This window comes from Benincasa hispida, chromosome 11 (genome assembly GCF_027475165.1).
Source record: "Benincasa hispida cultivar pf3 chromosome 11, pf3_genome.v1.1, whole genome shotgun sequence".
Taxonomy (NCBI): Eukaryota; Viridiplantae; Streptophyta; class Magnoliopsida; order Cucurbitales; family Cucurbitaceae; genus Benincasa; species Benincasa hispida.
In genome coordinates, this window is record NC_143488.1 from 1,902,546 (window position 1) to 1,974,634 (window position 72,089).

General features: G+C 39.2%; 2 protein-coding genes and 1 non-coding gene across 3 annotated transcripts; 1 reads left to right on the plus strand and 2 right to left on the minus strand.

Moving 5' to 3' along the window:
• Positions 1–19,006: 19,006 nt before the first annotated feature.
• On the minus strand, positions 19,007–30,634 carry LOC150032311 (protein neprosin-like). Its single transcript, XM_090306674.1, has 8 exons — positions 30,548–30,634; positions 30,127–30,213; positions 28,978–29,202; positions 28,585–28,638; positions 28,343–28,489; positions 27,988–28,266; positions 25,112–25,403; positions 19,007–19,068 (listed from the first exon to the last, which is right to left on the minus strand). The coding sequence occupies exons 1-8, from the start codon at positions 30,632–30,634 to the stop codon at positions 19,007–19,009; spliced, it is 1,233 nt and encodes a 410-aa protein (XP_090162800.1).
• An 18,166-nt stretch (positions 30,635–48,800) lies between these two features.
• TRNAD-GUC (transfer RNA aspartic acid (anticodon GUC)) lies at positions 48,801–48,872 on the plus strand. The gene has a single exon. It is a non-coding gene; the product is annotated as a tRNA-Asp (tRNA).
• Positions 48,873–58,176: 9,304 nt separating this feature from the next.
• LOC150032312 (uncharacterized) lies at positions 58,177–58,884 on the minus strand. Its single transcript, XM_090306675.1, has 2 exons — positions 58,561–58,884; positions 58,177–58,287 (listed from the first exon to the last, which is right to left on the minus strand). The coding sequence occupies exons 1-2, from the start codon at positions 58,882–58,884 to the stop codon at positions 58,177–58,179; spliced, it is 435 nt and encodes a 144-aa protein (XP_090162801.1).
• Between the last annotated feature and the right edge of the window lie 13,205 nt (positions 58,885–72,089).

Sequence of the window (72,089 nt, forward strand, 5' to 3'; positions counted from 1 at the left end):
TAGCCAATTATATCATATATAATTAACCAGTCCAATTATATCATATATAATCAAACTTCCTCTTGTCATTTTGAACATTTTAAATTAACCCAAACACTGTTTCTCGACTTTATCCAAGCTACCCAGGGGACCTAATGGACCTGTGGCTCGAAACTTCAACGGTCCGTGAATAGCTGACTAAACTCTTTAGCCACGAGATCTACCATCCGTTAACTGTCAGGCATTCCACTACAGACTAACAACTGAACTCTTCTTACCACAGATATATTTCTGTGTCCATCAGATATAACCAATCATGAGTACGATGACCCTTCACAGATACTCGTAAGTACAGCTGGGTCAAATTACTGTTTTGTCCCTATAGTTACATCTCACTTCTTAAGTACCACTGATTCCTCTAATGAACAATACAACATAGTCCAACTATGTGTGAACACCTCTCGGGCCAAGAGAAAGTGTGTGGCGCCATGTCATTCAAGCCCTGGAATAAGCCCTTAAGGGAGCAATCTATCTACTTACCCCTACCTCGAGGAAGTAGTGAATTCCATCTTTTGTAGCTGAGTTTCTATCTCCCAAATCAGACGAATCCCCAAAATGGTAGGTTTGAATCGGTGACTTGGCCACTCGCACCCATACAAATCAAAGGACCGCCCTCAATGGTAGGAGCACCCAACTCACTTAGGATTGAGGTCATGTTACCTATGGTCATCCTAGTGAAGTAAAGTCTCTGTGATCAACGGGGTTATATAACGAGACGTTAACACTTCAGTGAAGAGGTTCGTCTAGTTCGATAGTTAGATAATTTTCTCCATAGTTAGAAGTAGCCTTGTGCTTATTTTTTTCTTTTATTTAGAAGGCGGAAGCGAGAGAAGTGAAGTAAGAAGTGTTCGTCTAGTTGGAAGTAGCCTTGTGCTTATTTTTAGGGGTTCGTCTAGTTGGAAGAGTGCCAGAAGTGTCGAAATCAGAGAGAGTGCCAACTCTTGCGGAAGTAGGAATATCTTTTGAGCAGAATAATAGTGTAAAAGCCTTGGGAAGTAAGGAATTGCTACCAAGCTCTCTATCTTTATCTTCCATTGTCATTTTGTACTCCGCACTTATCTATAGAAATGGAATCTACATCTTCGTGTCTGTTCACTCTCTGTTTATTATGCATGAGTAGCTAAATCTGTCGAATGGGTTGAGAAGTACTTAGCTAGCATAACTGGGCATCTTCAATCTATGCGATTATCTTGTTTTATGTATACGTCATTCGTCCATTAGATATACTCGGGAGGGTACTCTAAGGATAGAATCTAGTCTTGGAAAAGTCAGGTTAGAATCTAGGCTCAGGAGAGTCAAATTAGAACGCATAATCAAGAGATAGAAGCTTAAGAATAAGCACTATTTGCTATTAACGCATCGCATGCATCCTAGAGATAGGTTACGATTGTATGTGGTCACCTTGTCTTTATGTGCATCTTGCGTCATCACATAGCTAAAAAGTACGAATAAACTCTATGGACATTATCACATTCATCGCATGCATCCTAGAACTAGGAGTACCGCATTTGCATTGGAAAATGATTTGCTGTCGCATGAGTGTAGCATGATCGCATAGTTTGACGCATTCCCGGGAAATGCTAGCGAAAGACCTTCTCAACCCATTCCTCTACATACTCAGTGCATCTATCGCATAATCAATCTTTTCTCAAATCTGCCACATACTTTTTATACCGCAAACAACAATCCAAAACAACTCTTTGATTTATTGGTTACCGCAAAATCTTCTTAAAAATTATTATCACATACCATTTTCCTTAGTCCCTGAGTTCGACCCTGGACTTGCCAGGAAACTCAGTAAGATTTATACTTGGATTTTGCTAAAAAAACTTGTTGCACAACGTATTCCCATCACCGCAATTCACTTCATTATTTCATCACATAAAATAACATATCAATATACTACAGACCATTTTGGTTATCACTCAAGACATGATCCACTTGTATGTCACCACATACATGCTTGAGTTACATACATATAACCAGGATTTTAAGTTTATTGTTTGTGGTAAAGCAAATAAAACATGCAACTGAGCAAAATACAAGATGTGAAGTAAAATATCATATATTATACAACACAAGCGTTTGTACAAACTGTTTATAAACTATAGGACACGAGACTTTAGGGCATCAACTCCAACACTTTGGACCTACCTGCCAGCAACATGTTATCTACATATATGAATAGGTAAACTTTGTCCTTGTAAGACCTTGTATTTACATAAACACATATGTCAAATGAACTTCTTTTAAACCCAATGCTAGAAATATAGTCATTGAATATCTTATACTAGCACCTAGGTGATTGTTTTAACCCATATATAGGCTTGTTGAGTAAGCAAAAAAGATTTCTTTTCCTTTACTTCAAATCCTTTAGGTTGCATCATATAGATTGTCTTCTTTATATGTCCATGAAGAAAGGCAGTTTTGACATCTAATTGATACAATTCTAGATTATTTTGAGCAACTAAGGATAGAAGAAATCTTATGGAAGTCTATTTGACAACAAGAGAGAAAATCTCATAATAGTCTATTCCTTCCCTTTGAGTGAACCCCTTTGCAACTAATCTAGCTTTATACCTAGGCTTTTGATCACAAGATACTCCTTCTTTAAGTTTGAAAATCCATTTAGAGACAACAGGTTTGTAACCCTTTGGTTGGGGAAATAAAGACCAAGTGTCATTCATTTTTAGTGAATGCATCTCTTCATTCATTGTTTCAATCTAATCCCTTGCATTAGCATAACTTGTTGCTTCCTCAAAGGTAGTTGGTTCTTAGTTAGTAAAAGCCACCATAACATTTAAAACCAGGTTCATATAATTCATTTCTTTATATCTAGCTGAAGGTGTGATAGTTCTCCTTTGTCTATTCGTAGCTAAGACATACTAGCTTAAATCAGGTTGCTCACATGTTATCTACTCATGTTCCCCTACATCTTCCTCAGTTTCTCCTGTGTCACTAGGTTGGCTAGACTCAATTGGTTGCTTAGTTGGTAACTCCACCTTAATTCCTATGTTGAATGACTCTCCTTCATCCTTAACCTTTTTCTCTTTTTGTATAAACATCTTCTTTTCCCTAAAGGTGATGTCTATGCTCACTATGAACATCTTCTCAACCAAATGCCACATTTTAGACCCATTGACACCCTCTGTAAAGCCTATAAACATGCACTTGACTGTTATGGCCTTTAACTTTCCCTACACATCCAAAGACCTTAAGGTTATCTAGGTTAAGAGGATGATTATTCCACTTTTCCTTAGGGGTAAACAACTCTAAAGATGTGTAAGGGCACCTATTCAAGGTATACACTATATAGGTTGTAGCTTCTGTCCAATAACTTTCCCCTAAGATAGCATTGGAGAGAAAACACCTAACTCCTTCCGTTATGGTTCTATTTATCCTCTCAGTAACCCCATTTTGTTAAGGTGTATACCTCACTATTCTATGCCTAGTTATACCATTCTCACTACAAAACTTATCAAAGTGTTCATTGCAAAACTCACGCCCATTATCGGTTCTAAAGTATTTTAACCTTTTAGATGTTTGATCTTCCATCATGGCTTTCCATTCCTTAAACTTCCTAAAAACTTGGTCCTTAGTTTTAAGAAAGTATATCCAGCTCTTCCTAGAAAAGTCATCTATAAAGGTTAGAAAATACCTTATGCCACTAAAGCTTGGTGTAGAAGATGGTCCTCATAGGTCAGAATGGACATAATCCAATGTTCCTTTGGTGGTGTGCTGAGATTTTGTGAAACTTTTCCTTGTTGCTTTACCTAAAATGCAGTGTTCACAAAAGGAAAGGTGCTCACTAATATCTTTAGGCAGAATTTCTTGCTTGTACAGTGCTTGCATCCCTTTTTCACTAATATGTGATAGTATTTTGTGCCACAAGTCAGCCTCTATTAAGCTTGCTGTTGAAACCGTGTAGGTACTTGTCATCATCTCTACTTCTCTCACAATGTAAAGGTCATTGACTTTCTCACCAACCAACACAACTTTGGAATCCTTGATCACCTCAAGAACTCCACCTTTTCCTCTGCATTCGCACCAAATGAAGTCCAACATGCCCAGAGATATCAAGTTTCTCTTGAGAAAAGGTACATGTCTCATATTTCTTAGAAGCTTGATTGATCCATCCTTTAGCTTCAAGGATACTGAACCAACCCCTTTGATCTTGTAGGCTTCATTGTTTCCTATGTACTCACATTCTCCATCTATTTCCTTGTAAGTATTAAACCAAGGTCTGAAAGGTGTCATGTGATAGATACAACCGGAGTCAAGTATGTAGTCATGCTTCCCAAGAGGATTGATTTGGTTTGTTTGATTTCTAGTGGAGGCTAAGGCATTAGAATAAAAGTAGAAACCTTCAACCACTGAAGCTTCTGGTTGTTTTCGCTTCTGATTCTTCTCTTTTTATTGGTTTTTCCTTTTCAGGTTGTAGCAATCTCTCATCAAGTGACCTTTCTTCTTGTAGTAGTTGCATCTCAGCTTGGTCTTAGGTTTGTGCTCTTCACCTGACTGGCTTTTATTCCCTTTAGACTGGTTCTGCTTGTTCTTCCCCTTGGTAAACAACCCTTCTGCACTAGGCTGCTCCTTCTTGACTGACTGAAGCTCTAACTCTCTAGTTCTTAATGCTGAAATGATGGCATCAATGGTAACTGATTCTCTACCATATTTCAAGGCATTCTTCACCTCCTTATAGGCTTCGGGTAGATAGTTTAATAGCACAAAAGCCTCATTCTCGTTGCCAATTTTCTCACCAAGGCTCTTGAACTCTGAGACTATCCTTTTGAACTCATCCAAATTATTTGAAAGAGGCTTGGCAGAATCCATCTTGAACATGAAAAACTTCTCCCTTAGATATATCTTGTTGAGGAGATCCTCGGTTGCAAAAAGACCTTCCAGCTTGACCCACATCATGTAAGTCATGTCTTGAACAATTACATGCCTCAAAATACTGTCACTGAGATTCAAAACCAGAGTCCCATATGTTGTAAGCTCCATGTCTTCTCTTTCTTGTGCTGATATAGTGGATGGTAGAGTTGATGGGTCAAAAAGGGCCTTGTGTGCTCTCTGTTGTCCAAGAATGGCTTTGCTTTTGGCCTTCCATAGGCCAAAATCGCCTTTCTCATCAAACTTCTCAATCTCATACCTTGCAACAGCCATTTTTTATCCGATCGGATATTGAGTCTTGATTTCTTGAGAATGTTGTTACTCCTAGAAAGTTGACCTTGATGATCTTTTAAAAGTTCCGATACCACAAATTGTTGGGCTAACCACTCTTCACAAGGCCCAAATATTCAAGATCAACGCTAGAAAGATGAAGAAATGGCTCAGAAATATTCTGCCTAATCCTCGATACTCGGAACTCGATGCTCGACGTCTTCCTACTCGATCCTTGATGAGAATTCCCTTCTTCGTTTGACGAGTCTCTATGAAATCCTCGATAGAAATCGATGACAACAAAACTAATACTCGATCGTACTCAATGGTTCTTGAACGATACTCGGTGCGACTCGAAGGTGAAAACGATGTACTCGAAGCTACTTGATAGTGAAGAATTGATGCACGATTGACTCGATATTCAGATTACTCGATGCGAATTGAAAGATAATTGAATGAGGCGCGATTTTCAGTAAAGAAACACTCGTATGAACAAGAAAGATAAGACAAGAAGATGAAGACACAATGTTTACGTGGTTTATGAATGCTCTTGTAGTATTCCGGGCGTTGTCATAAGTTTCCTTACGTTGGAACCAAGTATAATTCCACCGCAAGTTTCTCGGTATGATCCGAGGTCGAACACAGGGACTGTTTGAGGTTATTGCGTTATGTTTATGATACATGCGACCAGGTTTTTCAATCTTTAAAAGTATAGTTTGTGTACAAGTATATAAAATTGTGGTAAAGTAAAGGAAAGCAATAAAGATACGATAATAAAATAAAGTGCAGTAAACCTAAGCTAGATGGTACAAGATACAGGTTTCATGATACAAGATGCTAGGGTCTAGGCTGGCTGTGAAGGTTATGCAAAGAACGTGGAATGCGGCGACAAGTCTTGTGTACAAAGCAGAAAGAGAAAGATAAATAATATAAACATCGCAAGTTTTTAATTGCGTGAAATTATAAATACGGTTATGCTTTTCTCTTGGCATACACCTTTCAGTGATCGGCCGCATTCCCACATGTCTGTGGTGAAATAGAGACGAACGTAATGAATGCAAGGTTGCTTCCATGTCTGGAAGTACTACTCACTTTAGCTAACGCATTTTTCTAACCTTCTCTCGATAGATCAGAATGACATCTTCACTTCTGCTCTCACAAGTGAAGATGTCGTCTAACATGTCTTAGCTAAACGCATTTTATCTCTTTAACACAAATGTACTCGTTTAATTCATACTAACTATCAGGGGATTAAGAATACATCATGGAGAAAGTGATTAACAGGGGAACGAAAATAGGCAGAGAATGGAATATGAAAGCAATCGAGACATTTAATATTTCTATTGAGCGTCTAATACATGGTTTTGTGAATGAAGAGATAAAGAATATGAACTACAATGATGAAAAGAGATAGAACAGATACAAATAGCGCCAACGTTTTGACACTGATTCGGATGGAGATCTGCTTGCTGGATTGGATGGATTGGATGGTGGGATGAGCTTCCCTCTCAGGTTTGCTCAACCGATAGCAGGGTTCTAAACACAAAGCTTCTCGGCGGGTATTTGGCAAAATAGATCTGAGACTCACCTCTCGGCCTTGTCTCTTCTTCTTCTCGGATTTCTTCAGTTAAGCACTCAGCTCAGCCTTTCTTTCAGAATTTTAGCAGTAATTAGCCCCGTATCCAGTAGCATATTTTTCTGTGAATTTGATGGGGTATTTATAGGTGAAGAACTTTGACTCCGGCCTTGTAGTCCCCACTTGTTGTTATGGAAATTCCAAAGATGGAGAGATATTATTCCTTCTGTTATGCAATCAGTCTGTCGAATCTGCACAACCGTTAGTTGTACACGTGTCACAAACCTCTGCTTTTGCGTTGCTCTGCTGCATCTTTCGATCGAGTGTTCGCATGCGGTGTTGTTTTTATTACCGCATGCGATTGAAAGTCAGCTCTGGATCGACTGTCGCACTGCGCCGTCATTGCGTTGATCGTCTTTTCAGTGTTGATTGACGGGCGCAATGTAACAAAGATACGTTGATCAGTTCTTCTTGAGCCTTGAGCGCAAGTGGTTACTTGGTTTCCTGTAAAACAGAGTAGAATTCTCCTTTTCTTCTTTCTTAATGGTGTCAGTGGGTGTAATTATGATAATTCATAATTGTTGTATTTCTAAGCTAATTTTCATACAATTGGCGCATATTTATCCTCTTTTAGCCTCAATATCTAGATAAGGCAGTACAAATAACTTGTATTTCTACAAGTTATCAGCTGCTAACATGACGTTGTGGTTGATCGTTTGTTCGGGGAAAAATCCTGACAGTCCTTCTTTTTGCGCCATAGGTTGATAACTCTGTTGTTGATTGTTTTTTCATGCGAAGTTGGTATGGTTTCTCCACCCGGGGTTGTATGTGTTAGAGAAAGAATTTTTCTTTACGAAGTATACTGATTTCGAGTTCCTCGAACATTCTTCTATCGGATGTGCTTATCCACAAATGGCACAACTTGTGCTCGTCTGATCAATTGCGTTGACCTGCCCTCTTTGCGTTCCATAGCTGTTGATTGGGTTGCCATATAATAGATTGATCATCGCATTCATTTGATTTTGTAGAGATACAATGGCCTCATTGTTTACGTCACCTTCTCAAATTTTTAGTCGTCGATCGCTTTCCCTTCAATCTTTGTGATTCTTTGATATGCGATCAAGAATATTTTTAGCCTCATCATAAGTTTTATCAAGCAGACCTCCAACTACTGCCGCATTGGCAGCTGTCTACGATGCAGGGTTCAAACCGTGATAAAATATATCCATCTGGAGACAGTTAGGTAAGCCATTGTGTGGATAATCTCATATCAATCTCTTAAACCTCGCCCAGGTGTTGCTGAGAGATTCGTCAATTTCTTGTTCAAAATTTGTAATTAACTTCCTCCTTCTTGTGTTCTCGGTAGGAGCAAAGTATTTCTTCATGAACTTTTCTACAACTTGTTCCCACGAGATTATCTCTCCTGGTTCAAGAGAATATGCCCATTTCCTTGCCTGATCGCATAACGAAAATGGGAACAACATTAGTCGAACTTCTTCAGTTGAGATGTTTGGGAACACAAAAGTGTTACGGATTTCAATGGAACTCCGGAGATGGGCGTGCGAATCCTTGCCACGCCTTCAACCAAACTTTCTGGTCGTCTAAATCATCTGCAACATAACCGGCTTCATCTAGAACCTCAATCCGTTCAAAGTGGACCTCATGATTCCTGGGCAGAAATCATAGAGGTTGGGCGACGCATAGTACTGGATGGGTCTATTGCGGTCATTTGCCAAGAGAATGGGGTTTTCCATGATATTGTTCACGTTTTCTGCTCTTTCTTCCAGTTGTTCCACCATTCTAGGATTTCTCTCTAGTTGTTGTTGGCGGTTGTCTCTCTATCTTCTTCGGAACATTCTTTCGATCTCTGGGTCGTAGTTGGGCTCAGGAGCGTGTCTTTCACTCATACGACACCTGCTTCTTCCCTTACCAAAGGAATGGAAATGCACAGAGGTCGAAAGCTGCAAAGAAAATAAAAAAGCTACTGTTAGCGCAATATGTACTATCGTAGTCCCTGGCAACGATGCCAAAAACTTGATATGTTATAAATGTGATGCAATAATGGTATGAAATTACGGTAATTTGTTATGCGTTGCACATGCAAGTTTTCCTAATAAGATCCAAGTATAAATCTCACTAGGTTTCCTGTAAGTCTAGGGCCGAACACAGGGACTATTGAGTTACTATGCGACAGTAAATTTGATTTCTTTTCGGTGGCAAAAACAAATAAGTTGGATGGTGTTTTGTTTGAGTATATTTCCTATGCGATGGATTCGAGTGAAGAGTTGATGAAATTGAGAATTACAATGAGTATGCGATGAACGGGTTGAGAAGGGATTTAGCTAGCACTTCCTAAGATTGCGTTCAAGTTATGCGAACATGCTACACACACAACAGCATGTCATCTCCCAATGCAAATGCCATAATTTCTATTTCTAGGACGCAAGCAATGTATACGATAATGTCGATAGGACTTATGTCTAAGCCTTTATTCTTGTCTATGAGATGATGAATGATGCACACATATACAAAGCGACCGCATACTATCATATCTTATCTCTAGGGTGCATGCGATGTGTTAATAACAACAGAACTTATTCCTAAGTTTCTATCTCTTGCTTATTCGATTCTAATTCGATTCTCCCAAGCCTAGATTCTATCTTTAGACCACTTTTTCGAGCATCTCCAAAGGGTGAATGATGCATACATAAGACAAGATGATCGCATAAAGTGAAGATCTTAGGTCATGCTAGCTAAGTACTTCTCAACCCATTCGGAAATTTAGCTACTCGTGCAAAGTCTGAAGAGATTGAACACAAGTTGAAATGAGATTTCCATTGTCTATAGATTAAATGCAGATATAGAATAACAATAGTATGTAGAGATAAGAAGCACGATAGCAACGTCTTGCTTCCCATGGCCTTTTACACTATCTTTTCACTCCAACTCTACTCAGATGAATATCCTTGCTTCCACAAGTGTTGGCTCTCTCTCTTTTTGTAGCGCTTCCCGACAGTATTTCGAGTTGTCCGGGAATGATTTCTCTTGATGTCTTCTTCTCTTCGCTCGTCTCCGGCTTCTAAGTATGACTATGAACAGACTAACGGCTAACTATCTTGTATATGATCTCTATTCTATATGGCGAACACCTCTAACGATGGTGGCCTTCGGTATTTATAGAGCTCAAAGTGAAGAAGCTTTTCTCTCTAATGATTGCAAAGATGGGCAATCATTAAATCTCCTGCTTTTGATGCGCCGATTAATGGTCACCGAAAGTTGAGTGTACTTGCTACAATGTGTCGTTAACGGCTTATCAACTAAATTTGGATTCGACCGTCATCAACTTTCCATCCCATCATGATTTATTATGCTTTCACCTTGATGTGCCATCTTTATGCGGCTACCTTCTTGTGCAGCCTTTCACGATCGCATACGATCGCATGACTTTGCGATCATAATCTTTCAGTGCGCACGGACGCCTAATTTCTTGGATCGCAATTTCCTTTGCGCCAACATATTTTTCCTGGACAAAATAGGTTGATTATCTGCTTTTATGCAATGGGCGTATGCAATCGCAATATTCTCAGTTTAACACTTTGGACATGATTTTGTATATTTTTATCGTCGCATTCCCTCATTGTTTTACTTATTTGCGCTGTAATAACATGCATTTCTACCTGTTATCACCCGACCTCAATATACTCCCATCCATAACAAGTAATGGAAGAGGGTTAGGAAGCACTACATCCAACGCCAACAAGTCCCTTCCCTCATTCCTCAGAATGTCAAATGGATTTTGCTTATCCACATGCTTTACAAACCCCGTGCTCCCAGAGGAACCACGAACAACTCTACTACTCGGGGGCGAAAAACTGGAGACCCATTTCTAGCTCTACCACCTACCACTCCCCTATCACACCAACGACGACTAACCAAAGTAAACTCGTCATCACACCCTGCACCACTATTCCTATCCGTTAGATCACCTCCTCTTCCACCAACACCTTCACGCATCCCTTTACACCTAAAGCCACCCTTAACCCCCAAACACCCCTCATTAATTGCCACAATACTTAAATCTTAAACCTTTGGCACACTCTTTTTCTCACACATAGCCACAGAATGGCCAAATGAGCCACAGCAACTGCACTTATGCGATTTCCAATCGTACAACACAAAGATAATAAACTTCTGACCTCGCATTCTAACAGTTATTGAAGAAGGCATCAAAGAATCCACGTCCACCTCTACACACACTCTAACATACGATAACCTACGCCTCTCTCTTGTAGCAACATTAAGAGAAACAGGTCTACCTATAGCACTAGCCAACACTGCTAAACCCCTATTCGTCCACAACTCCAAGGATACATGCTCCATTTTAATCCAGATTGGAACAGAATCAAAGACAAAAGTTTCAAGAACAATACCAGAAGACCACTGACGTAATAAGATGGGATTGTCACCTAAATCCCAGGGACCATTCTCAAACACCAAGTCTCAGGATTCTATTTTGAGGAATTTAAAGATCATAAGACCATTCTCCAGCAAAGTAATCGAAGGCATTTCTACCCGTTTAACAATAACCCTATTATTCATCCACAAACTGACCTACCAAATATTTCTCCCATAAACTGATATCCACATCAAGAACCTCCTCACAAGGTTTAACAATAACCCTATTATTCATAATCAACCGGGGGGGAGGGGGCGCATGCTTTAGTTAAACTTAATTATTTCCTTAACACAATTTAACTCACTCACTTAATTCTTGCTAATTACCCAGGGAATTAGGAAAACATCATGGAGAAAATGGATTATGGATGAACAAAAATAGACAGAGAGATGATAATGGGAATAATCATAACATTTAATACTAAGATTAAGCGTTCGATACATGGTGTGAATGAAAGAGTAATGAAGATGAATACAAGTGATGAAATAGAGATAAGAAACAAATCCAGAAAGAGTGTCAACGTCTTGACACAGATCTGTGCGGAGATTATGCTTGCCGACGTGTAGAAATGGTGGAGAGAAGAGCTTCCCACTCAGGCTTGCTCTTCTGGTAGAAGTGACCTTCGTACAGAGCTTCAACGGCGGGGGTTGGAAGGATTCCTTGCTCGGAGACTCACCTCTCGGCCTTGTCTCGTGATTCTTCCTAGATCTACTATGGTCAGTCGCTTCAGACCAGTCTCTCTCTCAGAAATCAGTATATGCACCTTTCTATGTATTCAAGTATATCTTTCAATGAAATTGCAGAAGTTATTTATAGGCGAAGCTTAACTCTTTGCATTGTGGTCCCCACTATATGGTTAAGGTAGTTCTTGAAATGGTGGAGTGAATATTCCTTTTGTTACGAAATCAATCCCATCAGAAATGCACAACTGACAGTTGTACGCTCGTCAGAACCCTCCGCAAATGTGTTGCTCTTTACATCTTCGATCTCTCGCCGCATGCGGTGTTGTTTTTTATTACCGCATGCAGTTGAAATTGCATTGATCGCAAAGCTCTTGATCGATTGTCGCATGCACCATCATTGCGTTTATCATCTTTCCATTCCTGAATGATAGACATAATGCGACATAAATTCGTTGTTCATTTTATCTTTGAGCCATGAACGCATGCGGTGACTGATTTCCTGCAAAACAAACTGAAACATTCTATTCTACCATCGCAATGGTGTTAGTGGGTGTATTTATGATAATTTATAATTCTCGCATTTCTTAGCCAATTTCTATACTATCAACGCAACTTTTCTTTCTTTTAGCCGCAATATCTAAATAAAACAGTATAAATAACTTATATTTGTACAAGTTATCACACCCCCAAATTTAGATATATGTTTGTCCTCAAGCATATCTTCTACTAAGGCAATATTATTCAATTCTTATCCTAAATTTTGCGTCGATTGGTTGCTCTGAATGCTCGACCTAGGCAACATTACTTAACAATGAAATTTCCTTCTATCCTTGATAATTCATAAACATGCCCTACTTTATTCTTCTATACAAAAAATCTCTACTTAAAAATTCCTTTTTTTTTTTTTTGTTTTGAAAAGAATGTTTACCTCTTCTTGTAAAAACAACTTGGTGCGTCCGTATGTGGTGGTCAAATTTGCATCATTTATTAGAGACTGTTGATCATGGTTACATTCTTCGTTTTGGCTTTTTCCCACGGGTGTCATGCGAACATCCAACTACGGTTGTGTGCCAATCTCAACTTTAACTATTGATTTTCAGCTAAGTTTAACTTTTGCTGGTCAGAGAAGTTGTCTCTTATTATTCTTATGTTTTTTCCCCTAATTTTTTCCTTTTTTCATATTGCATCGTTCTTGTAAACCCACCTTCGTTTTGGCTTGCTCCCACGGGTGTCATGCGAACATCCAGCTACGAGCAGGTTCCTTTCACGACTTAACTCTTATCAGGTTGGGATTGTTTTGGAGTTTCCCTTGCACTGACATTGGAGTTTGTATGAATTTTTTTTTTTAATAATAATGAACTCATTTTCTTAATGATCGCATCACTTGATCTCATCTGCTCAGGCCTTCCCCAACCCTAAATTTAAAGATGCGCAAGGTCCTCATTGCGTTGTTTTGGACAAAATAGACAAACACTTAGTCAAAATTTTGAAAAGAAGGTTTGAGCAGAATTTTGAAGGATAAAAGGTAAAGTAGTGTTATTGCTACGAATTATCTAAGTGTTAGTCAGAAAATACAAAGTGTGAGAAATGTTACTAGGTGTATGCATATTAGTCATCATGGCAGCACAATTAATAACGCAAAATAAAAGATAAAGAATATCGCAAATAATGACAAAGGATGATAAAGAAGAGGCTAATGCATATGGAAAGAATTGTTACTTAGTTGTATTAAAAATTAACTAAGTATACAAAAAATTACAATTAACGCCATACAAACTTTTAGCATGTACAAAGAATCAAAGAATTAACTTCTATACATAGAAAAATAATGAATGAAGTAAAAATAAAAGAATGACCGCAATCAAAAAAATTGTAAAGTTATTGAGGAAGAGGTTCAGGTGGAGGATTTTGATAAGGTACACGAGAAGATTCTTCGAAGTGAAAATGTTACTGGAAATACGGAGGCACCATGGGACCATATAGATATGTTGTCAAGAAGTTGAAATATTCATGGTTGTGCTCCGCTACTTGCCTTTGGTTCAGGTGTATCGTATAGATATTGCGTTAAATATTGATTAACGCCTGCCTTTTCATAGTAACATTGCGTTGCAATTCTGCTTGTCGCTCGTATACCTCCGTTATGCGCTGGCAGAAAAAGTCATTTTCATGGGAGAGAAGGGAACGCATATCAGCAAGTTCAATAGCTAAGGTGGCAATGGTGGGTTATGCCTGTGATGTTTTGCCATCATCGTTTTAGGGTTGGGCAGAAGTGCCTTCACCTAAATCGTATGGGTTATCAACGTGCGGCGATGGAGGGGGAAATTGTGGTGATGATGAAGGTGAGGATGGAGCTAATGGATATGCGTTTGGTGAGTCAGGGGCAAGGAGAAGGTTGGTAAAATGTTCGGGAAGTAGGGAAGGAGGTTCTGTTGGAGGGCTTAGAGGGTGAATCACCAAAGGTAAAAGGTCCAAGGGTTCTTGATCTTGCGTTGATGATTCTTGGACTTTTTCCTTTCCCTTGTCATCCTTGCGTTGTTTCTTTGGCTTTGGTTGTTGCGGCGCATTTAAATCGATGATGGGCTTCAATGGGAGCTCAGGGCAATGGGAGGAATCTTTGAGAAGCATTCTCAAAATCTTGATGTTTATGAGGCCATGAACTTCTGGCATTGGTTCTTCCTCAATACCTACACCCAATGAGAGGCATAAGCTTGAAACCGTCCAAGGAAGAAATACTAACCTCTTATATGCCCCACCAAACCTCGTAGTTGTCTTGCGATCAACTGGCCTACATTGATTGGAATGCCGCACGCGATACAATATGCGGCCATGACTCTATCCCTTGAGACTGTTATGTCATGGGAAGTTGGGATGAGTCGCCATTTAACCAAATATACCCAAAGTCGCGCCTCTGGAAGCAGTGTCTTGGACGCCAGGGTTCTGATGCCTTTTAAGGAGACCGACCACTGAGTGTCTGGTTGCGTTAATGTTTTCAGCTCATCTTCCATCTTCTCTTCTTTAGGATCATCAATGATTTTATTACCCGGCGCATCCGGGATGTCCTTCATCAGATATAATTCATTGATGTCCTTTGCCCTGAAAGACACCAATTCCCCTTTCATGGTCACCGCATCTTTGGTGCCATAGAGCCGTCCATTGTAAAAGTCTCGCACTACCGTTGGAATGACGATGGATGGGCATTGGCAAAATGTTTCCCATCCATGTTCCAATACAACGCTCGTGATCAAGTCTGATAGTGGCGTTGGCGCAGGGAAGAATCCCATCTCCATCAGCATATCATCGTTCTCTTTCTTCTTTGATGGGCGACCTTTGGCCAACGTGGGCTCATTGCTTTCTGCCACTGCTTTGCCTTTCTCTTTTGTCAACGCAAGGTGGGATTTTTGTTTTTGTTTCTTTTTCCTTTCCTTACGTTGTTCTTCCTTCTCCCACTCTGCAATTTCTTTGCCCTTCTTCTCTCTTATGCGCTGAACATTTGCTCGACGCCTCTTCTCCTTCTCTTTCTTCTTCTTTCTTTCTTCTTCTTCCTCTTCTCTCAACTCCCTTTCAAATTCTCTTTCGAATTGCTCTGAGGCCAGCAAAATTCGTTGTTCTTCCTCAAGCCTTTTTCTTTCCTCTTCTGCCGAGATCGCATTGTTACGGCGCACTTCTTCATCATGTAATTTCCTTCTTAAATCGCCTTCTGCGATGATCTGTTGTGCCCGCAACATCTTCTCTTGCTTCTCTTCCTCCTCTCTTCTTCTCCTCTCCTTTTCCTCTACTGCATCTTGCAAAATTGGTGGGTCAATTATTGACCCTTGCAGCGCATTCTCTTTGCGACGCCGCATCAGGGGGGTGATGTCTGAATATTCACCATCATCAGTTGCAACTATTTTTATTTGCGTTATTTCCTCCTCAAGTTGTGCTGATTCTCTTTGTTTCACTAACTCCCGCTTATCCACCCTTGAGGAGGTGGATTCTCCGTCAAGTTCTGGGCTCTCAGCCCTCTTTCTCTTCTCTTCCTCCTTCCTCAGGCGCTTTTCCTCCCGCTTGCGTTCCCTCTTCTCACCCGTCCTCTTTTCTTTCTTCTTGATTGGATGGGCTTCCTCATCTCCTTTAGCCTTCTTCTCTTTGATCTTCTTCTTCTTCTTCTTCTCCTCAGCCATTTCAGGTTGCTTCTCTACCACTACTTCCTCCAAAGCAACTCTGGAGGGTCCCTCATAGAATTCTGCGTGAACAGATTCCTTAGGATCCGAGATTGCCAGAGCGCTTCTTCTTGATGCTTCCTCCATCTCCTCCTCCAAAGGCAGTGGCTAGTTCACAACCCCAGCTTCGGGCAGTCCTCCTTCCTTCTCCATGTTACTGAGTATACTCTCAAACACCTCTCTATCGTCTCTTCTCTTCTTCTCACTTTCAGAAGACAATGTTGGGAGTGGGGCACTCTCCGAGCTCTACCCCCTTCTAATCTGGAGTGGTCTGACTGCTAAAGGCTTTTGCCGATGTTTTCTGGCGATTCGAGGGATGGGTTATGGCTGGGCGACGAGACGGCGGTTTGCTGCAAGGATTGCCGCCTCTTTTGCAATGATTTGGGCTTGTAATGGTGATAAGGGTAAAGAAGATGGATGGGAAGATTGGTCGGCCATGGATGAACTGAGTAAGAAAGCTGGGGAACTCTTAGGGTTTTAGGAAGAAAGTTAAGTCTGGGTATGCAAAAGCTCTAAATAGGGTTTCTATTTGCAAAAGACTCAAATAGGCTCACTCAGACGAAGGAAATGGAATTTATAGGTTGGGCCTTGATGGGCCCAACACAAATTCTACAGTGGCAAGCCTCCAGGTACTCAAAAAGCCTACCGCCGTGCTCCTCACATTTATGAATCAGTAGAGAAGTACGTCCTTTCATCTGCTAAATCAACATTTCTGGGGAAGCTTAAACGATTAGACTACTCTATTTGCAAAGAGTCCATCAACGCAAATGCATCTTTGCAGAGGACGAGCAACAACGCATGTATCAATGCAACACACCCCTTAACTCAACGCATTTCTGGAGGACGGGCGCACTGTATTTCTACTGGCACAACACTACCTCAACATAGTGCATTTTTGCTAAGGACGGGTGAAAAATACATATGAGCGCAACACACCCCTCAATGCAATGCATTTGTGAAAGATGAATGTAAAGTGTATCTTGTTGTCACAAGATGCACTCATCATCGCAATGCATACCGGATGTTGATTGTTATTATTTTTTATTATCATTTTATTTTATTTTATTTTATTTTATTTTATTTTTTCATCAATGCAAGTCACTAGGACTTTGCGATAAATATTTTCTCTTACACAATCATTCACCAAGATTTAATGATAACGCATTTAATACAGAAAAGTAAGATAATTAAACAGAGCATGGAAATTAACGCGAGTGAATTAAATGAGAAGTAATTTCATAAAGCAACAAAAGAAAGTTTAAGGAAGTAATAAATAACAAAATTCATAAAGCAATTAAGAAGGTAATTAAGAAAGCAAGTAAACATAGAATTTAGAGATATAGATCGGAAGACAATTTTCCCATGATGAACGCAATCCACACCTCCGCAGGCGGTCAAGCTTTCCTGCACAATGTCATCAAGGACATTGCTCATTTTCGTGAGATCCTGGGGCTTCGGAATTGCTTGGCAGCGTTCCAAGTGTTCTATTACGAAGTTTGGTTGCCAGTTGCCCAACTTGGATCTCCAAGTTCCTGATTGAAGACGACTGTGACTACATAACAGCATCTTTTTTCTCAATATATTGCTTCAGCAGGGACTCCAATGAATTTCCAGAGGTGTTTGAGAAGGATGGTTGGTTTTGCAGTTGTCTCTGATGACCCTGATTCTAGTTTTGGAGAAAAGATGGAGGGTTTCCTCAATTCCCGGAGTTGCTGTTTTGATGGTTACTCGGCCCCCCTTAGTTATGATTTCCTCCCCAACCAAAGTTAGGGTGATTCCTCCAACCAAGATTATAAGTGTTGCTGTACGGATTGTTCTGGATAGCATACACTTGTTGCAGGTTTGATGGGCACATTTCCACCGCATGGCCCCATCCACATTGGACGCAACTTATTGTGGCCAATGGTGCTGGCGCATTGGGTTGCGCTGATCCTTGGGAGAGGGCACCTTGATTAAGCACCATCGATTGTAGAAGAGAGGTCACCGTGGCCATCTGAGTGGCCAAAGTTGTCATTGTATCCGCAGGTATAATGGCATTATCATTTCTTCTTCTCTCGGAGCCTCTTCCTCCGTACCCGTCATCTACTCAATCATCCATATTCTGCGAGATGCGGTCGAGGATGATCTTGGCTTCTGTGTATGTTTTATCCATAAATCCTCCTGCTGCGGAGGCATTAACAATAGCTTGCGTTGATCTATTCAGGCCGTTGTAAAATGTTTCCATCAGAACACAATCGGGTATCCCGATATGCAGACAATTCTTCACCAATCTTCTGAATCGCACCCAGGCGGTGCTTAGGGTCTCGTTATCCATCTGCTCAAAGTTCAGCACGTCATTTCATCTTCTTGTGTTGACTGCTTGGGGGAAGAACTTCTTCATAAACCGTTCCACCAACTGGTCCCAGGAAGTTATTTCGTTTGGCTCCAGTGAATGAGCCCACCTCTTAGCCTCATCCGTTAAGGTGTAAGGGAAGAGGTAAAGTCTGATACCTTCTGGGGTGACGCCAGGAATGGAGAAAGTACTGCACATCTCGACAAAACTGGCTAGATGGGCATGCGGGTCCTCACCTTGTAGACCACCAAACTGCCCCATATTTTGAATCATTTGGAGCATGACCGGTTTAATCTCAAAACGTGCATTCTCCTCAACTATTGGACGTGAAATTCCAGGCGAGAAGTCATAGAGATTAGGCACCGCATAGTTCCTCATTGGGATATTGCGGTCAGCAGCAAGAAATACAGGGTCTTGCACTGGCCGATTTACCCCTTGATTTACTTCAGGTGCCTCATTATTGTTGTTGTTTTCTGCCATATTAACTCTTCTACGCCTTGCTCTGTTCTAGCGTGCCCTTGCACGAAAAGTACGCTCGGTCTCTGTGTCAGCTCAGTTTTAGTACTCATAAACCATCAACCTGTTCTTCTCATTAAACAAATAGTACAAAGAGATCTGTCCTGCAAAATACCACAAAAGTACTCAACATTAACCGTTACCAATCCCCGGCAACGGTGCCATAAACTTGTTGACATAGAAATGGAATGTGTTACATAAACTTGTAACGCTAAAAATGGAATGTTATGCTGTGTTATTGCTTATGCACACTTTATGCGATACTACGTCTAAATATATGTGTTGTTAATGATATGCTTGTAGTATGCTATGGAGTAATGCGTGTTATAAGTTTCCTTGCGCTGAAACCAAGTATAATTCCAATGCAAGTTTCTTAGAATAATCCGAGGTCGAACATAGGGATTGTTTTTGTTAATGCATTACTTTTGTGATACATGCGACTGGTTTTTACAATTACTAAAGAATTGGGTTTATACAGGAATGTAAATTGCGAAGAAAATAAATTGCGTGGATAAAATAAATTGCGTTAATAAGTAAAATCCTAACTAAGATGATACAAGATACAAGATACATGATACATGATATTGAGGTCGAGTCTGACTGTGAAGTTATACAAAGGATCGTGGTATGCGATGGCAAGTCTTTATGGAGGAATCAGAAATAGAAAGAATAATTAGTAAAAACATCACAAGTTTGTTAATTGCGTTAAAGATGCAACTAAGGTTCCGCTTTCCCTTGGCGTACACCTCTCAGTGAACGGCCGCGTTCCCATATCTCTCTGGAAGTACTTCTCACTTTAGTTAACGCATTCTTCTAACCTTCTCTCGATAGATGGAATAACATCTTCACTTTTGCTCTCACAGGTAAAGATGTCGTCGAGCATGCTTTAGCTAAACTTAATTATTTCCTTAACACAATTTAAATCACTCGCTTAATTCTTGCTAATTACCCAGGGAATTAGGAAAACATCATGGAGAAAATGGATTATGGATGAACAGAAATAGACAGAGAGATGATAATGGGAATGATCATAATATTTAATACTAAGATTAAGCGTTCGATACATGGTGTGAATGAAAGAGTAAAGAAGATGAATACAAGTGATGAAATAGAGATAAGAAACAAATACAGAAAGAGTGTCAACGTCTTAACAAAGATCTGAACGGAGATTATGCTTGCCAGCGTGTGGAAGTGGTGGAGAGAAGAGTTTCCCTCTTACGCTTGCTCTTTTGGTAGAAGTGACCTTCGTACAGAGCTTCAACAGCGGGGATTGGAAGGATTCCTTGCTCGAAGACTCACCTCTTGGCCTTGTCTCGTAATTCTTCTCGGATCTACTCTAGTCAGTCGCTTCAGACCAGTCTCTCTCTCAGAAATCAGTATATACACGTTTCTATGTATTCAAGTATATCTTTCAATGAAATTGCAGAAGCTATTTATAGGCGAAGCTTGACTCTTTACATTATGGTCCCCACTATATGGTTAAAGTAGTTCCTGAAATAGTGGAGTGAATATTCCTTCTGTTACGCAATCAATCCCATCAGAAATGCACAACTGACAGTTGTACACTCATCAGAACCCTCTACAAATGCATTTTTCTATACATCTTCGATCTCTCGCCGCATGTGGTGTTACCGCATGCAGTTGAAATTGCATTGAACGCAAAGCTCTTGATCGATTATCGCATGTGCCGTCATTGCATTAATCATCTTTTCATTTCTGAATGATGGACGCAATGCGACGTAGATGCATTGTTCATTTTATCTTTGAGCCATGAACGCATGCGGTGACTAATTTCCTGCAAAACAGAACTGAAACATTCTATTCTACCATCGCAATAGTGTTAGTGGGTGTATTTATAATTTATAATTCTCGCATTTCTTGGCCAATTTCTATACTATCGACGCAACTTTTCTTTCTTTTAGCTGCAATATCTAAATAAAACTGTGAACCCTGAATCCTAATTTCTCTACTTGAGTATGTTCCCTATTGAGATTAGTGTGACGAGTAGGTTATGTGGAAACTAGTGTGGAATGGTAAAGAAAAGAATGTAAATTAGAAGAAAAGAGGAAATTTGGAAGGTTGACTTTTGAGGAAATTTTGGAAAGAGTTATTGGTGAAGGCATACGACTGAAGAAAAAAAAAGGAGATGAGGCATTGGGATGCAACGAGGGCTTAAGGGTGGCATGCGTCGAGCAACCTCGGCCAAATGCCCATACAATGCGTTGAGCAGCCTCGGCCAGCACCCATCTAATGCGTCGAGCAGCCTCAGCCAGCACCCACGCCATGCGTCGAGCAGTCTCGGCCAGACGTCCTGCCAATGTGTCAAGCGGCCACGCCCGTTCGTTAAGCGCACTGCTGAGCGCCCACACTCATACCCTGAGAGCCATGGCGTGCGTCAAGGTGCCCTGCCATGCAGCCAAGCGCGCAGCCCATGCCATACACCCATGCGAGCGAGCGAGCGATGGCCAGCATATGCCGCACGCCCATGCGCCTAAGCACCCGGCCAAGCATCAAGCGCTGCGCGCAGCCCATACGGCCAAGCACGCCCATGCGTCAAGCGGCCAGCCCATGCAGCACGCCTATGTGTTGGTGGCCAGCACCATGCGCCCATGCCAAGCAAGCCGTGCGAGTGAGCCATGCGTCAAGAATGAACGGTCACCCTATGCGTTGGTGATTGTTAGCTCCTTCCAATGGCTAAGTTGGATTGTCATGATAGTGAATTGGCTTGCTATGCATTAAGAAGAGGCTATGTGTTGCTTATGGACTAGGCATTGAGCAACCAAGAGTTGGACGCATACAAGGATGAAATCATCAGGATAACATCATCAAAACCATGTGTCTTCTTGGGAGGAAAGCCTTAAGCCTTAAGAATTTGAGGTGGTGGCATCAGATTGGAGGCCCATGCGTTGGCAAGGTGGGAAGAAGACACTTAACTTGTGATGATCACAGCATTGCGTTGATGGGGTGAGAAGGAGACACTTGGCCATGCAGCCAAGTAGGTGGTGTCAACTCCAGAGAAGGTTTGGATGCCTATAAATAGAGCCAAGAGACTTCATTTTGAGTTCAAAATTCATAAATACCGTAAAAAGAGTGGGAAAGTTGGGCAAATATTGCGTTGGAGCCAAATCCATGCGTTAGACATAGAGGACGCATTGGACAGTGAGGTCTGAGGAGGATGCATCAACTTGGGACGAGGAGTTCTCCCAATTTACTCGTGCGTTTGGAGTGATTCTAAAGCCACTTGAAATCTCTGAAAGTCTAGTTTTCAGGAGAAGGCTGCTGAATAAAATCTCGAAGGGATCGGGCTGGAAATTGAAAAGAAGACAGAAGGGTCAGGATGTCGGATCTGTCTGGGTCAGTTTTGAAGATTCTGTGATTCCGACCAAACCACGAAGAGTTCTGAGCTCAAATTTTAGGGTAAGCTTCTGAGACATTTTAGAATATGTTTGTAAAAGGAATTATCTCAAAATAAGATTTAAAACTATGAGTAATTTGAGCTGTAAGTTGAATCTAGATTCTAGGGGTGAAAAGGGAGCCCGAGGTAGAAAAGGGAGCTACTAAAGTGAAAAGCTCCTAAGTAATCACGGTGAGTGGCTAAAACGTTTTGACTAAAACATTTGTTTAAAATGTTTGATTACAATGTGTTATAGAAAGCATGTTTTAAAAAAGATTATTCTCATGCCAGCTAGTTTTACAAAGTGATTTCCAAGCAAACCATGAGTTATGTCTTTAAACGCATGCATGTGTGAAAAATTGTTGAAAAGTGATTTATATGTGTTAAATATACTCAGCATGCGTTAGTACCTTTAAAGCCATGTTTTTATATGTGTTATACTTTACATGCTTTAAAGAGAAAATCATTTATGACTAGTTTTACTTAAAACGCGATACAGAAGGACATTTGAGAAGGTATTCGCCCAACTAGATATTGAAGGACATTTGAGAAGGTATCTATTGGTACTGAAGGACGTTTGAGAAGGTACCAAACCAACCAGATACTGAAGGATGTTTGAGAAGGTATCTGAACAGAAGTACCTAAGGTATGACGGTACTTAGTATGGCCACGTGCACATAGGTAGTTAGAGTCAGAGATTGAGCAAAAGGGTTCTCTCTTGACTAGCAGTTGGTGTTGGGATTGTTTTATCCATAGTAAGAGTTATTCTCAACTGAGAAATAGTTTTACTGTTTTATGATTAAAACAGCTTTATATGTTTTATGCTTGGAAAATGTTTATACTGCAGTAAAAGTACTGTAGAAGCTTATATTTCAGTTAAACTCTTTATTGAGATTTTGCATGAGAATCAATTATCCTTCTTAAGTCACTCACTGGGTGCAAGCTCACCCCGTTTTCAAATATTTTCTTTTTCCCCCTCACAGGTAGCGGTCAAATCCTCTGAAGATAGCTCTGCATCTGCTCTGCCACTAAAGGAATAAGAGATTTGTAACCCTTCGGTTTAGGTGGCTACTGTTAATATTGTACACATGTTATTGTTGTTCATATAGCGACTAGGGTTTTTGGGTTTTGGGACTTGTGAATCTAGTGTTGTAATGACTCTAAATATGTTATGTTTCTGACTTAATAAATTTTGGCCTAAAGACATTCCGCTGTATATAGTTTATATTTTGGTATCAGAGTTATTCCGCAAGAGTTATTAGGCAGTAAGTATCAGTCAAAGGGTTGATAACTGCTGCAGTCACGCCCTTTCTTAGGCTTAGAGGTTAGTCTGGGGCGAGGTGTGACAAAAACAGTATAAATAACTTGTATTTCTACAAGTTGTCAATTATCCAATAATTAATATTATTATAAATATAAATGATAACCAACTTATCATACTATATTTATAACCTATAGTTTTAATATTTCATCTCATGAAACACACAAACCATAGTTCTTTTTCTATTCTATGGTATTTAATGTAAATCTCATTTACATCAATCCTACACTAGATGCATCTCATACATTATATCGATTATATCATATATAATCAAGATACCTATTTTCAATTTGAACATTTCAAATCAACACCAAGAACTGATCATCAACTGAATCCATTGAGCTACTAAAGGGACCTCATGGACCTATAGCTCGAAGCTCCAATAGTACATGAATAATTGACTAAACTCTTTAGTCACAGAATCCACTATCCGTTAACTGTCAGGCACTTCTTTAAATACCGACAGCTGAACTCTCCTTACCACAGATATATTATGTGTCCATCTTAACCAATCAGCAGTGCGACAACCCTTCACAGATCACTCGTAAGTACAGCTGGGCCAATAACAGTTATGCCCCTGTAGTTACATCGATTTCCTTAAGTACCACTGATCCCTCTAATGAACATAAGTCATAATCCCACTATGATTGAGTCTTCTCTTCCAAAGAGAAGCTGTGGCTACTATGTTCAAGCCCCAAAAATAGCCCTTAAGAGAGCAATCTCTCTACTTATCCCTGCTTTGGGAAAGGAGTGAATTCCATCTTGTGGATTGAGTTCCCAGCTCCCACATCAGACAAGTCCCCAAAAAGGTAGGCATGTTGAGTTGGCAATCTGGTCACTCTCACACATACTAATCAAAGGATCACCCTTAAAGGCAGGAGTTCCCAAAACACTCAGGATTGAGGTCATGTCACCTATGGTCGTTTAGGTGAGATGTAAGTCTCTAGTATCAACGACGTTATATACAGAGTCTAGTCATCTCGTGGTCCAGGGCTTATACAAACTATTTGTATAGGGCACCCCCACTCCACGTCTCCACATGAATGGTCAGAATCTACCATCTGTAGTAGATTATAACATTTACAAACCTCTATAAAGCGGGTCGTATCCGTAATGTCACCAAGATCAGGTATCCCACTTAATCCTTATACTACAGACCTATTTAGGTTATCACTTAAGGCATGATCCACTTGTATATCACATATACATGGTTAAGTTCACATAAGATAACCAAGGAGCTTTGTTTATTGGATATAAGTAAATGCCAAAATTAAATAACACTTATTTTATTCATTGAACAATATGTATCTTTACAAAACAACAAGACTTCGGGAGAATTGTGACACCAATCCCAATAAACACGACACCCGGTTTGACATCGGTTCTAGGTTTGATCCCTGAGTTGTCTTCAACCATTCCTCTACCGTCTCACCTTTCTTCAGTTGCACCTCCTTCGAGCTACCCATCACAACTCCGACAAAAAACTCCTCACTAGACCCCACCCCGACTCCCTTCAATTCCAAGCTCGAAGCATTTCCTTCAGGCATAATCAACTTAACCTCAGGCTTCAAAACTCGATAAGGCTGACGCACCACCTTTGATTTAGACTTCTCCTTCAGCCGTAACCGAGAATGTTTACACACCATTAAATCAACTATCAACAACCTAACGCAATTCCCAAATCTAGTCGAATCACAAAATTGACTCCCAAAGCCAGACGAAACCTGACCACAGACCCAACAACCAGAACCAGACATTCTCATATCCAAACAAAACGAAAACAAATCTCAAATCACCAATCACATATTATCATCGCCTGGGCGAGACGAATTGAGGCTCCAACTCAAGGTCCCAAATCGGAGTAAACAATAGAATCCCGTGAATCGCCTGAGAATCACCCAAGGGACAGAGATGTGCGTGTAGTGCATGTGCGCGGAAACCTAATTGATCACACCCTTCTAACTTCATTACAAGAAAAAGGCCCTCTCTCGATGCCTATATAGACCGTCGAGATTGCAATCATCGAGAGATGGTGGATCTTCTGATGGATTGAAGGGGTAGGAGTTTGTTTTATGTGTTTGTAAGGGGTAGGGGTTAGAGTTATGTGTTTGTGTGTGTGATATATGTGTTGTGATGGGGGTAGAGTTATGTATTGTGTGTTTGTGTGTTTGAAGTTAGTTAAAAGGTTGGGGGGTGTTATGTGTGTATATAGATGTGTACGTATTTAAAATTAATTGAAGGGATAGGGGTTTGTTTTATGTGTTTATAAGAGGTGGGGGTTAGAGTTATGTGTTAGTGTATTTAGTATATATGTTGGGGTGGGGGATAGAGTTATGTGTTTGAGGTTAGTTTGGGGGGGGGGGGGGGTGTTTATATATTTGTCTGCGCATTTGTTTTATGTGTTTGTAAGGGTTGGGGGTTAGAGTTATGTGTTTGTGTGTTTGGAATTGATTAAAGGGTGTGTGAAATACGTGTTGTATGGAATATGTGGAGTTATGTGTTTATAATTAGTTGAATGGATAGAGATGGAGTCTGTTATGTGTTTCTATTTTTGTTATCTGTTATATTGAAATAGTTTATATATATAAGTCTGAAATAATAATCATTTGACTTAAGTTTATATTTTGTCTTTATTAGGTGATTTGAGGATCCACAATTTAAAGTTTATTAAGAGGAGCAACATGACATGGCCTGAGGGGAGGACCCTTAATTTTTGTTATGGTTGGTTTGTAAAAGTTGAATGGTTCAATCCAATTAGTTATAGGTTCTTTTTTTTTCTTTTCTTTTCTTTTTCTTTTTCTTTTTTTGTAAAGATACCATTAATATTTTGCTTTGTAAAACTTTGAATGGGTCATTTTGGTTCTTGTTTGGATGAAAAGATTAAGTGTTTGGGGTAATATAAAACATATGTATTATATTCTATTAATATTTTGAGATATTTAAAAATTGAATTTAATATCACAAATAAATTGAAAAAAAAAACAAATTGGTGCCCTATTTCCCGATGATGGACACGTGGCATCAGCGTTGGGAGTGCAAAACGAGTAAAAACGCAACTGGGGAAGATCTCCTAATGGCGTCAAAGATGTCGTTGAGAGATCAATATACTCCTGACGACGTAATATATCCGTCGGGAGTTTAATGATTTCCCGATAGCTGCTTTGGTGCCGTCGGGAGATCTTCTCCTGACCGGTCTATCCTCGACGGTTCTATTGACGCCATGTACGTCATCGAGAAATGAATCACTAACGCGTTTTTGGGCTTCTCCCAACCATCTTCGGCATTGGGAAATGGCCTTTTCTTGTAGCGTTAAAGTGTCAATCTTTTCAAACGTTAACCAATAAAAGCTTCCTGATTTTCTTTCAAATGTGATAACGAGTTACAGAAATTTATCATTGATAGCCACTGATAGCCTTAAATATTAATATTTCAAGGTTAATTCCAATTGATGAAAGTATGAATTATAGCCACTGATAACAGCTATCAGTGATAGCCATTGATAGCAGCTATCAATAATTATCACTGATAGCTGCTAACAATGTTAGCATTCGATTTCAGAATATCGGAAAGAAGAACTGCACGAAAATAGAGGATTTTGGATTTTCAATTGGTGAGCTAACCGAAACTCATTGGCCATTTTAGCCTAATTTGTACTGTATCTGCAATTATTTTATCCTTATGCTATATATGTTATTATTTTGGACCTGATTTTCATTTATGTAACAAACCCTAAAACATAAGGTATTAAAATTAAGCATTAATAACCCTTAACTTTACATTTTTTTTTAAAAAAAAAAAAAAAAGGAAGAAAGAAAGAGGATTTCTATATAAATAAATTATTTTAGTTTTTTCCTTACATTCTTACACAATTACTTAACAAATTATGATTCTTACACTTTCAAACCCTTCACTAACAATTTTATAAATTCACTAAATAATGCTTGATATAAGAGTTAATCAACGTATTTGTCGTATAAAAAATTTATCATCAAAATGTAAAGCATATATATCTTAATTGGCGTGTAGTATGTGTTAATAATCAAGAAATTGTCATCCCTTGATATACTAGAAAAAAACAAGTGATAATAATGACAAAACAAGGGTGGATGTGTGGATTTTATTAATATAAGTTTGTTTCCATAAATAAAGTAGGAAAAGCTGAAGTTAAAGAAAGTAAATAATTGTTCGATTTGGCTAATTTGCAGCACAATTATTTCCTCCTGGTCCTCCAAAGGTAAAGCAATAGCTCAGTTGTTAGTTGCCACAATCTATATTATTGCTCAAACCATAACAATGGGTGTTGCTCACATACTTCATTGTACTCTCATAAAAGGGTCTTCGTTTTTGAAGATTTTTCGTAACGTAATAGATGTTTCTAAAGTAGCAAGCATGATCGTATCTACCACTATATGGAAAGTGAGAATTCCCCAAAGGAGGACTCATTCCATTTGGTGAAGGCTTTGCAATGCCACCCCATCTCACTTGATCTGCTCCCACCTTTAGATATCTAAACAATTCCTTTGGCCAATACCCAATGGCTGTTCTATTTTCTGTTAACAAAAGCCACCAATTTCCTGATTGTGGATCCTACACCATCATCATCCAACCAATTGCTTAATAAAAGTCTTGTTAATTTCATAATATATATATCTTTTTAACTTACCTCATCAACCACAAATGCGTAATCATTTTGTTGCCTTCCATAGATCGACGATGGCGAAAGAGGAAAATCTGGAGTAATGCTTTTATGTATTTGTACAAAACCTTGACAAAGCATATTGTAACATCCCGTTTTAACACCATCATCGGCCTATTAATATTAGAAAGTCAATCCAAACAATTAGCTAGTAATTATGATGAGAAAGGTTAAAAACGAAAAGGAAATATAAACTTTTTTTCCCTTACCGTCCAATATACAAACAATCTAGTGAGACCATCACCGTTTATTCCCGGATTCACCTAATAAAATAAACTTGAATAGTAAAGTAGAAAGCGTGAGAAATTAATAACCTTAGAGTATTTTACCTGCCAGCCTGCTAGTATTACATTAAGAGCGTTAGAAGGACCACCAACTACCCATACATTTGCTGAAGAAGATTGATCTTGAGCCACACTCAAATTGTATACAGATAGATATATGTACTATTATTCCATAATATGCTATGCCTTTCTTCAAACTAAGAGAAACCACCTTATCAAATCACACAACAATAATATATAATTAGCAAACCCAAATACATGCATCTCTTTTGTTTTGCAATAATAACTTAATTCATAGTACAACAAAGAGATGCTTACATTTTTATCGTAAGGGAACTTGAGTGGACCAAGATATGATTCGTCTTTCATATTGAACCTCGTTGTTTGTTTGGATGATAGAGACCTTAACCTAATTAAATCTTTCTTTAGAGTTCTTTTGATGGGAACCGTTCCAATAGGACAAGATTGTCTAATTGTGATACTTATGATTGAGTTGTGTTTTGATTGAGATGACGACCTTGGATATGATTTACTTGGTTGATACTATAACAAAAGATGAAATGAGAAAAACCATTTGTATGTATGTATAGATAAAGAAACAAATGTGAATGATGCAGAAGAATAACCAAATATTCAGGAAGAGAATAATTTTCTGGACCAATGTAGTTAGATTATAAAGTTCACATGTGTAATGGCTATGGGTTACAAGGTCGATTTAAATTTAAAACCAAGAAAATAATTAATAAACCAAATACATAATATTAAAGCGGTAAACCACAAGCGAGTTGGGCACAGTGGTATTGTTATATGAATAATTTCACAAAAAAATATGATAAAATACATAACCTTGTAAATGTAAGAGAATCTGAGCCCAATAACTTCATGTTGTCTCGTTAAGACAATTTTACTCACTCTAATGTTTGAGTTTCTTGAGTATATCTCCCAGGATAGAACATATTAACTTTCTTATACAAGTAGCACCTCATCCATAAGATCTAACAAACTATATTTTGTAAAAAGAGATTGAATTGGAACCAATTTACAACAAAAAAAATATATATATTTTTTTATGGAAAAAAAAGTAATGGTGAAAAAACTCTTTTTCTCAACTTGAAAAAGACACATATTTATAGACTATTCATGGCCATTCAAATAGGTTTGTCTCTTTTTCAGGTTTGTTAGGACATATTCATTCAAGAAATAATGCAACTTTTTTCCAATTTATATATTTTGAAACCATCGACTTTTAGAAAGGTATTAAAAACATGTTTGAAAGTGATTTTCAAATATGACAAGAATTAGTTTTAAAATCACCCATAATTCCTAAGCATGCCTTTCGATCTTAGTATAAATGTTCATAATTTCTACTATAAATGTTCGTAATTAAATCAATAAAAAATTATCAAAATGTATTATGTTTAGATAAAATAGGGAAATGGATATATGGAATTTAATGATATAAATAACCTGAACTTTGTGATCCTTTAGTGACTGGTGATCGAGAGCGGGTTGTTTATTGATGTCAACACAATCGATGATATCTCCCTCCTTCGTCTAAACTCAAAATAGTATAGAGTCAAGTTAATAACAAATTAAATTTCTTATATTGTTCTACTTCTACATTACTATTACAGCAACATTTGACACAAAAATGTATTAAAGCAATATAAAATACAATTTTTTCATCAAAAGAAAATACATGTATAATTATAGTCTCTACGATTTTTGTCTAGTTTTCATTTAGTCTCTACGTTATAAAATATTGCGCTTTTACTTTTGAGTTTAATTTCTATTTGATACCTACGTTAAAATCTAGACACCGATTATAGAGAAAATTAAACTCGAATGTAATATATATAATCAGAATAATTATATATGTAAATTGAACCTGAAATGTTGTGATTAAGGGCTTGTTGAGAAGTTTGAGCTGGCTTTCTAACTCCAAATCTTCTTCTCTTGCGATGTCTAAAATCATAATTAGCTTCACTATGTTTAAAGTTTAAACAAACAAAAACCACCATCACCAACCATATTGCTTTGGAAATCATCTTTCAGATTAATACTTTATTTAATTTGGTTCTTCAACAAAACTATTTCATCGTCATTTTATATCATTCTTCATGCAAATCATAGTAATTATTTGTATTTAATTCTCGTGAACCAAAAAAGAAATAAATTAATTTGTTGCCCTCATAATGAGGAATAAAATTTTCACTACCCTTCCTTAAACATTCCCCGGAAAAACGGAAAAAAAAGAAAACAAATTTAAAACCGTCGAATCCCTTCTATTTTTAATGATTTGCCAAATTAACCTTTTTCTTGATGACAACTTTATCCGTTTTGTTAATATACCTTCTCGCTCTCTTCATATATATATTTTAAGTACAATAATGGTGGGATAGAAGATTGAACCTTTAACTCTACCTCTATGTGAAAGAACTCAGTACTATACGTAATTTTTCATTTTGATGAGGTTCTCACAAAAGTGAAGACACCTCACAATGTTTCTCGCCACGTACCCGAGATGTGGAGTGGTCGAGTCCTCGAAAAAGGTTAACTTTAAAATAAAATAGTCACCACCAATTCTTTCTACGGTGTGATTGGACACCGAAATAAAATAAACAACTTTAATAAAAAAAGAAAATTTGTCTTTGAAAATTAGAATTGAGTTCGGGAATCAATTGTGTATGGGGAAGGTATTAGCACCCCACAACACCTGTTAAAAAAAAATAGAGATGAATTTATTTTTATCTTGAATTAAAGAATGCCATTTGAAAAAATGATTTTAAACCTTTTTTTAAAACAGACTTATTTTACTCATAATTTTCCTAATTATTTGGAGTAATGATCCCAATAAGTTGAGACAATCTATTAATCTGGCTACATTATAATTTATGAAAAAATCTTCATCTCAAGAATATGAGAAAATTTCTCAAATTTCATTACAAGAATTTTGGGCTTTAATGTCGGTTGGAAAAAGTGAAATCGGATGTATAATGTCGGTTTTAAAAAAAAAATCTTCAATGTCGGTTTTAAACTGACATTAAAGATAGGCTACAATGTTGGTTAAGATCCCCATTTATTTTTTTAACTTTAATAAAAAAAAAATCTTTCATTTCACTACCTATCTTCCCTCTCCCTTTTCACTTTTCTCTTACAAATCCTCTCTTCTCTTTGACCATACCAATCATCACAGCATTCGTGGGTTGTCATCGTGTCGTTTGTGTGCAGATCTGGCGTTTGTGTGTACATTTGGCTAAGCAGATCAATTTTCGTATGCAGTCATGCAAATCTAGCATTCATGGGTTATCATCGTGTCATTCGCATGCAAATCGCGTTTCGAGTGCAGATTGGGCATTCGAGTGCAGATCCGACCGTGTAGATCATGTTTCGCGTGCAGCTCCAACGTTCGCATGCAGATCCGACCATGTAGATCTAGGGCATGGTTCTGAACCCCTGGGTTCGTTTCGGGCGTTTCGCCTGGCGAAAAGTTCACGCAAGAAAATTGGGCCCCGGAGCAACCCCGCTGAGCCCGGGAGCCATTTGGGGCACCAAATGAGCTTCGTTCCCAAAACTGTCTGAGGCATAACTTTTTTCATGGTTCTGAACCTTGGATTCTTTTCGAGCATTTCACCCAACGAAAAGTTTGCGTATGAAAATTGGGCCCCGGGCGGGCCGAAGAGCCATTTAGGGCACAAAATTAGCTATGTTCCCAAAATCGTATGGGGCACGATATTTTTTCGTGGTTCTAAAACCCTGGGTCCGTTCCAGGCGCTTCACTTGGTGGAAACTTCATGCACGAAAATTGGGCCCCAAGGTAGCCCTATTGAGCCCCGAAGTCGTTTGAGGCACCAAATGAGCTCCATTCCCAAAATCGTCTGAGGCACGACTTTTTTTTCATGTTTTTAAACCCCTAGGTTCGTTTCGAGCGTTTTGCCCAGTGGAAAGTTCACGCATGAAAATTGAGCCCCAGGGCAGCCTGGGCAAGCCCAAGAGCCATTTGCGGCACCAAATGACCACCATTCCCAAAACCATCTGAGGCACGACTTTTTTTCATCGTTCTAAACCCCTAACTCCGTTTCGGGCGTTTCATCCAACGGAAATTTTGCATACAAAAATTTGGCCCCAGAGAGCATGGGAAGGTCTGGAAGCCGTTTGGGACACTAAATGAGGTCCGTTCCCAAAACCATTTGGGGCACAACTTTTTTCATGGTTCTAAACCCCTAGGTCCATTTCGAGCGTTTCGCCAAGCGAAAAGTTCGCGCATAAAAATTGGGCCCCAAGGTAGCCTGGGCAAGCCCAAGAGCCATTTGGAGCACCAAATGAGCTCCGTTCCAAAAACCGTCTAAAGCATGACTTTTTTTTCTTGGTTTTGAACCCTTAGTCCGTTTCGAGTGTTTTGCCTGGTGGAAAGTTCGTGCATGAAAATTGGACCCTAAGGTAGCCTAGGTAGGCCCAGGAGCTTTTTGGGGCACCAAATGATCACTGTTCCCAAAACCGTCTAAGACACGACTTTTTTTCATGGTTCTGAACCCCTAGGACCGTTTCGGGCATTTCATCCGGCAGAAATTTTGCAACGAAAATTTGACCCTGGGAAGCGTGGGTGGGTCCGAAAGCCGTTTGGGACACTAATTGAGCTCCATTCCCAAAACCATCTAGGGCACGACTTTTTTTCATGGTTCTAAACCCTTAGGTCCATTTCGAGTGTTTTACCTGGCGAAAGTTTGCGCATGAAAATTGGGCTCTAGGGTAGCATGGGAAGGCCCAAGAGTCGTTTGGGGCATCAAATGAGCTCCATCCCCAAAACCATCTAAGGCACTACTTTTTTTCATGGTTTTGAACCCTTAAGTCCGTTTCAAGTGTTTCACCTAGTGGAAAATTCGTGCATGAAAATTGGGTCCTAGGAAGCCTGGGCAGGCCCAGGAGCTGTTTGGGGCACCAAATGACCATCGTTCCCAAAACCGTCTGAGGCACGGCTTTTTTTCATGGTTCTGAACCCCCAAGTCTGTTTCGGGCGTTTTTTCCAGCGGAAATTTCGCATATGAAAATTTGGCCCCAAGCAGCCCAAGCGGGTCCGGGAGCCGTTTGGGGCAATAAATGAGCTACATTCCCAAAACCATCTAGAGCACAGCTTTTTTTCATTGTTCTGACCCTTTGGGTCCATTTTGGACATTTTGGCCGACGGATAGTTAGTGCATGAAAAGTGGGCCCTAAGGCAGCCCGAGCGGGTCCGGGAGCCGCTTGGGGCACCAAATGAGCTTCATTCCCATAATCGTCTAGGCACGACTTTTTCATGGTTCTAAAGTCCTGGGTCTGTTTTAGGCATTTCACTCGGCAAAAAGTTCACACACAAAAATTGGGCCTCAAGGTAGCCCAGGCAAGCCGAGGTGCGGTTTGGGGCACCAAATGAGCTTCGTTCTCAAAACCATCTGGGGCACGACTTTTCTTCATGGTCTTGAACCCTTGGGTTAGTTTCGGGCGTTTCACCTAGCAAAAAGTTTGCGCACGAAAATTGTGCCCCAGAGTAGCCCCATCGGGCCCGAGAGCCATTTAGGGCTCCAAATGATCTTCGTTCTTAAAACTGTTTGAGGCATAACTTCTTTTCATTTTTCTAAACCCCTGGGTTGGTTTCGAGCATTTTACTTGACGAAAAGTTCGAACACGAAAATCGGGCCTCGAGCCAGCTCCACGGGGACTAGGAGCCGTTTGGAGCACCAAATGAACTTTGTTCCCAAAACCGTTTCGGCCGTTTTTCATGGTTTTGAACCCCTGGGTCAGTTTCAGGCGTTTTGCCCGAGGGAAAGTTTGCGCACGAAAATTGGGCCCCGAGGCAGCCCCATGGGGCCCGAGAGTCTTTTGGGGCACTAAATGAGCTCCGTTTCCAAAACCATTTAGGGCAATTCTATTTTTTTATGGTTCTAAACCCTTAGTTCGTTTCGGACGTTTTGCCTGGAGAAAAGTTCACGCACAAAAATTAGGTCCCAGTGTAACCTCATCGGGCTTAGAGGCTGTTTGGTCACCAAATGAGCTCTATTCTCAAAATCGTCTGGGGCACGACTTTTTTTTCATGGTTCTGAACTGTCACACCCCCTCTCGAGTTTCATCTCCCAAACCCGAAAGGAGATGTGAAGACAGTTGACACCACCTTTGTGATATTAACTGTCCAATATTTACCAATTCATAAGATAACAAATATGTATAATTTTATTTGTTTTTTTTAGCATCGGTTACAAGCATTCAATCTAAATACATTTTCAATCCTAGTTAAATCTAATGACTTCCAAAAGTAACCGAATCCGAGTTTCGCTCTGTTAGAGAGTGGAAATTCTAGACCTTGAGTGGCTTTTCCCAGAACGTTCCGCTTTAGCTACTTGGGAGGGGGGAAAATAAAACATTGAAAAACGTGAGCTAAAAATTCCAGTAAGTGGTGTATATTTAAAAGGAAATATATTTGTTTCAAAATTTCATTTTTGGAAACCAATTTCACAATCAAACAATCATAACACACAAGAATGTAACACTTCCAGCCTGATAATTGGCTATCCTTGGCATGATCATGTATTTCCCAAGGGATTCCCATGAACTTCCCGATATGCATGTTATGGAAACAATCCCAGTATTCTTATAGCCCAACGAATATGCACATGTCGACAATATCTCGTTAGACGTGTTTGAGACAAACTAACAATTTTCCAAGGTACAATTCCAGTTTCTAATGCAATTCATGTTATGAAAAACCACAAGAATTAAATCAACAAATAAAATCCAAAAAATACATTTCTCGATCATGCCAATTTCAAACCTCACACACACACACACATACACATATGCACACATATATATATAATAACATATATAATTCAAACACACGAAAATAGGTAAAACCACTCATAATCCTTTTGTTAATTCCCTTCACAATCTTCCTAAAGCAGCCCTTGCTCATGTTTCCCTGAATTTTACTTATTTCCAAAGAAATCCTAAATTAGCTTGACATTCTTCAAATAAATCAATTTTAGCTTTAAATATATCCTTAATTAGAGATTACTAGCTTACCCACTTCAAAATACCCAAAAATAGGTTTAACGCCCAAAAACGTAGCTTTAAAGGTTACTTAGGTTGTCCTGTGGGCGTGGGCAACAGTCTGGGCGCTGGACTGGGCGTGGCTGGACGGCAATCCTTGCACAAGCGTGGGAGTAACACAGGCGTTGGGCTTGGACATGCATGCGTAAAGGGCTAGGCAGTGTGTGCAACGCGGGCATGCACTGAGTCGCTATGTCGTGTGCATTGACAGGCATCTGTGTCATCCAGATGTGCGTCTTGTGATGGGCATTCACATGCACCTGCGCGATACATCAGGCGTGGTCATGTGTGATGGCACCTGCCCTGTGCGTCCAACTGGGTCCTCTGCCTTCCATCGCAAATTCTTCACTCCTCACTTATACCTTTACCTTGTGCATCTAGAGGCCATGTGCCAATGCCTCTACCTTGCCAACACCTCCTTGCATGTGGCTGTAGTGTTCTCATCCTTTTAGAACAACGTATAGCCTTCCTTTGCATGCCTTGCAGTGTGTCCATCTGCTCCTTGCTTCAGCCTAAACTTCACTAGATTTAGCCACTTGCTCTTATTTGCTATCAACCTAGCCTTGCTCCCCAAGTTTATTTCCTTTAACGCATACTTCCCCATGGCCGCATAGTCTACTCAATGCATAACCACACTTGAGCGTCTATCATCTCACTTGGTCGCATAGCTCCCATAACACCTAACCTCACTTGGCCTCATTTGGACGCATGGTCTTACTTGGATGCTCTCACTACTTGGTCTTCGCATAGCCTCCTTGCGTTCACGCCTATCTTCAACCTCAATGCATAATTTCATGGTTGGGGCATACCCTATTCGTTCAACGCATACCTTTTCGCCCAACGTTTAGTGTCATGGCCTTCCTCCACGCACACCTTGCCTAGTCAACGCACAAGTCTCTTCGCCTAGAGCCTATTCTTACCGCGCTTCAACCCTTCTAATCTTAGCATGCTTGACCAACGCATAAACTCAATGCAAGGCCCTCGGCCATCGCATATCACCCTCGATCGCATACCCCTCTCAGCCAACACACACCTTGGCCCATTGCCTTGCCCAACGCTTGCCCCAAGGCCATCCTTGCCCTTGGTCGCACGTCTCCTCTTGTCCAACTAACTCGCATGAACTTGGTTGGTGCATTGTGCATGCTTAACGCATAGCAACTATTCAGCCAACACCTAGCCATTGACTCCACACCTTCCCTTGCCGACACAACTCACCATCGCTTGGTGTCCTAATACGATCAACACTTAGCAAACAAGGTTAACTCTTCTAGGTGCTCACCTAACCTCCAAATGACAAGGCCTTTGCCCATTGAGTCCTCACACCAACGTTTCACTTTAATTCCCGCACTTTGCCAAATTTTATCCTTCATAACCAAGTTTAGCGACATTCCATGTTTAGCCCTCAAAAGTCTTATATTTAATACTTCAGATATTTTCCTTCTCCTCAAGCTTCCTTCTTGGAATATTCACTTATTCTTCTTATTATCCAAGTTTGACCTAACTTGCCTAAGTGAGATTTGAGGGTTTACATGAACCTTTGGGTCCATTTCGAGCATTTCGTCTGACGAAAAGTTCGCGCATGAAAATTGGAACCCAGAACAGCCCAGGCGAGCTTGAGCTATTTGGGGCACAAAAAAATCTATGTTCCTAAAATCGTTTGAGATACAACTTTTTTTCATGGTTCTAAACCCCTAGGTCCGTTCAAGGCGTTTCGCCCAACAAAAAGTTCGTGCACGAAAATTGGGCCTCAGGACAGCCTTGCTAAGCACGGGAGTCGGTTGGGCACCAAATGAGCTCCGTTCCAAAAACCTTCTGGGGCACAACCTTTTTTCATGGTTCTGCTCCCCTTAGTCAATTTCGAGTGTTTCGCTCGATAGAAAGTTCGTGCAGAAAATTAGGCCCAAGGCAGCCCAAGCGGACCCAGGAGCCGTTTGGGGCCCAATGAGCTCCGTTCCCAAAACCGTCTAGGACACAAATTATTTTCATGGTTCTGAACCGCTAGGTATATTTCGGGTGTTTCACCCAATGGAAAGTTCGTGCACGAAAATTGGGCACTAGGGCAACCCTGTCGGGCCCAGAAGTCATTTTGGGCACCAAATGAACTTCGTTCCCAAAACCTTTTGAAGCACAACTTTTTTTCATGGTTCTAAACCCTTGGGTTCATTTCGGGCGTTTCGTCGACGGAAAGTTCGCACACAAAAATTGGGCCTCAAGGCAACTCCATCGGGCCCAGGAGCCGTTTGAGGTACCAAATGAACTCCGTTTCGAAAACTGTCTAGGGCATGACTTCTTTTCATGGTTCTAAACCCCTAGGTCCATTTTGAGTGTTTCACCCGGTGGAAATTCGCGCATGAAAATTCGGCCCCTGGGTCCGTTTGGGGCATCAATATTCGTTAACTATCGAGACATACCACCATAGCTCGATAGTTGCACTCTTCTCATTGTAGATGTATTTTTGTCCACTTTAACCATAATCAGTAAGTCAATCTTTCACAGGTTGTTCGTATTTACAGCTAGGTCAAAATTATCGTCTTACCTCTGCTTCTTAAGCTCCCACTGATCCTCTGTTGAACAAATGGTTTATAGCCCAACTAATAAACCATATCTCTCTCGGCCATGAGAGGGCGGGGCACCTTTGTTCAAACCCAGGAGTCAGTACTTAAGTGAACAATATATTTGTTAACCCTAAATCGGGTTGGAGCGAATTTCATCTTGCAAGAGTATGTCCTTAGCTATCTATCCGGTCTTATCCCCAAAATGGGAGGCTTATTGAGTAGTGTTGTTGAACTACTCTCACCTATGTAGATCAAAGGATATTCTCAAATATATAGGAGTTCATAGTTAGCTCAAAATTAAGATCGAATTACCCTAAGTCGTTGAATTTGAAATAGTCAGTTTTAACAGTAAATAGTTGGTATAAAGAAAAGTAACTATTTCGAGGTCCGGTCTTATACAAACATCCTTTGCATAGGATGCCCCTACTCACATGTCTCCACATGAATGACTTTAGGATCACATCATTTGTATCAGTATACAAAGTGGGCCGCATCCAATAGTGTCACCAGGACGAGGTACCCAATCTCATCCATATACTTTATAGACCATTTTGGCTATATACTAAAACTTGATCCACTTTTATGTCTCGACATAAAGTTAAAGTATTCATACTATAGTCATGGATTCGTTTATTGGATTTTACAATAGAATGCAATGCCAATAACATTTTATTGAATGAATGACTCAATAATATTTTTATTGATAAATAGAATATGTTTCCAATATTTACGAACTGCGAGTTTTAGGACATTCCCAACAATCTCCCACTTGGATTAATACTCTAGTGAGTTACAAATATATACATATATATAATGTACACAATGTTGAGATTAAGAAAGAAAATACAATAAACTAAAGCATCTATATACCCTTGACATTCTCCCACTTGCCCTAGGTTATGAAGCTCGTAGTCCTAGTCCAACCAGGTGGCCCTCAAACACTTTAGTCGTGAGGTCTTTGTAAATGTATTAACAAGATTATCTTCAGAGGCTATCTGCGTGACTATCACGTCTACTATGTGTACTGTCTCCCGAATGAGATGGTACTTTCTCTCGATGTGTTTCCTGCATTTGTGGCTTTTTAGTTCCTTTGAATTGGCAACTGCTCTACTATTATCACAACACAGAGTGATAGGCAGATGTATATTTGAAACCATTTCCAAATCTATCAGGAATTTGTGTAGCTATACGGCTTCTTTAACTGTTTCATATACAGCTACATACTTAGCTTCCATCGTGGAGTCAGCAATACAACTTTGTTTGATGCTTCTTCACACTATAGCTCTTCCATTAAGAGTGAAAACTGACCTTGAAGTAGATTTCCTAGAATCTACATCCGTCTAAAAATCAGAACTAGTCTATCCCGTAAGGATCAAATCCTTAGGCCCATACACGAGCATATAGTTCCTCATTCTCTAGAGATACTTAAGGATATTCTTAACAATAATCCAATGACTGTCCCAAGGTTAGATTGGAACCTGCTGACAATTCCAATTGCAAAGCATATGTCAGAACGTGTACACAACATAGCATACATCAGACTCCCAACTACTAATGCATATGGAATTCTTTTCATTTCCTCAATTTTTTTAGGCATTTCAAGACATTGTTCCTTGGACAAATGAATTCCATGTCTAAAAGGTAACATACCCTTTTTGGAATTTTGCATATTATACCTTGACAACATCTTGTCAATATTCTGAGATAGTACTAGCATTCTGTTCTTGCAATTCTGAACAATTTGAATTCCAAGAACATATTGTGAATTTCCTAAATCCTTCATTTGGAATTACGATGTTAGTCATCTTTTTACGTCAACAAGAAAACTTGTCTCATTCGCAATGAGCAAGATATCATCAACATAAAGGACCGAGAAAGCTATAGTTTTGTTGACCACTTCTTGTAAACACAAGGTTCGTCAACATTCTGTTCAAAGCCATAAGATTCGATCGCAATGTCAAATCTTATATTCCAGGATCTAGATGCTTGTTTTAACCCATAAATGGATCGTTTAAGCTTGCAAACCTTTTTCTCTTGACCCTGTTCAATAAACCCTTCTGGTTAAGACATGTAGATACTTTCATCAAGATGGTTATTCATAAAGGTTGTCTTGACATTCATTTTCCATATTTCATAGTCATAAAATGTAGAAATGGACAAAAGTATTTTTATAGATTTTATCATGGCAATAGGAAAGAAAAGTTTCTTCATAGTCTACCCTCTTTCTTTGGGTAAAACCTTTTGCCACAAGTCTGGTTTTATAGGTCTTCACCTTACCAGTTTGGTCTCGCTTTCTCTTGTAGATCCACTTGCAACTAATGGGTTTTATACCATCTAGTCGATCTACAAGTTTTTAGATAGAATTGAAGTAAATTGACTCCACTTCTAGGTCTATGGATTTTATCCATTATTCTTTATCAACATCTTCCATTGCCTGTTTAAAGGTCAATGAGTCCTCTAAGCCATCATCAGGTATGAAGACATGAGTTTTTGCTAAACCCATATAGTGATAAGGCTTTTGAATAACCCTCCCACTACGTCGAGGTATTCTCATCTCTTGAGAAAGATGTGACGGAGCAACAACTATTATTGATGGACCAGCTTGATCAACAACTCTTGTTGAATTTGTAGTTTCTTTGGATATTTTATTGAATTCTAGTTTACTGTGAGGTTGATGATTCCTAATATGATCTTCTTCTAAGAATATAGCATTTGTCGATACAAATACTTTAACTTCTTGAGAATCATAAAAAAAATCCACCTATTATTTATTTAGGGTATCCTACAAATAGGCATAATTTTGAACGTCGTTCCAATTGAAGGAATTCTTATTCAAGAGTACCTACGAGCGGAAGCAGATCTTTCCAATTCATTGTGATAGAATTACCACATATACATTCAAAACATACTAATATGCATTCATAATGCTAAAAAGATCAGATGAAGATTTCTTCTTCATAGTGAGTCTAAAACCCAACCGTCTACCTCGAACAATCACTACTCGGACAGAAGGAAACGGAGATGATACCACCACTCAGAGCCATCAATATTCTTGGAGTGAGAATCCAAAGTGTGGGCTTTGTTCGGATTTGGTAGAGGGAAGGAGGAAGAGAGACCGTACACAACGATCAAGCAAGTGGGAGATGAGGTCATCTATTGCATAGACAAGATGCTTGATCGTTTAGGTGAAGTATACGATCGTGTAGGAAAAAATAAGTGATCGTCTAAACGATCGTGGAGGAAAAAGTAAGTGATCGTATAAACAATCGTGTAGGAAAAGGGTGAGCGATCGCTTAAGTTTTCTAAGTGATCGTATATACGATCGTTTAGTAAATATCGGGAGCTAAACGATCGCTTAGGAAAAGGTAAACGATCCTTTAGTTAATAGCGTGTGAAGGTGTAATCGGTAAGTGATTGCTTAGCAATGTCGTATATATAAACGATCGTGCAAGCACTATCATATAGGCACTGATTTTCTAAACAATGACACTTTATTTAACATAATGTCCACGCCTTCATGCTCAACACACCATTAGCTATTTATGCATCTCAAAGTGATCTTTCAATGCACTCATCTGTTATTTAGAATTGAAGAGACGTCGTCCCATTTCCTTTATAACCGTCCAATGAATGTCATCTCATCATATTCATAACATATAAATTAATATCATATATTAATTATAATATTTTCCTCTACTAGATATAAATCATATTTATATCCAATTTTCTCCAAATTAATGTATCTCATACATAAAGTTAATTATATCATATTTAATTAACTCGTTCAATTATATCATATATAATCGAACTCCCTTTTGTCAATTTGAACATTTCAAACTAACCCAAAAACGGACTCTCAACTTATATCCAAGTTACCAAGGGGACCTTATGGACCTATGGCTCGAAGCTTCAACAGTACATGAATAGCTAACTAAACTCTTTAGTCACAATATCCACCATCCGTTAACTGTCAGGCATTCCATTAAAGACCGACAGTTGAACTCTTCCTGCCATAGATATATTTCTATGTCCATTGGATATAACCAATCATCAATACGATGACCCTTCACAGATGCTCATAATTACAATAGACCAATTTATCGTTTTGCTCCTGTAATTACATCTTCCTTCTTAAGTACCACTGATCCCTCTAATGAACAATACAACATAGTCCTACTATGTGCTAACACCTCTCGGGCCATGAGAAGGTGTGTGGCGCCACATCGTTCAAGCCCCGAGATCAGCTCTTAAGAGAGCAATCTATCTACTTACCCATACTTTCAGGAAGAAGTGAACTCCATCTTGTGAAGCTAAGTTCCCAGCTCCCAAATCAGATGAATCCCTAAAATGGTAGGTTTGAGTAAGCGCTCTGGCCACTAGCACCTATGTGAATCAAAAGACCACCCTCAATGGCAGGAGTTCCCAACTCACTCAGGATTGAGGCCATGTTACCTATGGTCATCCTAGTGAAGTGAAGTCTCAGTCATAAACAGAGTTATATGACAAGACATTAATACTTCGGGGTCAAGTCTTATACAAACTCTTTGTATAGGACGCCTCCGCTCGCATGTACACTACACCAATGATCAAGACCAGACCATTTGTGACAAGTCACAACATTTGTAATAATTCCACAAAGTGGGTCGCGTCCCTATTGTTACCAGGATAAGGTTTCCCTCCTATATCCATATACTACATACTATTTTTGTTGTCAGTTAAGACATGATCCACTTGTATGTCACCACGTACTGTTGGGATTGGTGTCCTAATTCTCCCAGAGTCTCGTTGTTTTGAAAAGATACACATTGTTCAATGAATAAAATAAATATTATTTAATTCTGACATTTACTCATATCCAATAAACAAAGCTCCTTGGTTATCTTATGTGAACTTATGCATGTATATGTGATATTCAAGTGGATCATGCCTTAAGTGATAACCTAAATCGGTCTGTAGTATAAGGATTAAGGTGGGATACCTAATCCTGGTGACACTATGGATTCGGCCTGCTTTATAGAGGTTTGTAAGTGTTGTAAACTACTACAGATGGTAGATCCTGACCATTCATGTGGAGACGTGGAGCGGGGGTGTCCTATACAAAGAGTTTGTATAAGACCTAGACCACGAGATGACTCTGTATATAACGTCGTTGATACTAGAGACTTGCATTTCACCTAAACAACCATAGGTGACACGACCTTAATCCTGAGTGTTTTGGGAACTTCTGCCTTTGAGAGCGATCCTTTGATTAGTATGGGTGAGAGTGGCCAGATTGCCAACTCAACATGCCTACCTTTTTGGGGACTTGTCTAATCTGGGAGCTGGGAACTCAATCCAAAATATGGAATTCACTCCTTTCCCAAAGCAGGGATAAGTAGAGAGATTGCCCCCTTAAGGGCTGATTCTGGGGCTTGAACATAGTGGCCACAGCTTCTCTTTGGAAAAGAAGACTCAGTCATAGTAGGACTATAATTTATGTTCATTAGATGAATCAGTGGTACTTAAGGAGACAGATGTAACTACAGGGGCATAATGGTTATTGGCCCAACTATACTTACAAGTGATCTGTGAAGGGTTGTCGCACTGCTGATTGGTTAAGATGGACACAGAATATATCTGTAGTGAGGAGAGTTCAGTTGTCGATCTTTAGTGGAGTGCCTTGGCAGTTAACGGATGGTGGATCCCTTGGCTAAAGAGTATAGTCAGTGATTCACGTATCGTTGGAGCTTCAGATCTACAGGTCCATGAGGTCCCCTTGGTAGCTTGGATTCATGTTGAAGGATCAAGTTCTTGGTGTTGATTTGAAATGTTTAAATTGACAAGAGGTATTTTGATTATATATGATATAATCGGTATGATGTATAAGATATATCTAGTGGAGGATTAATGTAAATGAGATTTACATTGAGTACCATGGAATAGGAAAAGAACTATGGTTTATATGTTTCATCAGATGAAATATTAAAACTATAGGTTATAAATATAGTATGATAAGTTGGTTATCATTTATGTTTATACTAATATTAACTATTAGATAATTAATACTTTTTCTTTTAAATAACCAAAGTAGTGGGTGGTTATTGATCATGGTAACCGTGAGTTTAAAAGGAAATCGGTTTCCTATTTTGAAAAAGATGTTTTTACAGAAGTTTTCACAAAAATTTGAAAACAATTTGAGTTTTCTCTCCGGCGAAATGAAACTCATGGAAGTCGTCAAGTAAATACAGATTTACTAAACAATGACTGGGCTAGGTAAACGATCATGCAGGTGCTAGCTAAATGATCGTGCAGTGTTTACTAAACGATCGCATAGCTTTGCTAGACGATCGTCGGCCCAAGGTAAACGATCGTGTAGAATCGACCGAGCTAAACAATCGCATAGCTTTTTCTAGACGATCGCATAGTTTTATCTAAACGATTGGGCATCGACCTATACGATAGGTCTCCGACTTCTCCCACTTGCCTATCGTGTACACGATCGTTGTTTCCTCCACTTGTCTGCCTCACACCAAGTCCAAATAGATCTCACCCTCTGGATTCTCACACTGAGAATCCCAAGGTCGCATTGTTGGTGGTGTCAGACTCAACTCGACACTGTCAAGGTTTTCCGAAGGTCGTTCGCGGTGCTACGGAGGCCGTTCACTATTGCAGAGGAGATCGTGACCGACCAGATCATTGAGGATGAGTGCAAAATGTTCGTGCTGTGTTCGTGCGGTGTTGCGGTCGTGTAGATCAAGTGTTCGTGGTTGTTGTTGTTCGATCAGAGTACGCATCGAAGCGTGGAGACGCTTCTACCGTTGTTAGTACAATTTTTCCTATTATACATTTGATGTTCATGCTGTAATTTCTCTGTACATTGTATAACCGCTTCTTTTGAAGTCAACTGTAAATGATTTGTTGATTCATAATTGTAATTTGGAATGGTCTTGCTTTCGCTGCTCACGGAAATCTCGTTTCTGATTTCCTTCAATTGGTATCAGAGTCAGGTTCTCTGATATTCCAAATTACATATCTGAATCAAACGATTTTTATGTCGTGGTGGGTTTTCGCCTTTGTAATTAACCGTTTTCTACATTTGTGGATGAATGTGATGAATGTTTCGGGTTTAAATTTCCTTTTTGTTAAAGCTTTCAATATTACAAAGCGTTAATTGTAAAGCCCCTGATTTTTGGGTGAAATTAACTTTGCAATCGAGTCTATAATTCGAAAAGTTCAAGTTCGTCGAGTCATTCGTGATGAAGCTTCGACGCATGGTGATGCAATTCTCAACGAAGAAAAAGATTAAGCGTTGATCAGATCGTGTAGCCTCAGGAAAACGATCGTAGGGATTTTACTAGGCGACTGTTTAGTTTTTTTTTCTAGACGATCGTGTAGTATTTTTCAAACGATCGTTTAGCTAATGTTAAGCGATGGGGTAAATCGTTTACCATATCGCGTAGCATTGGTTGTGCGATCGCGCTGGCGTTGGAGGTAGACGATCGTAGTGGGAGCATGCGATGCTCGTCGTTTAGTAAAAGACACACGCTAGACGATCGTGTAGTTAGCAAGCTTCATCGCTTATTTACTACCTATGCGATCGCGCGTATGCGATACGGAGAAGATATCTAAGCGATTGCTTAGGTGATGGTGCTTCGAGGCATTGTAGTCGCTTAGACGATCGCAAAATTCGGGCGTCATGCGGAGCACGCTAAGCGATCGTGTATTTCAGGCTTCATCGCTTAGTAAAGGTACACGATCGTGTTGTAATGGCTAAACGATCGTCTGGATTTTTTTAGACGATCGTATAGTAATGCCAAACGATAGTTTAACTCTGGGAGCTCTGGTAAGCGATAAAACGAAGGGTTTGTTTTATCGTGTAGATAATCGCGGGGTGCTTTATACACGATGGATGGTTGAAGAAGCGATGCTTTGCCAAGTGGTTCAAGACCCGGTTCGCTTGTTTGAACTGGAGACTCCTTGTCTTTGTAATAGTTTGCTTTCCCTTTTGTGTTTTAAGGAAATTTTACCCAGTTAATCAACTTTTATTTCTTATACATGTGATGTATGGTTCTTATATGTCAAAGTGTTTGTCACATAGTTAAAAACCCACCTTAGGTTGTGCAATTACTCATGCATCATGTATTATAAATGTTATAATCAAGCATGAAGAAATTACTTGAAAGCATGTGCATGCATCATGAAATATAAGAGTTATACTTTGCATGCATTGAGCATTATCATGCATCATCCTTTTATTATAAATGTTATAGTCTAAGGCTGAATGGAAGCATGTTTTGCTTGTTTCATTGCGGTTTTGTATAAGTGTTATATAAAAGAAGTAGCAATGAATGGACAATGCATTGAGCATGACACTTAGGCCGTTTATAGCGTTATGAATGCCTTGCATGTGTTAGCTTCGCGTTGTGGTTGTTTCCGTTTATAAGTGTTATAAAGGAAATTAGACCTAAAATCAATAATTCAGAGTTGCATGCGAACTTAGTGTGAACTCAAGTTTTTGTTTTTAAAGGGTTTTAAAATTGGATTGAGATAGACCTAAATTCAAATGGTTCTAAAGAGTTTAGTAACCTAGATTAATATTTTAAAATCGGTTTAATAGGATTAAATTGGTTGGAATAAAAGATTAAATTTCTTGTAAACCTATCTATAAGGGACCTTTTGTCTAAGGCAGGTTCTGGCTAGGCTGGTGTTCTTAAGTTGACGGAAACGTAACAACCCTACCTGGGAACCTACCTGGAAAGGTGAATTAGATAGATTTTCAACAAGCATGCGATTTGGCCAAAGACTCCATTAAAGAGTTTAATGGATGATGATCAAAAGTTGTTCAAAAGTTGTTCAACTATCCAAAGTAAATGTTACTCTTGGGAAAACCTAAAAGTCACTTAGTTAAAATCCTTAGCTGTGTTTTTTTCTAAGTAAACTAAACCCTATGTTATAAAATACTCAGTGGGAGGAAGAGGCGTATCAGATATGTCTATGATTCCACTTATGTTTCTCTCTGTATATTCATAATGTGAGATTCATGCTTGGCCTCAAGATGCCCCAGGATGCATCCCCCTTTGGATGGTGTTTGCATGAGTCAATATCAAGGTAGACGGAGAGAGTATTTATAGTAAGTGGGTGAAGGGTGTGGCCAACATATCCTATGGTCTCTGTCATTAGTTCACACCGTGAGATCATTCTGTACGCCCTCGTGTCACCTTCGATGCGGCCCCCTTCGAATGGGCTTTGTGCATTTGGTCAATATCAAGATGAACTCCAGAAATGGATAGGGACACTTTAGGTTGTGCCCTAATCGGATTTTCTTTCCTTCGGATTGGCTTTTTGGCGTGGACTTATAGGCTTAAAATGGTGGGTCAAACTTACGGGAGATTGTTAAGTAAGTTAATGATCTCTTGATCAAATCACATTTAAAGATGATTTGGCCAAATCACACTTACAGAAGATTGTTAAGTTAATGGAGATTTTTTCGACGATGATGTACGCATTTGCCTGATATGACCGTATCCGCTTGATCGCATCTGCTCAGACCTTCCCCACCCCCAAATTTAGAGATGTGCAAGGTCCTCATTGCGTTGTTTTGGACAGAAAAGACAAAAAACTTAGTCAAAATTTTGAAAAGAAGGTTTGAGCAGAGTCTTGTAATAGAGAAGGTAAAGTAGAGCTATTACGATGAATTGTCTAAGTGTTAGGCAGAAAATGCAATGTATAAAGAAAATTTTGCTAAGGTTACGCATACTGTTCATCATGGCAACACAAATAAACAACGCAAAAGAAAAGAAAAGAATTACCGCAATAAATTGACAAAGGATGATAATGATAAAGAGGCCAATGCATAAGGAAAGAATGATTACTCAGTTGTATAAAATTTGTCTAAGTACACAAAGAGTTATAATTATCGCAACACAAAATTGTAAGTATGTACAAAAGAATATAAGGTATAGCTATCTATAAAAAATGAATGGCCGTAAAAAAAAAAGAATGCAAAATTGTGGAGACAGTGGTACACCCCCAAATTTAGAGTTGCAGTGGGGGCTCTTGGTGAGGAGGGTGTTACGAAGGAGCTCTTTGTGGCGCTTCTTGAAAGTACAAAGGCTGTTGTAGATGTTAAGGCACCATGGGACCATGTAAATAGGCAGTTAAGAAATTGAAATACTCATGGTTGCGCTCGGCCATCTGTCTTTGATTCAAGCGAATGGTGAAAATGTTGGGTTGAATATTGACCATCGCCTGCCGCAACTCTGTGTTGCTTTTTCACAACTCCGTTAATGAATGGTGGAAGAAGGTGAGCTTTTGAGATAAGAAGACCCACATTTCTTCTAAGGCAGCAGCAAAGGATGCGGTGGAGGGTTGCGCTATCGATGGTTCACCAGCATCAGTTTGATGTTGAGCAAAAGGACCTACTCCCAAACCATGTGGGTCATCAACATGCGGCGATCTTGGCGGTGAGAAGTGGGGTGGAGATGGATGGCGGGTGGATGCTACTAGAGATGCGGGGTTGGAGTCAAGGTCGTTGTAGTATAGTGGTGAGTATACCCGTCTGTCACGCGGGTGATCCGGGTTCAATCCCCGGCAACGGTGCCAAAAACTTGAAATGATAATTTAATCATTGATTATATAGTAAAAAAAACTTGTTAGGTCTTTGACGTATGCGCTTTGCGACAATGATAATATGCGATACTACATTCTAAATGATGTATTGCGGTGATGCTTAGATGCTTCCGTAGTATGCATTCGTGTAGTGTGCGTGCGTCATAAGTTTTATGTGCAACTGAGAAAGTATAATTCCAACGCAAGTTTTTTAGAGTGAGGTCGAACAGGGGGATTGCGGTGATTAATATGATACTAATGTGGTATATGCAACTGAGAAACATAAAGAATAATGAATTGATTTGAAAAGTAAAATGCAGTAAAAAGTAAAATGCGATAATAAAGTAAAGTGCGATGATAAATAAAGTGTGATAATAAAATGCAGTGATAAGTAAATTGCGGTGATAAAATAAAGTGCGGTAAAGCAAATTGCAGTGATAAATAAAGTGCGGTAATAAACAAATGAATAAACAATTAAATATACAAGTTGAGGACTGGCTGTGAAGATGTGAAAAAGTATCGGATGAATGAGGTGGCAAGTCTTTGTGAAATGAATCGGAAAGAGAATGGGTTAAGGGAAAGGACATCGAAAGTTCATCAATCTTGTTGAGGACGCAACTAAGGTTCCACTTTCCCTTGGCTTACACCTTTCAGTGATCGGCCGTGTTCCCATATGTCTATGGTGAAACAAGGATGAACGTGATGAATGCAAGGTTGTTTCCATCTCTGGAAATATTTCTCGCTTTAGTTAACGCATTCTTCTAACCTTCTTTCAAGAGGCGGAATAACATCTTCACTTCTGCTCTCACAGGTGAAGATGTCGTTGAGCATGCTTTAGCTAAACTCAGCCGATTTCTTCAACAAAGAATAACTTGCTCGCTTAATCCTTCCCTTTACCTTGGGGATTAGTTACACATGATGAAGAAAATGGATGATGAATGTATGATGAAGAACAGATGAATAATATAATGGTATTAAAATCTAAGGATAAGCATTTGTTATAGATAGTGAATGAAAGATTAGAGATGAACATAGTGGATGAATAGAAAATAAGAACAAATACGGAAAGAGTGTCAATATCTTGACACGGATCCCGATCAGAGACGATTTGCTTGCCGGTGTGTGGTAGAAATGAGGTGGAAAGCTTCCCTCTCAGGCTTGTTTTCCAGGTAGAAGTGATCTTTGCACAGAGCCTCTTCTTCGGGAATGGAAATAATTGCTTGCTCCAAAGACTTACCTCTCGGTCTTGTCTCGTCTTTCTCCCTAGATTTCGATTGTCTCTTCAGACCACCTTCTTTCTTTGAATTTGATGAAGCTATTTATAGACCTTGGCTTCTTCTGCATTAGTGGTCTCGCTCTGAAAAGCTGATAATTCCTGCCCTGGCATAGTGGAAACGTCTGCTCTGCCCCACGTTCAACTTGTCAGAATCATACAAAAAAAAAGTTCTACAATGTCAGAAGTCCTTGTGAATGCATCGCTCTTTACATCTATGATTGATCGCCGTATGCAATTTAATTGTTTTGATCTTTTATCGATTGCCGCATGTGGTGGAAATGTGTTGATCATTTGAGTCCATGATCGATCGTCGTATGCACTGCAATTGCATTGTTCTTTCTTTGTTCTTGAATGATTGTTGCATGCGGTGACCTATTTCCTGCAAAACAAAGACTTGGACATTCCATTTTGCCATCGCAATGGGGTTAGCGGGCGTGCTTAGGACACTTTACAATTTTTCCGCTTCTAAGCCAATTTCTATACGGTCGATGTAACTTTTCCTTCTTTTTGCTGCATAATCTAAATAAAACAGTATAAATAACTTGTATTTCTACAAGTTATCAGACCTCTAGGGCTTAAAATGGTGGGTCACACTTATAAGTAAGTTAATGATCTCTTGGCCAAATCAATGATGGCTAGTCGTTATAGGAGCAAAAGTTGCTCTGGTATTAATGACTGGTTGAGAACTTCTCAATTCAGATGAGGGATAACTGACCTCCTTTCGGCGGCTTTTATCCTAAACCTTTGAAGCGTTATTGCGAAACTAAATGTCACACGGGGTTCATGTTAGTTTTGCTAAAACCTTATAGGATGTTGTTTTTTTTTTACAATGGGTATTTGCTTAAAACCTAACGTAGGTCAATGTGTTTTTCTTTTCAGCAACTCATTAGTATTTTCGTTTAAAGATTTTAAAAATGACCGATTTATTACAGTGGAAAGAATCGTGTGAAACGAATTTCGTGGCAAACGACCTCCATCCCATTACTCTCCAAAAGAGGACACAAGGCAGTAAATTTGATTTATTGGTCTTGGAGACATGTCTGGTAGAGAATGATGATTCTACCTGGATCCTAGATTCAGGTGCTACCAATCATGTCAGTTCCTCTTACCAAGGATTTAGTTCCTGGCAAACGTTGCCAAAGGGAGAGATGACTCTTTGAGTCGGTAATGGTGAGGTGGTTTCAGCTGTTGCTGTAGGCAGGCTGAAGTTATTTGTTGACAAGAAATGTTATGTGTTACTGGATAATGTTTTTGTAGTTCTTGATATTAAGAGGAACTTAATCTCAGTTTCTTGTCTTATTGAACAAGGCTATACCATCTCCTTTTCTGAGAATAAAGTGTTTATTTTCAAGAATGGAATGGAGATTGGCTATGGTTCAATGGAAAATAACTTATATGTACTAAAGCCATTAGTCATAAAAGCCTTGTTTAACACTGAAATGTTCAGTAAAGCAACAACAGCTAAAAGACCAAAGGTTTCTCCAAAGAAAAACGCCCATCTTTGGCATCTAAGGTTAGGTCACATCAACCTCAATAAAATTGAGAAGTTGGTGAAGAGTGGACTTATAAAGAGTTTAGAAGAAAACTCCTTGCCAGTATATGAATCATACCTCGAAGGCAAGATTACCAAATGACCTTTTACTGGAAAAGGTTACAGAGCCAAGGAAGTCTTGGAGCTTGTACATTCAGACCTCTATGGTTCGATGAATGTTAGAGCTCGAGGTGGGTATGAATATTTCATCTCTTTCATAAATGATTATTCAAGGTTTGGGTATCTCTTCCTAATGCAACGTAAGTCTGAAGCCCTTGACAAGTTCAAGGAGTATAAGGCTGAAGTTGAAAACTTGTTAGGTAAGAAGATAAAAACACCACGATATGATCGTGGTGGAGAGTATATGGACCTCTTGTTCCAGAACTATATGATAGAACATGGGATTGTGTCCCAACTCTCGGCCCCAGGTACACCTCAACAGAATGGTGTATCAGAAAGGAGAAACAGAACCTTGTTGGACATGGTTCAGTCTATGATGAGTTATGCTCATCTTCTATACTCGTTTTGAGGTTATGTAGTATAAACTGCATGTTATATCCTGAACAATGTTCCTTCAAAAAGTGTTTCTAAAACACCTATTGAGTTATAGAGAGGCTGTAAAGGTAGTTTACCCCACTTCAGAATTTGGGGTTGTCCGGTACATGTGCTAATGACTAACCCAAAGACGTTGGAACCGCGTTCGAAAGTTTACCTCTTTGTGGGCTACCCCAAGGAAACGAGAGGAGGATACTTCTATGATCCAAGTGAGAACAAAGTGTTTGTTTCCACGAATGCTATCTTCTTGGAAGAAGATCACATGAGGGATCATAAGCCACAAAATAAGCTCGTTCTATGTAAGATCTCAAGTGAGACTGAGACTGCTGAGAGTTCAACAAGAATTGTTGAATAAGCCGACAAATCAACAAGAGTTGTTGAGGTCGGGATGTCTAGTCAACCAGCTCAAGAGTTGAAACTGCCTCGACATAGTGGAAGGGTTATGAACCTACCAGATCGCTACAAGGGTTTGATTGAAGCCCAAAACGTCATTACGAATGATAGGGTCGAGGATTCATTGTCTTTTAAGAAAGCAACGGAGGATGTTGACAAAGATGAATGGGTTAAAGCCATGAACTAGGAAATAGAGTCTATGTACTTCAACAACATCTGGGAGTTTATTGATCCACCTGATGGGATAAGACCTATTGGGTGTAACTGGATCTATAAGCGAAAGAGAGGTGTAGATGGAAAGGTACAAACATTTAAGGCTAGGCTCGTGGCAAAGGGTTATACCCAGATTGAGAGAGTTGACTATGAGGAAACTTTCTCACTTTTTATCATGCTTAAGTCTATATGGATTCTTCTGTCTATAGCCACATTTTATGATTATGAAATATGGCAAATGAACATCAAGACTGCCTTTCTTAATGGTAATCTTGAGGCCACCATCTATATGACTCAACCAGAGGAGTTCGTAGTTCTAGATCAAGAGCAAAGAGTTTTCAAGCTTAATAGATCCATTTATAGACTAAAACAAGCATCTCGATCTTGGAACATCAGATTTGACACTAATGTCAAGTTGTTTGGCTTTGACCAAAACGTTGATGAGCCTTGTGTTTACAAGAAGATCACCAACAGCTCAGTAGCTTTCTTGGTACTGTATGTGGATGATATCCTACTCATTGGGAATGATGTAGGATATCTGACTGACATTAAGAGTTGGCTAGCTGCCCAATTCCAAATGAAATATTTGGGGGAGGCACAGTATGTTCTAGGGATCCAAATCATTCGGGATAGCAAGAACAAACAGTTATCCCTGTCTTAGGCATCGTACATTGATCAAATGTTGATCGGGTACAAGATGCAGGATTCCAAGAGGGGTTTGTTACCTTTTAGGCATGGAATCGTTCTGTCTAAGGATCAATGTCCTAAGACACCTCAAGAGGTTGAAGAGATGAGACGGATTCCCTATGCTTCTGCTGTAGGAAGCTTGATGTATGCAATGTTGTGTACCAGACCCGACATTTGCTATGTAGTAGAAATTGTCAGTCGGTATCAGTCCAATCCAGGATTTGATCACTGGACGGCGATCAAGACGATCCTCAAGTATCTTCGAAGAATGAGGGACTACATGATTTTGTATGGAGATAAGGATCTAATCCTTAAACGATATACAGACTCTAAATTTCAGACCGATCGAGATTCTCACAAATCGACATCGTGGTCAATGTTTACTCTGAATGGAGGGGCTGTAGTTTGGCAAAGCATCAAGCAAGGATGTATCGCAGACTCCACTATGGAAGCCGAATACGTAGCGGCTTGTGAAGCAACTAAAGACCTGTTTGGCTGAGGAAGTTCCTTATGATTTGGAAGTTGTTCCAAATATGGACTTGCCTATCACTCTTTATTGTGATAAAACGGGGCTGTGGCAAATTCGAACGAGCCTTGGAGTCATCGTCAAGGTAAGGAGTAAGAACAGAAATATCACCTGATCAGGGAGATTGTGCATCGCGGTGATGTGATAGTCGAGCAGATCACATCGGAGCACAACGTTGCTGATCCCTTTACAAAGATCCTCACGGCTAAAGTGTTCGAGCGTCACCTAGAGAGTCTGGGTCTATGAGACATGTGGCATCTTGTCTAGGACAAGTGAGAGATGATACTAGAGTATGCCCTAGTTTATTGTATATTGTACATTTTTATATTGTATTATACATTAGTCTCCCAAGTCATTAGGACAAGTGGGAGATTGTTGGGATTGGTGTCCTAATTCTCCCGGAGTCTCGTTGTTTTGTAAAGATACACATTGTTCAATGAATAAAATAAATGTTATTTAATTCTAGCATTTACTCATATCCAATAAACAAAGCTCCTTGGTTATCTTATGTGAACTTAAGCATGTATATGTGATATACAAGTGGATCATGCCTTAAGTGATAACCTAAATCGATCTGTAGTATAAGGATTAAGGTGGAATACCTAATCCTGGTGACACTACGGATATGGCCTGCTTTATTGAGGTTTGTACGTGTTGTAAACTACTATAGATGGTAGATCCTGACCATTCATGTGGAGACGTGGAGCGGGGGTGTCCTATACAAAGAGTTTGTATAAGACCTAGACCACGAGATGACTAGACTCTGTATATAACGTCATCGATACTAGAGACTTGCATCTTACCTAAACGACCATAGGTGACACGACCTTAATCCTGAGTGTTTAGGGAACTCTTGCCTTTGAGAGCGGTCCTTTGGTTAGTATGGGTGAGAGTGGCCAGATTTCCAACTCAACATGCCTACCTTTTTGGGGACTTGTCTGTTCTAGGAGCTGGAAACTCAATCCACAATATGGAATTCACTTCTTTCCCAAAGCAGGGATAAGTAGAAAGATTGCTCCCTTAAGGGCTGATTTCGGAGCTTGAACATAGTGGCCACAACTTCTCTTTGGAAGAGAAGACTCAGTCATAATAGGACTATGATTTATGTTCATTAAAGGGATCAGTGGTACTTAAGGAGACAGATGTAACTATGAGGACATAACGATTATTGGCTAGCTGTACTTACGAGCGATCTATGAAGGGTTGTCGCACTGCTAATTGGTTAAGATGGACACATAATATATCTGTAGTGGGGAGCGTTTAGTTTTCGGTCTTTAGTGGAGTGCCTGGCAGTTAACGGATGGTGGATCCCGTCTAAAGAGTTTAGTCAGTTATTCACTTACCGTTGGAGCTTCAAATCTACAGGTCCATGAGGTCCCCTTGGTAGTTTGGATTCATGTTGAAGGATCAGGTTCTTGGGGTTGATTTGAAATGTTCAACTTGACAAGAGGTATTTTGATTATATATGATATAATCGGTATGATGTATAAGATACATCTAGTGGAGGATTGATGTAAACGAGATTTACATTAAGTACCATGGAATAGGAAAAGAACTATGGTTTATATGTTTCATGAGTTGAAATATTAAAACTATAGGTTATAAATATAGTATGATAAGTTGGTTATAATTTATGTTTATAATAATATTAATTATTAGATAATTAATACTTTTTCTTTTAAATAACCAAAGTAGTGGGTGATTATTGATCATGGTAACCGTGAGTTTAAAAGGAAATCGGTTTCCTATTTTGGAAAAGAAGTTTTTACAGAAGTTTTCACAAAAGTTTGAAAAGAATTTGAGTTTTCTCTCCGGCGAAAAGAAACTCACGGAAGTCGTCAAGTAAATACAGATTTACTAAACGATCTGCAAATGCTAGCTAAACGATCGTGCAGTGTTTACTAAACGATCGCATAATTTTGCTAGACGATCGCTGGCCCAAGGTAAATGATCGTGTAGAATCGACCGATCTAAACGATAGAGCTAAACGATCGCATAGCTTTTGCTAGACGATCGCATAGTTTTATCTAAACGATTGGGCATTGACCTATACGATAGGTCTCCGACTTCTCCCACTTGCCCAGTCGTGTATGCGATCATTGTTTCCTCCGCTTTTCTGCCTCACACCAAGTCCAAATAGAGCCCAACCTCTAGATTCTCACACCAAGAATACCAAGGTCGCCTTGTTGGTGGTGTCAGACTCAACTCGACACCGTCGAGGTTTTTCGGAGGCCGCTCGTGGTGCTGTGGAGGCCATTCTCTGTTGCGGAGGAGATCATTGAGGAGGAGCGCAAAGTTTTCGTGATGTATTCGTGCGGTATTGCGGTCGTGTAGATCGAGTGTTTGTGGTTGTTGTTGTTCGATCAAAGTGCGCATCGAAGCGTGGAGACGCTTCTACCGTTGTTAGTACAGTTTTTCCTTCTATACATTTGATATTCATGCTGTAATTTCTCTGTACATTGTATAACTGCTTGTTTTGAAGTCGACTGTAAATGATTTTTTAATTCATGATTGTAATTTGGAATGGTCTTGCTTCCGCTGCTCACGGAAATCTCTTTTCTAATTTCCTTCACATACATGCTTAAGTTACATTAAGACAACCAGGGATATTAAGTTTATTTGTTTATGGTTAAATAAAAAACATCTAAATGTGTAAAGTCAAGTAGTGAAGTAAATATCATTTATATTATACATCACAAGTGTTCATACAAGTTGTTTACAAACTACAGGACACGAGACTTTAGGGCACAAACCCCAACACCAATTTCTTGAAATTTTGCACCAACATGTGTGTCGGGCATCCCTAGATTCTGAAGTAACATAAACTACCTTTACGTCCTCTCTATGACTCATATGGTGTTTTTGAAACTCTTTTTTAGGGAACCATGTTCAAAATATATACTACAGTCTGTACTACATACCCCCAAAAGGATTGAGGTAACTGAGCGCAACTTATCACCGAATGAACCATGTCCAACAAGGTTCGATTTCTCTTTTCTACAACACCAGTTTGTTGTGGTGTTCTAAGTGCTGTGAGTTGGGATCAAATTCCATGATCTACTAGATAGTTCTAGAATTGTAAATCCATATACTCACCACCTCAATCTGATCGAAGTGTTTTGATTCTTTTACCTAATAATTTTTCAACTTCTGTCTTAAATTCTTTAAACTTTTCATGAGTTTTAGACTTGTGACTCATTAGGTAAATATAGCCATACCTTGAATATTCATCAACAAAATTGATGAAATATTCATATCCTCCTCGAGCTTTAACATTCATCAAACTACAAAGGTCTGAATGTATAAGTTCTAGGGGTTCTTTGGTTCTAAGATCTTTTCTTGTAAAAAGATCTTTTGGTCCTTTTACCCTCAAGACATGATTCATACGGAGGCAACGAACTGTCTTCTAACTGATTTAGATGACCGTTTTTTTACCAGTCTCTCAATCCTGTTGAGATTTATGTGACCAAGTCTTAAGTGCCAAAGATAGGCGTTGGGGAGAAATCTTTCATCTTTTATTTTGAGTTTCTGCCATTTTAAACATCTCTATATTTAAAATGGCTTTTGCTTCAGTTGGTTTTAACACATACAATATTATTTTCAAGTATAGCAGAACAAACATGAACACCTTATGAACTAATGAACACTTCATTAATATCAAAGATTACTTTGTACATATTTTCTAGCAGACAAGACACAAAGATTAAGTTCCTTTCAACTTTAGGTACACAATATACATTTTCAAGTAGAATGTAAGCATCTCCAATATAACTTGACATCTCCCACTACTTCTACTGAAATGATTTCACCCGTTCCCACCTTGAAAGTCATTTCATTTTCTGATAGCTGTGTCCAAGAACTAATTTCTTGAAGAAAAGTGAAAATATGGTTATCAACGTCTAAATCTAGTATCCAAGTTGAGTGAGAACTTTCCACTAAACATGTTTCTACCATAATAAATCAGATTTACCTTGGTTTTCCTTTTCAGTAAAATACTGCGGGTAATTGCGTATTCAATGCCCGTCTTCATTGCAATGGAAACATTTTCCTTTGGTGCTTTATTCTTGCTTTTCTTTGCAGGGGCTTTCTTCTTCCCTTTTCCTTTCTTCTTCATTTAGATACTCTTATCATCAAAAGAAGCAGACTTCTTTTTCTCGGAAGGTTTCGTTCCAGACGAAGATCCCTTAAGAGATTTCTTCTGTAAAACAACATTTGCTTCACTTTCCTTGTTTTTCATCAAGGATTAATAAGTCTGTAGTTCATTCAGAAGAGTGGTCAAATTGTAATCAATCTTGTTCATTACAAAATTAGTACGAAATGTTAGAAAGCTCTTCGGAAGAGATTCCATTATCATACTAACTTGACTCCTTTCATCTATGACAGTGCCATAAGCTTCTGCAATGTTGAAATAGACCATCATGTCCATGACATTTTCTCTAACTGAGGTCCCCTCTTTCATGTAGGAGTTATAGACATACTTAATAGCATCATGTCATACCAAAGAAGACGGTTGGCCAAACATCTCTTGCAACGGCGCCATGATCTCACGTGTAGTGACCATGGTTTCATGCTTCTTAGTAAGCACATAAGATATGCTTGCTAAGATATAGGCTCTGGCTTTATCATTAGCCCAAACCCATCTGTCATAGGCTTTCCAAGCATTTTGGTTAGCGTTTGAACTGGGGAGACGAGGACATTCCTCTATTAAAATAAACCTCAAATCGTCAACCATTAGTATTGTATTTATGTTTGATTTACAGTTTGAAACCCCTTCATCGTTGAATTTATCGAAAGCTAATAGTTGTATAATCGAATACGACATTACTGAAAAATAAATAATATTTTATTAGACTTATGCATCTAAATCCAATTTTAGCAAAGAGTTACCCATATTTCTTTATTTATTTGCAACCATACATTAGTGAGTCAGAATAGATGCTACCGAGGGGCAGTCAAATATTCCTTCACTAAGCAAGACAATCTTGACCAAATACTATCTCCAAAATAACTCTTATTCCTATAGTCATTTAGTTACCATTTTCGGTCAAGAACTTACTAACACTTAATAACTTTTGTAAGTGTGACCCTCCATTTTAAGATTTCATAGAACGGTATGAATATGCCCCCGAATTGGAAGACAATGTTCAAGACGGAACTATGAAACCCTATTCATTTCTGAAGCTTGGGTTTTTTCGAACCCTATGTTACAACCCTCCGAGGGGATCACTATGGTTAACAACTAGCTAGTTCTGCCTAAACACGAAAGCAGGCGCAACAAAGGAATCTCATGGTTCAAACTAATGGAAGAGACCATAGGATATGTTGACACATTTCCTTCACCTACTTACTATGAAGCACTTCCCCTATTCACCTTGTTATTGACCCATGCAAACACTTTCTGAATGGAGCAATCAAGATAAAATCAACACGAAGCCGAACATGGATCTCACAGTGTGAACTCTTAGATGTTAGGAATGGTGTCCTAAATCTCCTTGTAATCTCGTAGTTTATAAACTCTGTATAAACATAATGTTGTTAATAAAATAAATTTTATTTTATAAGCATATACTTGATACGTTATTTTATTGAATGGAAATACAGATGATATGCATTGATGCATTTCGTTGTGCACTCAAGTTCCCCAGCAGAATTCAAGTGTAAATTCCCCTGAGTTTCTTGGTAAGTCCAGGGTCGAACACAGGGACTTGTGAATATAGAATGTGTTGGTAATTTTGATGAAAACCTTGCGGTAACCAGGTAAATAAATGAAGTATTTGGTTTGTTGTTTGCGTTGATAAAAAAAGAAATAAATAAATGCGGCGGATTTTGAGAAAGACAGTTGCATTGATAGATGCAATGAGTATGCGATGAACGGGTTGAGAAGATCTTCAGCTAGCGTTACTCGGGAATTCGTCAGACTATGCGATCATGTTACAACCATGCACAGTAAATCATTTCCCAATGTAAATGCAAGGCTCCTAAGTCTAGGACGCATGTTTGAATGCAAAGTGTCCATAGAGCTTGTCCTTAAGTCTCTACTCTTGTCCTATGCGTTAATGCAAATGCATGAAAGCAAGGTGACCGCATACAATCATATCTTATCACTAAGATGCATGCGATGTGTTAATAACAAATAGTGCTCATTCCTAAGCGTCTATCTCTTGTTTATGCGTTCTAATCTGGTTCTTCCAAACCTAAATTCTAACCTGACCTTCCCAAGTCTAGATCCTTTCCTTAGACTACCCTCCCGAGTATCTCTAATGGACAAATGAAGCTTACATAAACAAGATAATCGTAAAGAATGAAGATTCCCTAGTTGTGCTAGCTAAATGCTTTTCAGCCCATTCAACTGATTTAGCTACTCATGCGTGAATCACAAAGAGTGAACAGATATAGAGAAAGAAATTTCATTCTTATCAATGAGTTGAGTAAAAAATGCCAATGGAAGTTTAAGGTAGAGAGCCTGATAGCAATTCCTTGCTGACCGAGGCTTTTTACACTGGAATCTCTATTTGGATCTAAAGATATTCCCGCTTCCGCAGGCGTCGGCCCTCTCTCTGTTTTTGGAGCTTCCGATGCTCTCCCAAGCTTACCGGAACGATCTACCAGCACAACTTTCTCCCTCTCGTCTTCCTTAAGATGAAAGAGAACTAAAAATGAAGACGTGCGAACTGAGACAAGAGATTGTAAAAGTGGTGAACATGGTGAACCGATTAACCCTTTCTCTGAAGGATGCACTTAGTATTTATAGAGCTTCCCTGGTGAAAGGCGGCTTCTCTCTCCTGGTTGTACAGATGGGACAGCTTTAATTCTTGACTGATGCGTCGGATAATTGTCACCGATAAAGCTGAATGTACTTTGTGACCGTTATCAGCTGTTAACTTAATTTGGATTCGACTGTCATCAACTTTCTTTCCCATCGCTCTTAATTATCCTTTCACTCGGATGCGTCCACCATGTTGTGCTGACCAAGTTGTGGTGATCCTTTTCGGGCGAATGTGTGCGAGCACGATCAACGCAAAGCCTTGCGATGAAGCTGCGCTCGACCAATGAATTCCTATGATCGCAATCTTTCCATTGCGTTAACGCATATTCTGCACAAAAATATAAAGATCAACTGCTCTAATGCATTGGACGCCATCGACCGCAATATTATAGAATTTATACTTAATGGACGCAATTTAACATATTTCATCAATGCAATCCCTCATTGTTTAAGAACTTAGCATGATGATAACGTGCATTTCTGCCCGTTATCACACCCCAAAATTTAAACAATGCTTGTCCTCAAGCATAAGCTAAAGATTCCTTTAGCAAGTCAACCGCAAAATTCTTTTCCTAGATTTCTCAAGAATACTTCATTCAAATCCTATATGCCAGAATTTCCTTAAGTCCTATTCAAGTCTCTTCCTAAAATATTTCTAAGACTTAGGGATTGCAAGCTTAACTTTCAAAAGGACTTTACTAAATTCTGGAACATCGCATGATTTATTTCAAAAAGAAAATTTTCCACCGGGGTGTCAAATGATTTATCCTTGCACAAAAAATTTCTTCATTGCTATTTTTTTTCTAACCTTGCGCTGATCTGAGTGCCTTGCCTTCATTTTGGCTTCCCCCACGTGTGGCATGCGAACATCCAACTACTATGCACTCTTGCTCAGACTAAACTCATACCGATTTGGCAGTGGAGTTGCGGTCATTGATTTATGCATTGATCCTAGTGACTTACTTTCGTTTTGGCTTGCCCCCACATGTGTCATGTGGACATCCAACTACGGGTAAGTGTCTTTCACAACTTAACTCTTATCAATATAGGTTTCCCATTGCGTTGACAGTGGAGTTGTTATTCTCAAAAATTCTTTTTTTTTTTATAGCAAGGTCAAAAATAAATACCTCACCCCCAAATTTAAAATGCAGTAATGTCCTCATTGCCAAAAGAAATTAAAATAAGTCATGCGACGGTCAAAGAATGTGTTGTAAAGTGAGTTTGAAAGAAAGCTAACAACCCCCTAACTTCTAGAAATATTTCATGAGGTGACTATCTTAAGATTAAGTTGACTCTAATATATACGGAAGAGATAGAAGCATATTTTTCATCATCGAAATCATACTTGGCAAAGAAACAAACTGCGGTAACTCACTAAATTTATCTACTTGTTAAATGATTGTGGTAATCAAGGGAGATGCGGTGATAAAACTTTGAGAAGTAAAATGCGATGTGATAGCACAAAATTTGAAATAATGATAAGGAAGAGTACACCCCAAATTTTGCGTTGTCGCCCACATTGTGTATTGATGCATCCATCCTTGTGGCGATCTTTGCTTCTGTGGATTGCAGTGATGGAGTAAGATAAATACTTTTTCGCGAAACATCTCCGCAATCCAGCGCCTCGATCGTTACAAGAAAAACAAAGAAATGGTCAAATTATTTTAAACAAAATAAAACTTGTTATCGCAATTTTTCTTTTTTTTCTTTTTTTTTTTTAGAGAAAAATAGTGACAGTAAAATAAGGATAGATCAGGATTTGAAAAGATAGTAAACATTCTGAGTAGTGGAGAAAAGAGTTGAAGAATTGAGGTTTCTCAAAACTTGCGTCCCTGATAAGTTGCGGTCATTTGATAACGTAGGGACCACTTATTTTCGGCTGGTTTACTCATGTCCATGGTGGCTTTTCTCTCTTTTCTTTGTCTTCTAGGGTCTTTATTGCCTTAATCCGGAGCTTTTCCCCATGAATACTCATCACAATTTCCCCCTTGTGCACATCAATTTGAGCGCGACCGATTGAAAGGAATGGTCGTCCCAATATGATGGGCACATCTTCGTCCGCTTCATAATCTAAAATGAGGAAGTCTGCCGGCAGGATGAATTTATCAATTGAGATTGCGGCATTTTTCAACTCTCCTTCAAGATGTATTCAAGATCTGTTTGCAAGCAGGAGAGTTTCCTTTGTGGGCATAAGTGTGTCGGCATTCAATTGTTTGTAGATTGACAATGGCATTATGTTTATACTTGCCCTAAGGTCGCATAGTGCCTGGCCATTGAAGGTCCCTCTGATAGAGCATGAGATCGTGAAGATTCCTGGGTCACCCATTTTAGGTGGGATCATAGCATTTTGCGCTGCAGCCACTATTGCGATGTTTTCTTCCTCAATTTGTTCCTCTTTCAATCTTTGCGGAGTTACTGGTGATTGGACTTCTTCTATCTCAAGATCCAGAGGCTTAAGGGTGGACGCAACTTTAGGGTCTATTTTCTCGGGCTTCTCCAAACTATAGGTCAGCAGGTCTTCAGTTATCACCATATTCAAGTTGGTCGCAATGCGCTTCTCCCCTACTTCCGTAATCATGTCATCATTTAGCAAGGAGACTACTAAGTATTGTTCCTTCCCGTTGCCCCCAGCATTGAGAGGGAGCTCAGTTGAATGATCGTGCAGTGGTGAGCTAAACGATCGTGCAGTATTTACTAAACGATCGCATAGTTTTCCTAGACAATCGCTGGCCCAAGGTAAACGATCATGTAGAGTCTGTAGACGACAGATGAGCTAAACGATGATCTAAACCATCACATAGATTTATCTAAACGATTGGGCATCGACCTATATGATAGGTCTCCGCCATCTCCCACTTGCCCAGTCGTGTACACAATCTGTGTTACCTCCTCTGTCTGCCTCATACCAAGTCCGAACAGAGCCCACCCTCTGAATTCTCACACCGAGAATACCAAGGTAGCCTTGTTGGTGGTGTCAGATTCAACTCGACACCGTCGAGGTTTTATGGAGGCCGTTCATGGTGCTCTGGAGGCCATTTGTGTTGCTGAGGAGTTTTTCACCGAGGCCACCATCGAGGACAAGCGCGAATTGTTCATGCTGTGTTTGTTGTTGTGTTGTGGTCGTGTAGATAGAGCGTTCGTGGTCCCTGTTGTTCGAGCGGTCGCGCAATAGAACGTGGAGATGCTTCTTCGATTGTTCGTATAGTTTGCCCTTTATGCATTTGTATTGTTCATGCTGTAATTTCTGCATTTGAATTGTATAATCACTTATTTGACGTCGACTGTAAATGTTATGTTCATTCATGATTGTGATTTGGAATAATCTTATTTCGCTGCTCATGGAAATCTCACTTCCGATTTCCTTCAATCGGTATAAGAGCAAAGTTCTCTGATATTCCAAATTACAGATCTGAATTGAACGCATTTTTCAGTCATGGTGGGTTTCTGCATTTATGGTTAACCGTTTTCTGCATTTGTGGATGAATTGATGAACGTTTCTGGTTTAAATTGCCTTTTTGTTAAAGCTTTAGTTATTAAAAAGTTTTAATTGTAAGGGCCCCTATGTTTTTTAGCGAAATTAACATCGCAATGGAGTCTATAATTCAAAATGTTTGAGTTCGTTGAGTCGTTCATGATGAAGGTTCGGCGCATGGTGATGCAATTCTCAATGAAGAAGAAGACCAAGCGTTGGTTGGATCGTGTAGCCATAGGTAAACAATCGTTGGGATTTAACTAAGCGATTGTTTAGATTTTTTTTAGACAATCGTGTAGTATTTTTTAATCGATCGTTTAGCTAAAGCTAAGCGATGAGGTAAATCGTTTACCATATTGCGTGGCGTTGGTTGCACAATCGCGTAGGTGCTGGAGGTAGGCGATCGTAGTTGGAGCATGCGATGCTCGTCGTTTAGTAGAAGAATCACGCTAGACGATCGTATAGTTAGCAAGCGTCATCTCTTAGTTACTACCTATGCGATCGCGCGTATGTGATACGGAGACGCTAGCTAAGCGATGGTGCTTTGTGCCATCGTAGTCGCTTAGACGATCGTGGAAGGCAGGTGCTGTGAGGAGCACGCTAAGCAATCGTGTACTTCAGGCTTCATCGCTAAGTAAAGGTACACGATCATGTAGTTACAGCTGAACGATCATTTGAATTTTTCTATACAATCAGGCTTAGTCGCTTAGCTTTCCTTTTTGTGATTTTAAGGTAATTTTACCCGGTTCATCAACTTTTATTGCTTATGCATGTGATGTATGGTGCTTATATGCCAAAGTTTTTGTCATATAGTTAAAAACCCACCTTAGGTTGTGCAATTATTCATGCATCATGTATTATAAATGTTATAATATTGCATGAAGAAATTACTTGAAAGCATGCGCATGCATCATGAAATATAAGAGTTATATTTTGCATGCAGTGAGCATTATCATGCATCATCCTTTTATTATAAGTGTTATAGTCTAAGGGTGAATGGAAGCATGTTTTTGCTTGTTTCATTGCGATTTTATATAAGTGTTATATAAAAGAAGTAGCAATGAATGGATAATGCATTGAGCATGACACTTAGGCTGTTTATAAGCGTTATGAATGTCTTGCATATATTAGCTTAGCATTGTGGTTGTTTCTGTTTATAAGTGTTATAAAAGAAATTAGACCTAAAATCGATAATTCAGAGTTACATGCGGACTTAGGGTGAACTCATTTTTTTAAAAGGGTTTTGAAATTGGATTGAGGTAGACCTAAGTTCAAGTGGTTCTAAAGAGTTTAGTAACCTAGATTAATCTTTTAAAATCGGTTTAATAGGATTAAATTGGTTGAATAAAATATTAAATTTGTTGTAAACCTATCTATAAGGGACCTTTTATCTAAGGCAGGTTATGGCTAGGCTGAAGTTCTTAAGTTGACAGAAACGTAACACCCCTACCTGGAAAGGTGAATTAGATAGATTTTCATCAAGCATGCGATGTTTTAGTCAAAGATCCGTTAAAGAGTTTAATGGATGATGATCAAAAGTTGTTTCAACTATCTAAGGTAAATGTTACTCTTGGGAAAACCTAAAAGTCACTTAGTTAAAATCCTTAGCCATGTTTTTTCTAAGTAAGTTAAACCCTAGGTCATAAAATACTCAGTGGGAGGAGGAGGCGTATCAGATATGTCTATGATTCCACTCACGTTTCTCCCTGTATGTTCACACCATGAGATTCATGCTTGGCCTCAAGATGCCCAGGATGCATCCCCTTTCAAATGGTGTTTACATGAGTCAATATCAAGGTGGACGAAGAGAGTGTTTATAGTAAGTGGGTGAAAGGTTTGTGTCAACATGTCCTATGGTCTCTGTCATTGGTTCACATCGTGAGATCATTTTGTACGCCCTCGTGTCACCTTCAGAGTGTCCTCCTTCGGATGGGTTTTGTGCAGTTGGTTAATATCAAGGTGAACTCCAGAAATGGATAAGGTTGCTTTAGGTTTTGCCCTAATCAGATTGTTTCCCTTCAGATTGGCCTTTTGGGACAGACCTCTAGGGCTTAAAATGGTGGGTCATACTTACGTGGGATTGTTAAGTAAGTTAATTAACCCACTAGATCGCTACATGGATTTGACTGAAGCCCAAAACGTTATCACGAATGATGGGGTCGAGGATCCGTTGTCTTTTAAGAAAGCAATGGTGGATGTTGACAAAGATGAATGGGTTAAGGCCATGAACCAGGAAATGGAGTCTATATACTTTAATAACATCTGGGAGCTTGTTGATCCACCTGATGGGGTAAGACCTATTGGGTGTAAATGGATCTATAAGCGAAAGAGAAGTGTAGATGGAAAGATGCAAACCTTTAAGGCTAGACTCGTGGAAAAGGGTTATACCTAGGTTGAGGGAGTTGATTATGAGGAAACTTTCTCACTTGTTGTCATGCTGAAGTCTATCTAGATTCTTCTGTCCATAGCCACATTTTATGATTATGAAATATGGCAAATGGACATTAAGACTGCCTTTCTTAATGGTAATCTTTAGAAGACCATCTATATGACTCAACCAGAAGGGTTCATAGTTCCAGATCAAGAGCAAAGAGTTTGCAAACTTAATAGGTTCATTTATGGGCTAAAACAAGCATCTAGATCATGGAACATCAGATTTGACACTACTGTCAAATCGTTTGGTTTTGACCAGAATGTTGATGAGCTTTGTGTTTACAAGAAGATCATCAACAGCTCAGTAGCTTTTCTGGTACTATATGTAGATGATATCCTACTCATTGGGAATGATGTAGGGTATCTGATTGACATTAAGGAGTGGCTAGTTGCCCAATTTCAAATGAAAGATTTGGGTGAGGCACAGTATGTTCTCGGGATCCAGATTATTTGAGATCGTAAGAACAAATGGTTAGCCCTGTCTCAGGCATGGTACATTGATCAAATGTTGATCAGGTACAGGATGCAGGATTCTAAGAGGGGTTTGTTACCCTTTCGACATGGAATTGTTTTGCCTAAGGATCAATGTCCTAAGACACCTCAAGAAGTTGAGGAGATGAAACGGACTCCCTATGCTTCTGCTGTAGGAAGCTTGATGTATGCAATGTTATGTACTAGACCCGACATTTGTTATGCAGTAAGGATTGTCAATCAGTATCAGTCCAATCCAGGATTTGATCACTGAACGACGGTCAAGATGATCCTCAAGTATCTTTAGAGAACGAGGGACTACATGCTTGTATATGGAGATAAAGACATGATCCTTACAGGATACAACGTTGCTGATCCTTTTACAAAATCCCTCACGGCTAAAATGTTCGAGGGTCACCTGAAAAGTCTGGGTTTGTGGGGTATGCGGCATCTTATCTAGGGCAAGTGGGAGATGATACTAGGGTATGCCCTAATTTATTGTATATTGTACATTTATATATTGTATTATACATTAGTCTCCCGAGTCATTAGGACAAGTGGGAGATTGTTGGGATTGGTGTCCTATTCTTCTGGAGTCTCGTTGTTTTGTAAAGATACACATTGTTTAATGAATAAAATAAGTGTTATTTAATTCTGGCGTTTACTCATATCCAATAAACAAAGCTCCTTGGTTATCTTATGTGAACTTAAGCATGTATATGTGATATACAAGTGGATCATGTCTTAAGTGATTACCTAAATAGGTCTGTAGTATAAGGATTAAGCTGGGATACCTGATCCTGGTGACACTACGAATACGGCTCGCTTTGTAGAAGTTTGCAAGTATTGTAAACTATTACAAATGGTAGATCCTGACCATTCATGTGGAGTCGTGGAACGAGGGTGTCCTATACAAAGAGTTTGTATAAGACCTGGACCACGAGATGACTAGACTCTATATATAACGCCATTGATAATAAAGACTTGCATCTCACTTAAACGACCATAGGTGACACGACTTTAATCCTGAGTGTTTTGGGAACTCCTGCCTTTGAGGGTGGTCTTTTGATTAGTATGGGTGAGAGTGGCCAGATTGCCAACTCAACATGCCTAACTTTTTGGGGACTTGTCTGATCTGGGAGCTGGGAACTCAATCCACAAGATGGAATTCACTTCTTTCTCAAAGCGAGGATAAGTAGAGAGATTGCTCTCTTAAGGGCTGATTCCGGGGCTTGAACATAGTGGCCACAGCTTCTCTTTGGAAGAGAAGACTCAATCATAGTGGAACTATGACTTATGTTCATTAGAGGGATCAGTGGTACATAAGGAGACAGATGTAACTACAGGGGCATAACAGTTAATTGCCCAGTTGTACTTATGAGCGATCTGTGAAGGATTGTCGCACTAATTATTGGTTACGATGGACTCATAATATATTTGTAGTAAGGAGAGTTTAGCTATCGGTCTTTAGTGGAGTGCCTTGCAGTTAACGGATGGTGAATCCCATGACTAAAGAGTTTAGTCAGTTATTCACGTGTCGTTGGAGCTTCGAGCTACAAGTTCATAAGGTCCCCTTGGTAGCTCAATGGATTCAGTTGAGGATCAGTTCTTGGTGTTGATTTTAAATGTTCAAATTGACAAAAGGTATTTTGATTATATATGATATAATCGGTTTGATGTATGAGATACATCTAGTGAAGGATTAATGTAAATGAGATTTACATTAAGTATCATGGAATAGAAAAAGAACTATAGTTTATATGTTTCATGAGATGAAATATTAAAACTATAGGTTATAAATACAGTATGATAAGTCGGTTATCATTTATGTTTATAATAATATTAACTATTGGATAATTATTTCTTTTTCTTTTAAATAACCAAAGTAGTGGGTGGTTATTGAATCATGGTAACCGTGAGTTTAAAAGGAAAATGGTTTTCCTATTTTGATAAGGAGTTTTAAAAAACGCTAAAAAGCTTTCTTTGAGTTTTCTCTCTTACGCAAAATAAACTCACGAAGTCATCAAGTAAATTCGAAATTACTAAATGATGGCTAGGTGAGCTAAATGATCGTGCAGTGGCGAACTAAACGATCGTGCAGTATTTACTAAATGATCACATAGTTTTGCTAGACGATCGCTGGCCCAAGGTAAACGATTGTGTAGAGTCTGTAGGTGACAGACCGAGCTAAACGATGAGCTAAACGATTGCATAACTTTATCTAAACGATTGGGCATTGACCTATACGATAGGTCTCCGACATCTCTCACTTGCCCAGTCATGTATACGATCTGTGTTTCCTCATCCGTCTGCCTCATACGAAGTCCGAACAGAGCCCACCTTCTGGATTCTCACACCGAAAATACCAAGGTAGCCTTGTTGGTGGTGTCAGACTCAACTCGACACCATCGAGGTTTTCTGGACGCCGTTCATAGTGTTGTGGAGGTTGTTGTAGTTCTGAGGAGTTCGTGACCGAGGCCACCATTGAGGATAAGAGCAAAGTGTTCGTGTTGTGTTTGTTGCTATGTTGCGGTCGTGTAGATCGAGCATTCGTGATCACTGTTGTTCGAGCGGTCGCGCAACGGAGCGTGGAGACGCTTCATCGATTGTTCTTCAGTTTTCCCTTTATGCATTTGTATTGCTCATGCTGTAATTTCTGCATTTGAATTGTATAACCGCTTGTTTGAAGTCGACTGTAAATGTTATGTTCATTCATGATTGTGATTTGGAATAATCTTGTTCCACTGCTCATGGAAATCTCGCTTCTGATTTCCTTCAGATCATTCATATGGAGACATGCGAGCGGGGGTATCCTATACAAAGAGTTTGTAAAGACCGAACCACAAAATGATTAGTCCCTTTAAATAACACCGTTAATAATAGAAACTTACATTTCACTAGGATGACCATAGGTAACATGACCTGAATCCTGAGTGAGTTATAAACTCCTGCTCATGAAAGTCGTCCTTTGATTTGTATGGGTGAGAGTGGCCAGATTGCCAACTCAACAAGCTTACCATTTTGGGGATTCATCTGATTGGGGAGCTAGGAACTCAGCTACACAAGACGAAATTCACTCCTTCTCCAATGTAGGGGCAAGTAGATAAATTGCTCCCCACACCCTCTCCTGGCCCGAGAGGACTTAGTCATACGGGGACTGTGACTTATTGTTCATTACAGGAATCAATGGTACTTAAGAAGTTAGATATAACTATAGGGGCAAAACGGTTTCTTGGCCCAGTTGTACTTACGAGCAATTTGTGAAGGGTCATCGCACTATTGATTGGTTATATCCAATGGACACATAAATTTATTTGTAGCACGAAGAGTGTAACTTTCAGTCTTTAGTGGAGTGACCGGCTGTAACGACCCAACCCCCTAGGACTTAAGTTAGGTCGTTACTAAATACATGCATGCATGGAACTCAAAACGACACTCGGTTATGTTGAAATAAATGCTAATTAAATAAGGTAAATTCAAAAGACTTTCATTAAATTCAAATATTAGAACAATAGTAGGGTACCCAGAAATGATAAAGGATAGTAAATAGGTCTGAAAAACGATTCTTAAAAGTAAGTTTTAAACATCAAAACTAAAAGTTAAGAGAAACATGAAAAGAACTCTAAATTTCATGATGCGAAAGCGTAAAAACTAGTCCCAATGGCTCGATCACGAATTCCGCATGTTCATCGCCATTGCATCTCTACTCTTACCTAAAACAACAACATGAGAAAGAATGAGTATAAAACACTCAGTAAGTAACCCCGCTACTAGGGTCAGGCTGGGCATCTATGTCCTCTAGATACCCACCTCTGGTGAAACATATAAACTGCTCTAGTCTTCATGGGACATATATACACATGAAAAAAGAAGGAGACTGAGTCTTATCCTGCTGTAGTTAAGTATGCCTACTACCTCTGATGAATCCCGAAGGAGACCCAAACTGATGAATCTTGAAGAAGACACAAACTAGTGAATCTCGAAGGAGACACAAACTGGTGAATCCCAAAGGAAACATAAACTGGTGAATCTTGAAGGAAACACAAACTGGTGAATCCCGAAGGAAACACAAAATCATGGGCATCTAACTAATTAGTAAGGACATTTGCGCAGTCTCAACATCATAATTATCACTGTACGAATCTATGACATACATATAATCTCAACATCATGGCTCTACAACATACACATATACCTCAACATCATGATTCTACAACGTACGTGTATACTTCAACATCATCAGATCAAATACAACCATGGAAGCACATACCATCTCATACTAGCATTCAAGTGTCTATGTGCATAAATAAATAATTTGGATCTCGTAACAGAACATATTTTAATCATGTTATACTATATACCTTTCATGTTGTCATTCTGCCATAACCTTCATTTAACATGCTAGCATATATCTAATGCCAGGCCCGTGGGCAGTTCCAGTAGTAAGATTACTTACCTTGATATTAGGTCGAACCAAAAAGCAATTCAATCTTTGTGAAATTCTTGAATCCTTAATCAAGCCTAAACATAAACCAAGCTTTAAAATTAATAGTTAAGGCCAAAATCCAAACACCCAAATATTACAAAATATTTCCAGATAAACTTACCTAAGGTGTGGTCCAATTCGAATTCACCTTCCAAACCTCCAATTTTAAGCCCAAATAATTAGCAAGCCAAACTATTCTTCATCTTGAATGAAATTCTTGAATCAACCCCCTAATCATAATTTGAAATTAGGCTTACATGATTAAAGCTTGAATCAAATACATACTTCACTACCAATGTCTCAAATAAATTATCCATATGTAGCTTCGTCAAAAAATCATTTCCAAATGACTTTACCAAAATTTCTCAACAACCAAAATTAATCCACAAGATGGTAATC

What these genes read in the sequence shown, in the direction of transcription:
- LOC150032311 (XM_090306674.1), bottom strand. Translation starts at nt 30,634, where the DNA reads ATGATTTTAGACATCGCAAGAGAAGAAGATTTGGAGTTAGAAAGCCAG. An exon ending in CCTTAATCACAACATTTCAG is followed by an intron (nt 30,214 to 30,547) that starts GTTCAATTTACA and finishes TTTTGAGTTTAG; the next exon opens with ACGAAGGAGGGAGATATCAT. An exon ending in ACGCATTTGTGGTTGATGAG is followed by an intron (nt 28,267 to 28,342) that starts GTAAGTTAAAAA and finishes ATGATGGTGTAG; the next exon opens with GATCCACAATCAGGAAATTG.
- LOC150032312 (XM_090306675.1), bottom strand. Translation starts at nt 58,884, where the DNA reads ATGTCGTATTCGATTATACAACTATTAGCTTTCGATAAATTCAACGAT. An exon ending in TTGGCCAACCGTCTTCTTTG is followed by an intron (nt 58,288 to 58,560) that starts GTATGACATGAT and finishes ATGAAAAACAAG; the next exon opens with GAAAGTGAAGCAAATGTTGT.